Source organism: Rutidosis leptorrhynchoides, chromosome 6 (assembly GCF_046630445.1).
Source record: "Rutidosis leptorrhynchoides isolate AG116_Rl617_1_P2 chromosome 6, CSIRO_AGI_Rlap_v1, whole genome shotgun sequence".
NCBI lineage: Eukaryota > Viridiplantae > Streptophyta > Magnoliopsida > Asterales > Asteraceae > Rutidosis > Rutidosis leptorrhynchoides.
The window spans coordinates 28,106,094-28,178,182 of NC_092338.1; the positions used below are offsets into that span (position 1 = coordinate 28,106,094).

At 33.5% G+C, this 72,089-nt stretch overlaps 1 protein-coding gene across 1 annotated transcript; it reads left to right on the forward strand.

Annotated features, from left to right (window-relative positions):
- The first annotated feature begins 33,353 nt into the window (after nt 1-33,353).
- LOC139851929 (nucleolar complex-associated protein 3) lies at nt 33,354-39,405 on the forward strand. Its single transcript, XM_071841128.1, has 13 exons — nt 33,354-33,682; nt 34,369-34,535; nt 34,632-34,846; nt 35,074-35,282; nt 35,365-35,467; nt 35,905-36,068; nt 36,178-36,316; nt 36,406-36,585; nt 36,687-36,814; nt 37,526-37,852; nt 37,983-38,122; nt 38,210-38,307; nt 38,791-39,405. Exons 1-13 carry the CDS (start codon nt 33,522-33,524, stop codon nt 39,256-39,258), a joined length of 2,499 nt encoding a protein of 832 aa, XP_071697229.1. The 5' UTR covers nt 33,354-33,521; the 3' UTR covers nt 39,259-39,405.
- Nucleotides 39,406-72,089: the final 32,684 nt, after the last annotated feature.

The following is a 72,089-nucleotide window of genomic DNA, read 5'->3' on the forward strand; positions in this document are numbered from 1 at the left end:
AAATGCGATAAATAAATTGCGATAAATAAAAAGTAATACGGAATTAACAGTTAGCTAGGAACAGTTAGCGTGGATTCTTAGCAAAAAAAAATTTTTTATAGTTAATTTGTTTGTTTCTAACAAATTTTATTTTGTCCAATGTTTTCTTCATTATGCCACTTGTTGGATTCTGATAAATCAAAATCCGAATATGAAATTGAATGAAAATGGTTATTCTGTGGTGAACGGATTCGTATATCGGTAGATGTAAATAGGATAGTAAATGACTGTTGAATCAGATTCGAAGAATGTACAGTGCAACTTATTAATGTGAAATTTAAATGTTCCTCGGGTATTACCTACCCGTTAAAATATTTTCATCATTAACATTTTGTACAAAAGGATTTTTAATTACAATCTTTATGAAAACATATATACATATATATTTTCTTCAGATGCAATCATTGATTTAATGAGTTAATAGGATATTAACCTCATTTGATTTTCAGTTTGAGCTAGAATAAATAATCTCTAAGACTTTAGAGATTACATAATCGCCATGAAGAACGAAGATATTTGATGTAGAATGATACGTAGAATGATGATTATACTCGAGGTACATAATGAGATGTTGAGGCGTGTGATGTTGATGGTACTGGTGCTATTACCGATGGTACTGTTGGTGCCGGTGATGTTGTTGAAGCTGGTAAATTTTGCACCATATTTTCCGAATTTATTACTCGAGCGCGAAGCTCGTTGACTTCTTCCATTACTCTAGGATGATTGTCGGTCGGAACGAGCAGATGAATAAGATTTAGAATTGTGGATAATATATAATAGTTACGAGATATCCTGAAAATGAGGGTGAAAATGGTGTTTCGGACTGATTCGCCGGTAAGTGTTTCAGGTTGTTCGCCTAGAGGTAAATTCGGTTGGTGGAAGAGATCGTCTTCTTCGCGTCTCCATTGATTAAGTTGACTACGAAACCATCAGATGAATTGGGGATGGCTGATTTGTTGATTCATTCCGGTGACTTTGCTTTCGAAACTCGAGTGAAACTCTATGTCGGAATAGCTATCGGAATCTAAAGGACTCGAACTGGTTGAGGGATTCATCTCATACAATCAGATGAAGGATTTTCAATAAGAAAAAGAATAGGATGTAGATTAGTACCCTGCAATATATAATTTTACATATGCATATTTAATACTAAAATCTCATAAATTACGGAGGAATCTACGGAAGCTGTCAAGCAAAGTCTACAGTAACAGCTACGCTAAGATGTGAATTTTGTCTATACACTATTCATGCAATCAATGCTGTAAGATGTGTCAAGACTAAGAGTGATAAGCATGTAATTTCCTAAGGATGAATAGCAGATAATTTCAGAAGGAAATGGTAAGCAAAATTTTTGACATGCAGACACGGTCGAAGTCCAGACTCACTAATGCATCCTAACGACTATCAGTTAGACATACTAATGCAAGACCTGGTTCGCTATGACCACCGCTCTGATACCAACTGAAAGGACCCATCCTAATACATCCGGACGAAGTCCATATCGATTATAAACGATTCACAACAGTTGATTACATCGCGAGGTACTTCATCTCTATATGATACATTTTACAAACATTGCATTCGTTTTTGAAAAGACAATCTTTCATTACATCGAAAGTTGACGACATGCATACCATTACGTAATATATCTTACTATAATTGACCTAATAATAGTCTTGATGAACTCAAAGTCTCGAATGCAACATCTTTTGAAATATGTCATGAATGACTCCAAGTAATATCTTTAAAATAAGCAAATGCACAGCGGAAGATTTCTTTCATACCTGAGAATAAACATGCTTTAAAGTGTCAACCAAAAGGTTGGTGAGTTCATTAGTTTATCATAAATAATCATTTCATAATTTTAATAGACCACAAGATTTCATATTTCCATTTCTCATAAACATACGTCCCATGCATAGAGACAAAAATATCATTCATATGGATTGAACACCTGGTAACCGACATTCACAGTATGCATATAAGAATATCCCCATCATTCCGGGATCCTCCTTCGGACATGATATAAATTTCGAAGTACTAAAGCATCCGGTACTTTGGATGGGGCTTGTTGGGCCCGATAGATCTATCTTTAGAGTTCGCGTCAATTAGGGTGTCTGTTCCCTAATTCTTAGATTACCAGACTTAATAAAAAGGGGCATATTTGATTTCGATCATTCAACCATATAATGTAGTTTCAATTACTTGTGTCTATTTCGTAAAACAGTTATAAAAACAGCGCATGTATTCTCAGTCCCAAAAATATATATTGCAAAAGAATTTAAAAAGGATTAATGAAACTCACCTAATGTATTTTGTAGTAAAAATACATATAACGACATTTGCACAAGTATAGGGTTGGCCTCGGATTCACGAACCTATATCAAGTATATATATTAACACATATAACCACATAATTTCTTATATATATATATATATATATATATATATATATATATATATATTAAATGTTGTAGTTATATAGATATATGTATACTTTATTTATATTTATAATTTCAGTTATATTTTATATATAGTTGTTTTGTAAGATAATCAATATTTATACATATAGGTATATTAATATATATTACATTTGTATTTAGTATTATATCAAAAATTAATTGCTTGTCATACATAATATTTATATAGTTAATGTTAATATATTTAATATAAAATTTTATGTAATCTTAATATATAATATTTATTTGTTATATAAAAATCATAATATTAATAATAATAGTAATGGTTCTAGTCATAATAAGTAAAAATGTATTTTTTTTAAACAATAAAAATCCTTAATAATAGTCTTTACTATCAATAATACTTAATTCTAATAATAAAAATGATAAAAATGATAATTATAATAATAATAGTTATAATGATAATAATTTTGCAGATGTTGATAACAATATAAAAAAAATCTTATTTCAATAAATTTAATGATAGTAATAGTAATAATAAAAATAATAATAATAATTATAATAATAATTATAATTATAATTTATAATACCTAATATAAAAAGGATATGTGGTTTGTTGGTGGCTCAAAAGTAGATCGAGGGGAGCAGAAGTAACTCGCAGGAAAACATCACGGTACAAGTGTTCTCGATCCTTCAATCGATCGGTCGATCAGTGACAATCATCAAATTGTAATGGATCATCAATTTATCATCATCATCATCATCATCCGTTTTCAATCATCGTTATTCGATACCTCTTACCAATCGATCAGGTAACTAGTCAATAAATTGATTAATGATATTCTCCGTAAACTTGATTATTCGAACAGAGTAATAACACGGATTCCAGGTTGAATGATTGATTGATTAGAATAAAAATATAGAAATTCCTAATTAGTGTTTTCTTGGTATTTTGGGTTATGGTGAGTATGGTTTTGCAGGTGGTGATTCCATTGGGTGTGATGGGTTTTATAATCTGATATGGGTGCCAATCTCTTAATAACTTCTTGAGGAACATCTGAAAGGTAATATAATAAGGAAAGACTTGAAATTTGATTGTTAATTGAGGTTTTTGTTGATTTTACCTAAATATAACTACAATTACATCAATGTTTTCACTATTGTCGTCGGGTCTGAGTATGCTTATCATGTTGTATATAACATTATCTGACTGATATTAATCAATGAATATAGTTAGCAATTTATTCCGTCTATAGACAGAGAATAGGAATAGCAGTAACCTTCTAATTTTATTGATGGTTGTGATGGTGTTCTTACCGTGGACAGAAACAGGTACCATGATGGATTTTTGGTGATTGTGTGCAACACAGGAAACGTATGTAGTCATAGAATAGCTTGATCAAAACAGGGGCCTGCAGCGTAGTAACTTGTGTTGGTGTCGATCAAACAGAAAGTAAGTCGTAGTAGTTGTAATAGATAAATGTAGTGGTGTTCTTTGATAATTGATTCCAGCTGCAGAAACAGCATATATATATTGTGTTGAAAGGTGTTGAATGAGAGGGTAAATTGCAGGTGTGGTGATAGATGATGGTGATGAGATGTCGAATACAACATAGAAGAGAACAATCACAGTGATCGAGTGGTGATGGTTATCGAAACACAGATGGTGGGTTGTTTCATTTTTATCACCTTCTTTCTTGATTATAATCAAAGCAGAATTAAACTCGTGTAGTAGGTCTGATGATGATGATTCCCGAACAGAAACATAGAAGAGTAGCAACAGTTCGAGCAGGTTTTGGTGACGGTTTAACCAAGCAACCGGGTTTGGTGTTTTAGATGATTTTCATAGGTGATGAAATGGGCTGTGATGGAAGTGGAAACAAGTTGATAGGTTTCGTTGGTCTTCAACGAGAGTTGCAACTAAGAACGAATTGGGTTTGAGTAGGAACAAGATAAAAGAAATGGTGTTGTTGTGGTTGATGATCAAACGAAAAGAATCAGAAATTTGTGAGCAGCTATAATGAAGTGTTGGTGTGTGGATGGGAGATAAAAGAGGGTTTCATCAAATAGCAATAATAAGTAGAAGCACCTAACAATTTGATTTGTTTATGGTTCGGTTGTTTGAAAAAAGTAGAATAGCAACAATTCAAGTGTATCTTTGATAGTGGAACAACAATTATCATTATGATTGTGGTGATCATTTAAAACAACAAGAATATCAATTACATGTTGTGGTGTTCCACAAAAATAAAAAAAAAAAGTATGCATGCATAATTGCAACATGCCAAACAATAAAGAGAAAAAAAAAATTCAAAGTTCATGACTTTGAGAATTTTATCTGTCAACATTGAATCACGAGATACAATAAGGAAATGGACACTTGATAAAGATGTGAAACAAATTTTAATTATCTGATTCTTATTATTTTAAATATAATTAATATTAATAATTAATAAATATAAATATATTACTAATAATAATATTTTTTAATATTAGTAATGATAAGTAAAATAATAGTAATTAATAATAATATGTTGTATTATAATAACAATAATTCTGATAATTCTAATAATATTAATAATTATATGAATGATATTAACAATTAATAATAATAGTAATGATTTTAATAATATTAACATAGTAATTATATTTTAATTTGCAATTATTTACATATAACAAAATATTATAAATTTCCACATATAACATTTATTACATCATCATAAGTTCGAATTAAACTGACTAAATATCAATCAAAGCGACACACGAGTATTATAATCATCTAGTATTTATTTATTTATTTATTATTTTTTTATACTATATTACTTATTGTATATATATATTTAAATATATATGTATCTATTTATTTGCAAGTAATAATTCGTGAATCGTCGAGATTGGTCGAAGGTTAAATATATACCTGAACACAGTTCAAAGTTTTTTTTTGAGACTTCAATGTTACAGACTTTGCTTATCGTGTCGGAAACATATAAAGATTAAGTTTAAATTTGGTCGGAAATTTCCGGGTCGTCACAGACAGTAATTCAAAATGAGAATAATGAACTTATTCCAATTCGGGAAGTCACCGGTTGGAGGGTTTGCATAGATTATCGTAAATTAAACGATGCAACCCGGAAGGATCATTTTTCATTACCTTTCATTAATCAAATGTTGGAACGTCTATCAGGAAATGAGTACTACTGTTTCCTAGACGGTTTTTCCGGCTACTTTCAAATTCCCCTCGATCCAAAGGACCGAGAGAAAACAACCTTCACCTGTCCTTATGGAACATTTGCCTATCGACGTATGCCCTTTGGGTTATGCAATGCACCAACTACATTTTAACGATGCATGGTAGCAATATTCCACGACATGATTGAACGTTGTATGGAAGTCTTCATGAACGACTTCTCAGTCTTTGGCAGTACCTTTGATTCGTGCCTATCAAACTGTGATGACCCGGGAATTTCCGAACAAATTTAAACTTTAATCACTATATGAGTCCGACACAATAAGCAAAGTCTAGTAAAGTGAGTCTCCAAATGTTTGAACTATTTTTCATGAATGTATTTGATCTTTGACTGTTCCTGACGATTCACGAATAATTGTGTGTAAATAGATATGTATATATATAAATATATAAGTGTATATATATATTTTGAATTAATAAGGTATACTTTAATCAATTGGAATTTAAAATGTAAAATAATATCTAGTATAATTAAGTTACTATTAAAATAAATATATATATATAAATGTATATATATGTATATATAGATGATTTCTAATAAATATATATGAAATATATAAATATTAAGTATTCAATAAATGTCATTATATAATATAATATTACATAAAGAAAATATAGTATTATATTAAATTACAAGATTGATTAAAATTGATATATTAACATTATTCTCATTATTTTCATTATAGTTAATATTGTTAATACTTGTATTAACAATATTATTATCTCTAATATAGAATTTGTATATAAAATTTGATATGGATAAGTTGTATTATTGTTATTATTATTAATATTATTATTATCATTATCATTAATAATATTAAGATCATTGTAACTAATAATATTATAACTAGTATTAAAATAATTAGTATTATTACTAAAAATTATTACTAATAAGATTATTATTAGAATTAATATGACTTAATATTATTAATACTCATATTATTATTATAAACATTATTATTATTATTTGTATTAAGAATTTAGATTATTACTAATATAATTATAAATATTAATAATAATTATATATTACATATGTACAAATTAAGGAATCAATTCAGTGTAATATAGCTTTCAACACTGTATATATTTTTGTTTATATCTCCAAAACCGTTCCCCATCTCAATCAAATGTACAAATCATTGAATTTATTAACCAAACTTTATTTATTTTTTATTATTCCGGTTACTGCCAAAATCCATGTCGACCTGTAATTCCTATAAGGTTTGATCAATTTCAGTGTTAAACGATACCAATCGAACTACTTTATCAATTAACAACTACCTCTATCTTTTACAGCATCAAATTTTTCGAATTAAATAAAATCAAAGAAGAAGAACAGATATTACTCTGCTCAGGTGTCAAATTTTAAAAAAAACACGAAATCGAATTTTATTTCAAAATGTATCAATGCAGTCTTATTAGACATCTTTTACTCGGACTATCTGGAAAATATCAGGGTTCAATCTTTCTTATCGACTTTGAATTTACGAGTCAAAGCAAAATTTTAAAAAGTCAAACATATCAGGGTTCAATCTTTCTTATTTATTATTATTATTATTATTATTATTATTATTATTATTATTATTATTATTATTATTATTATTATTATTATTATTATTATGAATATTAATGTTTATGTTATTATTAGAAGTATATACGTATTATTATCATTAATATAAGTAATATTATCCTTAACCTAGTTATTATTATTTGTATTATCATTATGTATTGTTAATATTGTTATTTTCATTATTATTAATTTATTGGGATTATTACTAATCTAAGTATTATTATTATTATTATTATTATTATTATTATTATTATTATTATTATTATTATTATTATTATTATTATTATTATTATTATTATTATTATTATTATTATTAGCATTATAATTATTATCAGTATTATAAATATCCTTATAAGTATCATAATGATTATTATTATTATTATCATTATAAATATGATTATTTATATTATAATGAGTATTATTAATATGTAATTACTAAAATTCATTATTATAAGTATCATTGACCGGAAAATTTATATTTTACAGTTATTATTATAAATATTATTATATTTAGTATCAATATAATTATTAACAAATATACCTTATTTAGTAATATAAAGTATCATGATTATTATCATTTTTATCAATATTAATATAATCATATTGTTACTAAAATTATTATTTTAACAAACGAATGATATATACATATATAAAAATATACTTAATACATATAACATAACAACATTTTTAGCTTTATACATAAAATAAATATATGAGATGTATATACATATATTTAATATAAAAATGATATAATTAATAAATTATATACATATATATAAACTTATTCGATTACAACAATATGTATTAATATGTATATACATAATATAGGTTCGTGAATTCAAGGACAACTCTGCATTGTTCAATATAGTCATATGTATTTTTACTACAAAATACATTAGGTGAGTTTCATTAATCCCTTTTTTAAATGCTTTCGCAATATATATTTTTGGGACTGAGAATACATGCGCTGCTTTTATAACTGTTTTACGAAATAGACACAAGTACTTAAAACTACATTCTATGGCTGGATTATTAAACCGAATATGCCCCTTTTTATATAGTCTGGTAATCTAAGAATTAGGGAACAGACACCCTAATTGACGCGAACTCTAAAGATAGATCTATCGGGCCCAACAAGCACCATCCAAATTACCGGACGCTTTAGTACTTCGAAATTTATATCATGTCCGAAGGAGGATCTCGGAATGATGGGGGATATTCTTATATGCATATTGTGAATGTCGGTTACCAGGTGTTCAATCCATATGAATGATATTTTTGTCTCTATGCATGGGACATATGTTTATGAGAAATGGAAATATGAAATCTTGTGGTCTATTAAAATTATGAAATGATTATTTATGTTAAACTAATGAACTCACCAACCTTTTGGTTGACACTTGAAAGCGTGTTTATTCTCAGGTATGAAAGAAGTCTTCCGCTGTGTAATTGCTCATTTTAAAGATATTACTTGGAGTCATTCATGACATATTTCAAAAGACGTTGCATTCGAGTCGTTGAGTGCATCAAGATTATTATTAAGTCAGTTATAATTAGATATATTATAAAATGGTATGCACGCCGTCAACTTTCGATGTAATGAAAGATTGTCTTTTCAAAAACGAATGCAATGTTTGTAAAATGTATCATATAGAGGTCAAGTACCTCGTTATGTAATCAACTTTTGTGAATCGTTTATAATCGATATGGACTTCGTCCAGATGGATTAGGATGGGTCCTTTCAGTTGGTATCAGAGCGGTGGTCTTAGCGAACCGGGTCTTGCATTAGTGTGTCTAACTGATAGTCGTTAGGATGCATTAGTGAGTCTGGACTTCGACCGTGTCTGCATGTCAAAAGTTTTGCTTATCATTTCGTGTCGAAAATTATCCGCTTATCATTCTTAGATAATCACTTGCTTATCATCCTTAGTCTAGACACATCTTATTGCATTGATTGCATGATTAGTGTATAGACAAAATTCATATCTTAGCATATCTGCTAATTCAAATCATAGCGTATCTTATATTGTAAACTTTGCCTGACATTTTCTGTAGATTCCTCCGTAACTTATGGGATTTTTAGTATTATATATGCATATGTAAATTATGTATTGCAGAGTACTAATCTACATCCTATAATCTATTTCTTATCGAAAATCCTTCATCTGATCGTACGAGATGAATCCTGCAACCAGTTCGAGTCCCTCAGATTCCGATAGCTATTCCGATAGTTATTCCGACAGCTATTCTGACATAGATGTTCACCTAAACTCCGAAAAACAGCGTCATCGGCAGGAATCAACCAATCATCCATTATCAATTCATTTAATGGGTTCGTAGTCGACTTAATTAATGGAAGCGCGCAGAAGGCAATCCTTTCCACCAACCGAATTCACCTCACAATGAACCTGAAGCATTTACCGGCGAACCTGTTCGAGACACCATTTTCAGTCTCATTTCCAGGGTAACTCGATAAGATTATATTCTATCCACAACTCTGAACCTTATTCATCCACTCGTTCCGATCGAAAATCATCCTGGAGTAATGAGTCAACGAACTTCGCGCTCGAATAATCAATTCGGAGAATATGGTGCAAAATGTACCAGCTTCAGTAACATCACCGACACCAACAGTACCATCAATAACAGCACCAGTACCATCAACAATCCATGCTTTAATATCATCATCTGTACTTTGAGTCTGATCTTCGTTCTACGTATCGTTCTACCTCATTTATCTTCGTTCGACATGGCGAATATGTAATCTCTAAAGTTTTAGAGATTATTTATTCTAGTTCCAACCGAAAAGCAAATGAGTTTAATATCATATTAACTCATTAAATCCATGATTACATCTGAAGAAAATATATATGTATATATGTTTTCATAAAGATTGTAATTAAAAATTCTTTTGTACAAACTGTTAATGGTGAAAATATTTTAACGGGTAGGTAATACCCGAGGACTATTTAAATTTCACATTAATAAGTTACATTGTACGATCTTCGAATCTGTTTCAACAGTCATATGCTATCCTACTTACATCCACCGATATACAAATCCGTTCACCACAGAATAACCATATTCATCCAATTACATATTTGGATTTTGACCTATCAGAATCCAACAAGTGGCATAATGAAGAAATAATGGACACAATAAAAATTGATTAGAAACAGATTAATTAACAATATGAAATTCTATTAAGAATCCAAGCTAACAAAATCTTAGCTAACTGTTCCTAGCTAACTGTTAATTCCGTATTACCATTTAATTATCGCAATTTATTTATCACAGTTTATTTATCGCAATTTACATTCTCGCAATTTTATTTATCGTCATTTAATTTCTGTTATTTACTTTACGCACTTTATTTATCATCATTTAATTTCTGTTATTTATTTTACGCACTTTAAATATCGGGACACATATACAAGGTTTTGACAAATCATATCGACGCATCTATATATATTATTTGGAATCACCATAGACACTCTATATGCAGTAATGATCGAGTTCTCTATACAGGGTTGAGGTTGATTCTACAATAATATATATAATTTGAGTTGTGATCGAGTCTGAGACGTATACGGGTCACGACACTTATTAATTAATTCGAATATTATATATGAATTATTGAAATGCTAACTGTGGACTAGTAACTGTGGACTAATAACGTTGAACAATTAAAATGAATTAAAATATTGATTAAAACATATGAAACTAAACAATTCTTCAAATTTGCCACTTGATCTTAAACCTCAATTGTATCTTGACGATTACAATCCGCGTTCAAACCTTTCATGATTCTTGAAAACACCTCAATCGAGAGGATAAACCAACCGCACTTCATCTACAGAAGAAAAGATTTATGCATATAGTTATGCACCTGAAAAACTCTCGGAACCTGAGTAAACGTTTAACACGTATCTGTACTAGCTCTTTTGGTGTTGTTATTACCGAAAATAACTTTACAATCCCTCTCCAAATTAGCCAATTTTGTCACAGCTTTAGCAAGTCAACTTCGACTTTTCACTCGGATTAGCTTATTATAACCCTGATATATAATTTGTCTTTCGTCATCGATACCGGGAAACCGTTTATATCTCACCACGTTAGCAGTAAATTTACCAGCAACTCCGTTGATCTTTGACTTTTCGAAAAATCACTATATTTAGTGAAACCCTATCATTTACTCATTTACATCTTATAACAAGAATACTATACCAACTACCAGGAATTAGCAATCAGTATTTTGAAATCTCATAGCATTTCTACATCAATAGTTATATGTATACGTATAATAATTATCTCCTAGAATTACGATCTTCAATTCTGAAATTTTGAAAAGGCACCTAGTTTAAGAATAGATACTCTGAATGTTGAAAAAGCTGAATGAAGAAGCAGAAACTGTAGGCAACCATAAACGACCTTAATCGTCGGAAGTTTGATGATAAAGAATAATATGTTGGAAAAGCTCAGAAACGTTGGAACTGGAAAACGGATAGAGTTAACCATGAAGGAGACCAAGGACAAATACAAGGACCATACCCTATATTCAAAGAATCCAGATAATTCTGGATCCGTTGAAATCTTTAGAGAATATCTTGATCCGAAGTCATGTTAAAATCTTACGGAAAATCTTTCTCCATCAACCATCGAACTTAGAAATTTCAAAATATCATCATCAATATCTTCGATATTTCTGAGGATATTTTCATAAATATTCTCGTCCGAAATTATATACCTCTTCGTGCTTCCTGTGTATCAGTATATTGGAAACATTCAATAGAAAAATTGAGTACCGAAAAGCAGATTATGCGAAACTATGAAGAAAGCCGTGGACAAATCACAAAGAATAAGTTTGACTTCAAAGAATCTAAATAATTCAATGTCTTCTGAAATCTTTAGCGAATATCTTGCTCGTTACTCTAAAACCTTGCAGACAATAGTCTCCATCATTCTCTGATCTTAGATATTCAAAGATATTATCGTATCTTTCATTATAAATATCCTCCATATTTTTGAAGATATTTTTATAATTATTCTTATCTGAAATCATTAATCTCTTCGTGCTATCTGTGTTACATCATATAGAAACTGTTAGTTTCTATATTATGAAAACTTTCGAGTCTAAAATAAGAATGTTTTTTGAAGTAGTGTTGGGAACTGATGCACGAGTTAGTATAATATAATGACACTTGATCAACGTGATTATATTACAGTAAGTCATGCTGATTTTCTAATAAAACGTGATGATGGTTCATAGTAGATCATACCGTCATCATGTGTCATGTTACATAACTCTTTCATTCTACTTAACTTCTGAACATATCAAGAAAATGTATTCTTGATGGATCTATCTTCCGTGATGTTGATAAATTTGAAAATCAAATCGTGCTATCACGTTCTTTCCTGCTTAGAACATTATAACTATTTAAAACTCTATATCTACGAATTCTGGACCATTATTCGCTTGATTTAAAGTCGGGAAGAGAAAACAAAAGAATGAATCTCCTAAATAGAAATGGGGGGTATAAATCACAGCAAATAGGAGAGAGCATTAACTGTGAATGACAATGATTATTAAAGACAGAAGCAGGGACTTTGAAATTTAAAGGAAAATATAAAGCCCTATAACAACACATAAATTACAAACCGTGTATGTCAATGTTTATCGCAATATAAAGACACGGAAAAATTAAAAACACTATAACCCCAAGGGCGAAGTAGAAGAAAGCAGATTCCTCTGGTGGAAGTTGGAAAAGGAGAATGATTGTAGCAATAGAAAGGAGAAGGACAAGGATCAGAACTGGATTAAGCATTTTCACGATCTTTTGGATGTATGAACTAAGAAAGAAAGTATAGGAATGGTGAGGATAATGGAACGAAAGAGTTTAATTTATAGTGGAAATGTTAGACAGAGTAATCGAAGCAGATCACCGTATTAATTGTAGAGATCCTAATTTCCTTATTCGCCAAAGAAATCAAATCTTTTAGATTTCGAAGATTTTCTTCAAATCTATTGAATCCCGAAATTCAACCCTCTACGTCAAAAGTTAAGACACGCCTTATTTTCTAAATTCAATCCTGACTCTGTCAAAAGATAAGACGAATCTTTACTTTTCCTATTTCAATCTTTTACGATAGCTCCACTCATACGCTTCAAGTAACCGAATCGTTTTATCTATATTAATCAATAATGATGAAACTCTATTTATCAACTCATATTCGTTATGAAAAAAAAAATTATTGTTAGCCATGACCACCTCACTCAAATTTCGGGACGAAATTTCTTTAACGGGTAGGTACTGTGATGACCCGGGAATTTTCGACCAAATTTAAACTTTAATCACTATATGAGTCTGACACAATAAGCAAAGTCTAGTAAAGTGAGTCTCCAAATGTTTGAACTATTTTTCATGAATGTATTTGATCTTTGACTGTTCCTGACGATTCACGAACAATTGTGTGTAAATAGATATGTATATATATAAATATATAAGTGTATATATATATTTTGAATTAATAAGGTATACTTTAATCAATTGGAATTTAAAATGTAAAATAATATCTTGTATAATTAAGTTACTATTAAAATAAATATATATATATATAAATGTATATATATGTATATATAGATGATTTCTAATAAATATATATGAAATATATAAATATTAAGTATTCAATAAATGTCATTATATAATATAATATTACATAAAGAAAATATAGTATTATATTAAATTACAAGATTGATTAAAATTGATATATTAACATTATTCTCATTATTTTCATTATAGTTAATATTGTTAATACTTGTATTAACAATATTATTATCTCTAATATAGAATTTGTATATAAAATTTGATATGGATAAGTTGTATTATTGTTATTATTATTAATATTATTATTATCATTATCATTAATAATATTAAGATCATTGTAACTAATAATATTATAACTAGTATTAAAATAATTAGTATTATTACTAAAAATTATTATTAATAAGATTATTATTAGAATTAATATGACTTAATATTATTAATACTCATATTATTATTATAAACATTATTATTATTATTTGTATTAAGAATTTAGATTATTACTAATATAATTATAAATATTAATAATAATTATATATTACATATGTACAAATTAAGGAATCAATTCAGTGTAATATAGCTTTCAACACTGTATATATTTTTGTTTATATCTCCAAAACCGTTCCCCATCTCAATCAAATGTACAAATCATTGAATTTTTTAACCAAACTTTATTTATTTTTTATTATTCCGGTTACTGCCAAAATCCATGTCGACCTGTAATTTCTATAAGGTTTGATCAATTTCTGTGTTAAACGATACCAATCGAACTACTTTATCAATTAACAACTACCTCTATCTTTTACAGCATCAAATTTTTCGAATTAAATAAAATCAAAGAAGAAGAACAGATATTACTCTGCTCAGGTGTCAAATTTTAAAAAAAACACGAAATCGAATTTTATTTCAAAATGTATCAATGTAGTCTTATTAGACATCTTTTACTCGGACTATCTGGAAAATATCAGGGTTCAATCTTTCTTATCGACTTTGAATTTACGAGTCAAAGCAAAATTTTAAAAAGTCAAACATACGGTTCATCACGAAATTCGATTTCCTGTTATTGTTTTAAATTCAATTGATGAATCAAACAGTTTCTAATAACGATTGTGAACCCTTTTCATGTTATAACATTGATCTAAAATGTTCTAGAAATTGATATTGAAGTTTGAGTTCATAATCGTGTTCATAGTCTGATGTGCATTTTTTTTTTCTTCTGCCCTGGTAATCAAACACGATATTCTGTATCAAATTTGAGTCATAAAGTGGAGTGGTAACTCACTCTTAGGAGTATCGATGTATCTCTGGTTAATTTGAATTTATGAAGAAGAAGGAATTAGGGAATAAAGTCATACGGTTTATATATATTTAGATGGGATTATAAATCAGAAAATAGGCTACGGCCTGGTTGGTTAAGTGAGGATGTCGGGTTTCGAAAGGTCTTGGGTTCGAGTCCCAGCCCCGTTGGTGCATCATTCTTTTTAGGGTATATCTCTATTTCTTATTTATTTATTTATTTATTATTATTATTATTATTATTATTATTATTATTATTATTATTATTATTATTATTATTATAAGTATCATTGACCGGAAAATTTATATTTTACAGTTATTATTATAAATATTATTATATTTAGTATCAATATAATTATTAACAAATATACCTTATTTAGTAATATAAAGTATCATGATTATTATCATTTTTATCAATATTAATATAATCATATTGTTACTAAAATTATTATTTTAACAAACGAATGATATATACATATATAAAAATATACTTAATACATATAACATAACAACATTTTTAGCTTTATACATAAAATAAATATATGAGATGTATATACATATATTTAATATAAAAATGATATAATTAATAAATTATATACATATATATAAACTTATTCGATTACAACAATATGTATTAATATGTATATACATAATATAGGTTCGTGAATTCAAGGACAACCCTGCATTGTTCAATATAGTCGTATGTATTTTTACTACAAAATACATTAGGTGAGTTTCATTAATCCCTTTTTTAAATGCGTTCGCAATATATATTTTTGGGACTGAGAATACATGCGCTGCTTTTATAACTGTTTTACGAAATAGACACAAGTACTTAAAACTACATTCTATGGCTGGATTATTAAACCGAATATGTCCCTTTTTATATAGTCTGGTAATCTAAGAATTAGGGAACAGACACCCTAATTGATGCGAACTCTAAAGATAGATCTATCGGGCCCAACAAGCCCCATCCAAATTACCGGACGCTTTAGTACTTCGAAATTTGTATCATGTCCGAAGGAGGATCTCGGAATGATGGGGGATATTCTTATATGCATATTGTGAATGTCGGTTACCAGGTGTTCAATCTATATGAATGATATTTTTGTCTCTATGCATGGGACATATGTTTATGAGAAATGGAAATATGAAATCTTGTGGTCTATTAAAATTATGAAATGATTATTTATGTTAAACTAATGAACTCACCAACCTTTTGGTTGACACTTGAAAGCGTGTTTATTCTCAGGTATGAAAGAAGTCTTCTGCTATGTAATTGCTCATTTTAAAGATATTACTTGGAGTCATTCATGACATATTTCAAAAGACGTTGCATTCGAGTCGTTGAGTGCATCAAGATTATTATTAAGTCAGTTATAATTAGATATATTATAAAATGGTATGCACGCCGTCAACTTTTGATGTAATGAAAGATTGTCTTTTCAAAAACGAATGCAATGTTTGTAAAATGTATCATATAGAGGTCAAGTACCTCGTTATGTAATCAACTTTTGTGAATCGTTTATAATCGATATGGACTTCGTCCAGATGGATTAGGACGGGTCCTTTCACAAACCTTGACAAGATGCTCACTCTGTGTGAAGAGTCAAATTTAGTTCTTAATTGGGAAAAATGTCACTTCATGGTAAAAGAAGGGATAGTTTTAGGACATAAGATCTCTAAAGCAGGAATAGAAGTTGATAAGGCTAAGATTGAGACCATCACTAAACTTCCAGAGCCTACCACAGTAAGAGCGGTAAGGAGTTTCCTAGGACACGCCGGTTTCTACCGACGTTTCATTAAGGATTTTTTAAAGGTCACACGACCTCTCACTCATCTCTTAGGAAAGGAAGTCCCGTTTGTCTTCGATGAAGAATGTCAAAAAGCATTCAACTATCTGAAAAAGCAGCTAACACATGCACCGATCATGATAGCTCCTGATTGGAGTCTACCATTTGAGATCATGTGTGATGCAAGCGATTTCGCAGTTAGATCAGTGCTTGGACAACGGGTAGATAAACACTTTCATCCAATCTATTACGCCAGCAAAACCTTAATCGGAGCTCAAGAGAATTACACTACCACGGAGAAGGAGCTGCTCGCTGTATTATTCGCCTTCGAAAAATTTCGTTCCTATCTTATCTTGTCCAAAACTACGGTCTATACAGATCATTCAGTCCTCAAATATCTATTCACTATGCAAGATGCGAAACCAAGACTCCTACGATGGATCTTACTCCTTCAAGAATTCGACATCGAGATTAAAGACAAGAAAGGAGCAGAGAACGTCGCAGCAGATCATCTTAGTCGTTTAGAAAACCCAATGATGGAAAAACTTGCAGAACAAGATATCAGAGATAAGTTCCCGGAAGAACAGCTTATGAGTTTAGGACAAACTCACATAGGATCAAAGTTTAATGACACTCCTTGGTATGCCGACTTGGCCAACTACCTAGTTTCTGGAGTAGTACAAAAGGGTATGAGTACCTCCCGAAGAAGGAAGTTCTGCAGGGATTCCAAGTACTACTACTGGGAAGATCCTTACCTGTTTAGAATTTGCCCTGATCAGATAATCAGGAGGTGCGTAGATGAGAAGCAAGCAGCAAGAATTCTTCACCAATGTCACCATGGACCAACTGGAGGTCATCATGGAGCAAATTTAACCGCGAGAAAAGTCTACGAATCAGGATTCTACTGGCCGTCTATATTTCGAGATGCGCAAGAGCTTGTAAAGTGTTGCGACGCATGCCAAAGACAAGGCAATATCTCTATGAAGAATGAGATGCCTAGGACTAATATCCACGCTTGCGAGATCTTCGATATATGGGGATTAGACTTCATGGGCCCATTCTCAAAGTCTAACGGGAAAGAATATGTCCTCGTAGTAGTAGATTACGTCTCCAGATGGGCCGAAGCTCAAGCATTTCCAACCAATGATGCTAAAGTCGTCAGAAATTTCCTGAAGAGACTATTCTGCAGATTTGGAGCTCCCCGTGCGATAATAAGTGATAGAGGCACACACTTCTGTAACACTCAGTTTATGAAGGTGATGCAACAATACGGAGTTACCTATAAGATGTCCACTGCCTATCATCCGCAGACCAACGGGCAAGCAGAGGTCACGAACAGAGCACTCAAAAGAATCTTAGAACGCACTGTCGGCCATCATGGAAATAAATGGGCCGAGAAGCTAGATGATGCTCTGTGGGAATTCCGGACTGCTTACAAGAATCCTCTAGCAACTACACCCTACCGAATGATCTATGGAAAAGCTTATCACCTTCCACTAGAACTCGAATACAAAGCTCTTTGGGCGCTGAAGACCTACAACCTCGATCCCTCAGTTACTGGAAGACATAGAAAAATGCAATTGAACGAACTCGCTGAATTGAGAGACCAAGCATATGAAACGTCATACATCTACAAGGAACGAACGAAACTTACGCATGATGCCAAATTAATCCCTACAAAGTTCGCCCCTGGAGATAAAGTTCTTCTCTTCAATTCTCGGTTCAAGAAGTTCGCGGGAAAGTTTAGATCAAGATGGAGTGGCCCATACAAAGTTATACACGCTTTTCTACACGGAGCCGTGGAATTGGAAGGACCTACTGGTAATTTCAAAGTCAATGGCCATCGGTTGAAAGCCTATTTAGAAGACCACGATAAGGAGAAACACTTCTTCTTCTTTGATCCATTCTGAAGATCTGACAAGTAAAAGTCGAGCTGTAACGACTTGATAAACAAAGCGCTCTTGGGAGGCACCCCTTACTTATCCTTTTTCTTATTATTTTCTTATTAATTATTTTCAGTCTTAAGATATTATTTCTGTACTAACAACTAAGCGCTATACTTGCGCTTAATGCTTACAAGTTTGTTGAATGTGTTTAGGCGCAATGCCAAGTTCAGGAGCATCAGCTTACATTCTCGTTCGGAGGAGGAGAACTCCTGTACTTTACTCATCCGGAAGCAGCACTGATCAGAACAGGCCATCAATAGGGTAATTAGGCCCAAGGAGATTAGTATTAGAGAGCGTTGAGGAAGACATCAGCACAGCACCGCCATCTCCTCCCATCCGACGATCTAGACGTCTAGCCAGGAGATCGGTCGTGCACATACAGTTGCCAGATACACATGAGCCACAAATGGTGATTCATTACGGAGCTAAATTGGGTGACCCTGATGTCGCATGGGCACTACTCAGAGATCAGCAGAGCCTTTACAAAGCTCTGAGAGCATACCTCCGTCGTAAGGGGATGCCACGCACTCTGGGCCCATCTTCATATAGGCTAGCACGATGTGTTCAGCCGACACGACAGTCTATGCCCGGGCATTCCACACCAGCTTCAGTTCACTCTGTTGCCATGCCTGCACACGCTACTCCTACTCCCATCGTGCCGCCTGCCCCAGTTACAGAGCCAGTTCCAGTTGCCAGAGGTTGTCATTTAGTCACTATTCCTATTTCAGTGGAGCTGCCAACGGCCCAGGCATTTGAGATCACTGGGAGCATGCCTGACGAGGAGCTTTTCCCAGACTTATCCCACCTGGAGATACCGACAGACTTATGTCTAGAGTCTTTACTAGGCCTTGAGATGGATATAGGGCAACCTTTCGAGCACATGCCAAACCTGAAGGATGACGTTTTTAGATACTTTGCAGAGCCGACACACATTGACCAGGATAGTATCCCATAGACTACTTTATCTTTATTTTATGTTTTAGTTTTTATCTTTTTGAAGCATTGTATAAAAAGTTATATATAGTGGAAATGCTGTCTTTCTCTTTGTGTTCTTCATGCAGAAATGTTATTAAAAGAGACTGGTATGTAGGAGATGGACCGTAGGAAGGCCCAGCACTAGGAAAGTTAACACGACCATAGGGAAGTAATCCTTCCTCAAACCTATTTCAATTATAACGCACTAAAATCTCTAAGTGTGGGGTAACCCTCGCAACCAACTTAGAATTTTAGAAGGCATGTCCTTAATTTATATAGCATAAATATTCTTTCTAGAGAACATTAGGGACAATGTTCTTCTAAGTGTGGGGTAATGGGTAAGGTTTTTAAGGTCAAAAGTTTTAAAGTCAAGTAACCATAAAACGCCAGGTGTTGAAAAATTCTTTTGTCCAAAAGTAATTAAGCAATGGATATTGGGTAATTTTGAAAAATTCTTACTTTGTTTTTGCCCAAAAGATCTAATAAAATTGCTAGAAATCGGTTTTCGGAACATTTATTAGAACGGAACGATTAAGCTAAAAACTAATGTTTTGTGTCAAAAGATTTCTTTTAAGAAAATATGTTAAAAGGCTACGCATGATCAAGCACGACCCCTACTCTAAAAAGTGAGGAATATTGGACCCAAAGTATCTGTATGACCCATTAAATCTACAGTACTTTGTTATTTCAATTGATGAGCGTGCCGGTGTATGGTTCAAGTTAGAACTTGGTTCAGTCATACGTTTCAAGGCCAATGGTTAGTGAGCGCCATACGTGGCACAGGTGCAATACTCCTTCCGAAATCATTCTGAATAGAGAAGACAAAAAGCCATCCGTTTTCGTTTCCACTCCACGTATTTCAACCCAACCAACTTACATAAAGAGTTGATGAATCAGAAATATTCACCCCAAATTCACTCCCAAAATACACCATTCATTCCCCTTTCCATTCATCCAAAGATCCAGAGATCAATGAAGAGATAGATCGATCAAATTCGCTTCAAAAGCACTAGTCGAAGCTTCTGAACCCCTGATTGTTTTTGATAGGTCAAAGACCTATTTTCAGTGGATTATAACTTCCTCTCTGGGCACCAGGAATGAATGACAAAAGTTATGAAGAAAGGGTATGCCAAAAAAAAAAATTATGAAAGAGCAAAGTCTCTAAGAGCAAAGTCTCTAAGAGCAAAGTCTCTAAGAGCAAAGTCTCTAATAAGGCAAAAAGAAACCCAAGGAGATGCCCTGAAGAAGAATGATGGAAGAACAAAAGAAAATTCTAGACAAAGTCTTAGCAAAATCCGCCTCTTCCGAAGAAAACCTTTACGGAATTCTCAGCCATTATCTATCCAAAATGGATACTCTGAAGAATTAAAGTCTATCAATTCTCTCAAAATCAAAAGATCTGGATACCTTTCACCAAAACTCATAAATTTTCAACCAAACCCTATAACCCGTCTTCCTCTTGAAAGAATGCTTAGGAAGAAGATCAGTGCCGTCCTTACTTAACTGGTGGAGATATCGATGCTTTACCAAGCCTATGATGAGAACTGTTACACGACTGGCTTCTAAGCGACAATACAATTAGAATAGGACACCCTAAACACTTGAGTGATATGAGTGATCCGTCAGTGAGGAGCCTGATCATGTATACTCTACATCTGAGAGTTGGAAAGTACGCCTTTTTCCACTATGGATGCAATTGAAATCTAGCGACCAAATCATCGAAGTTCGAAACTTTTTCTAATACTTTCGAAAGATGAACCGACTTCTGATGAAGGCATAATAAAAAGATCTACGGGTGGGGCAAGTAAGAATCCATTAGAAAGATCCCGATATTCCCGCTTTCTTGCTTGAGGACAATCAAAGCTAAGTGTGGGGTATTTGATATCGGGCAAAAAGTCACGTTTTTACCCCCTAAATCAGGCCCTAAAACAATAAAGATTAAAACTTTATCGGAAAAATTATCGTTTTTTCGGTTGATTTTGTAGAATAAATAATTACAAAGGCGATGCAAAAAGAATCAAGTAAAACGGAGCTAAAACGAAGATTCTAGAGCGAAAACAGTGAAAGACAAGAAATCATGTTACGATCCAGTGAATCAGGCCCTGATCAGCAAGCTATACGGCCTGCCATACAGCCTGTCATATGGCCTGCCACTATGGAAACGGCCTGCCAGATACGTGCCACCACACGAGCCACCAAACGGCTTGCCAAGCATACGGCCTGCCAAATACGGCCTGCCAAACGGCCTGCCAGGCGTATTGGCCAGAATTCCAAGTCTATTTAAAGGGCCTTTCTCCATCCATTCCAACACACACTCAACTTGCAATACAATTTATATTTTCAATATTATTAGTAGTTTTTAGTAGTAGTTAGCTTAACTTTTATTTTTCGAAGGATATCCCGGCGAGTCCCTGCGATCCCGGGCAGATTAGTTCGGCTTTTTTAGGTTTTATTCGAAATGCTTGTCTTTTGTATTAAACATGTATTCTTACTCTTTATGTTTAATAATGCGTTCTGATATTGCCATGATAGCTTAATTTATCTGTATGTTGCCATGATAGAAGTTTGGGTTAGCGTAATTATGTTAATATAGTACGATTACTGTTATAATACCGAATTAGGAAGTCTGATAGATTTGTATGCTAGCATCTTAAGGATTGACCAACTTAGGTTGTGATCAGGACTTGTCCACCTATTTGAAATTAGCTACTTCATAGGATTAAGACCCCTGGTTATACTGTATCTGAAGATTCTATGAACTCGGTATGGCCGGAGTTCCCGAGAGGCATCTAATGCACTTTTAGGACACGAAACCTAGGAATTGAGACATGAATGACCTAGTATGCCTATTGAATATTCCAAAGAGACCTCTTAGAAGCTGTTAAGATCTAGTTAGTTCCTTCACTGTATGACCCAAGCCTATTGCATGTTCTTGTCTGATTGTTGCCCTAGGTCTTAGTCATATCAACTGTTTAGGTACTTATTAGGTTTCTATCTGCTTTACTATCAGTATATTAACTGTAATGCTGTATAATGTTTGATTTGTTGTGATCTCACTAGTATGATGAAATGGTTGTTAGTTTTCATTTAAGATTTTGCCAACTTAAACCGACGGACTCCTTCCGTTTGTGATCAGTGTTCAATCAACACGGCACGTTGTTATTCAGTTATCTGAACTGATAATGAGGGTTAGGATTAGAGCTTAACTCACTAATAAACCTAGTACTCTACTGAGGATAACCTCCGAGGTATTGTTACACTTCAGTTACACGACCAAGTGTTCTCATTGCTCAAAGAGAACTCCGAGAGTTCAGAGATAAGTAGGTCTGTGTAATTGGCTCATCCAACCAGATCAACCTCAATCCAAGCATAGTCTTAACATGAGCATAATTACCTTTCCCTAACCCAATACTGATATCTTGGTCAACATTTCCTTGATCTGCATACTCCGGATATCCTCCCACTTTATTTACTTTTTCTGCATTTAGGACCTTTAGCTAAAATCAACTACTATCTTTTATCCAGGTAATTTAACTAAAAGACAATTATCCACTTGATCTTCAATTCATTAATCAGCATAAAATTCGACACTAGGTTAACTTACACCTTCTACACCTTGGAAAGTAAAGTAAATTTAGGCCCCGCAATATATAAATAAATGAAGACGCTGTGTGCTACCGAATCGGACACCGTGCGACCTAACGACACCGTACAAAATAAAAACCGTCCGTTAGTAGCATATCACCTGGTAACAATAAAAGAGCACGCATATATATCAAGGTTATAATAAGGTTGTTTTGAACGAAAAATCAAAGTTGACTTGCTGGAGCTGTGACAAAACTGGCTATCTCGAACAGGAGTTGCAAAGTTATTTTCGGTAATAATAACGCTAAAGGAATTAGCACAGCTACGTGTTAAAAGTTTACTCAGTTTTCGAGAGTTTTTCAGGTGCATAACTATATGCATAAATCTTTCCTTCTGTAGATGAAGTGCGGTTGGTTCATCCTCTTGATTGTGGTGTTTTCAAGAATCATGAAAGGTTTGAACGCATATTGTAATCGTCAAGATACAAATGAGGTTTAAGATGAAATCAAGTGGCAAACTTGAAGAAATATTTAGTTTCATATGTTATAATCAATATTTTAATTCAATTTAATTGTCCAATGTTATTAGTCCACAGTTAGTAGTCCACAATTAGTAGTTCAACAATTCATATATAGTTTAATATATAATATTTGAATTAATTAATACGTGTCGTGACCCATTATATACATGTCTCAGACTCGATCACAACTCAAAGTATATATATTATTGTAGAATCAACCTCAACCCTGTATAGCTAACTCGAGCATTAGTGCATATAGAGTGTCTATGGTTATTCCAAATAATATATATAGATGCGTCGATATGATATGTCAAAACCTTGTATACGTGTCCCGATATTTAAATGCGTAAATAACAGTATTTAAATGGCGATAAATAAAGTGCGTAAAATAAATAACGGAAATTAAATGACGATAAATAAAATTGCGAGAATTAAAATTGCGATAATTAAATGTAATAAGGAATTAACAGTTAGCTAGGAACAGTTAGCTAGAATTTTGTTAGCGTGGATTCTTAATAGAATTTCTTATAGTTAATTCGTTTATTTCTAACAAATTTTATTTCGTCCAATGTTTTCTTCATTATGCCACTTGTTGGATTCTGATAAATCAAAATCCAAATATGAAATTGAATGAAAATGGTTATTTTACGGTGAACGGATATGTATATCGGTGGTTGCAAATAGGATAGTAAATGAATGTTGAATCAGATTCGAAGAATGTACAGTGTAACTTATTAATGTGAAATCTAACTATTCCTCGGGTATTACCTACCCGTTAAAATATTTTCACCATTAACAGTCTGTACAAAAGAATTTTTAATTACAATCTTTATGAAATTATATATATATACATATATATTTTCTTCAGATGTAATATAGATTTAATGAGTTAATATGATATTAGACTCAATTTGATTTACTGTTAGAACAAGGATATATAATCTCTAAAACATTAGAGATTACATAATTGCCATGTCGAACGAAGATAGTTGATATAGAATGATACGTAGTATGATGATTATAATCGAGGTACAGAATGAGATGTTGAGGCATGTGTTGTTGATGGTACGGGTGCTGTTACTGATGGTACTATTGGTGCCAGTGATGTTGCTGAAGCTGGTATGTTTTGCACCATATTTTCTAAGGCTACAACTCGGACGCGAATTTCATTAACTTCTTCTATTACTCCGGGGTGATTGATGGTTGGAACGAGCGGATGAATAAGGTTCAGAAATTGGGATATCATATAATCGTTGTGGGATATCCTGGCAATGAGGGTGAATATGGTGTTTCAGACAGGTTCGCCGGTAAGTGCTTCAGGTTCTTCACCAAGAGGTGAATTCGGTTGGTGGAAGGGATTGCCTTCTTCGCGTCTCCATTGATTAAGTTGACTACGAACCCATCTCCAATTCATCCAGAATTAGTGATGACTGATTTGTTGATCCATTCTGGTTATACTGCTTTCGGAGCTCGAGTGGAAATCCATATCGGAATAGCTGTCGGAATTCAAGGAATTCAAATTGGTTGAGGGATCCATCTCGTACGATCAGATGAAAGATTTTCGATATGAAATAGATTATAGGATGTAGATTAGTACCCTGCAATACATGATTTACATTAAGTTACGGAGGAATCTACGGAAGCTGTCAGGAAAAGTCTATTGTAACAGATACGCTAAGATATGAATTTTGTCTATACACTATCGATGCACTAAATGCAGTGAGACGTGTCTAGACTTAAGATGATAAGCAAGTGATTCCCTAAGAATAATAAGCAGGTAATTTTCGACACGAAATGATAAGCAAAACTTTTGACATGCAGACACGGTCGAAGTCCAGATTCACTAATGCATCTTAACAGCTATCAGTTAGACACACTAATGCAAGACCTGGTTCGCTAAGACCACCGCTCTGATACCAACTGAAAGGACCCGTCCTAATCCATCTGGACGAATACATTACACTTGGTTACATCGCGAGGTACTTGACCTCTATATGATACATTTTACAAACATTGCATTCGTTTTTAAAAGACAAACTTTCATTACATCGAAAGTTGACGGCAAGTATACCATTTCATAATATATCCAATTATAAATGACTTGGTAATAATCTTGATGAACTCGACGACTCGAATGCAACGTCTTTTGAAATATGTCATGAATGACTCCAAGTAATATATCTAATATGAGCAAATGCACAGCGAAAGATTTCTTTCATACTTGAGAATAAACATGCTTTCAAGTGTCAACCAAAGGTTGGTAAGTTCATTAGTTTATCATAAACATTCATTTTCATCATTTTAATAGACCACAAGATTTCATATATTTAATTGTACACGTAACCCGAGTACAAAATAACACGCGTAACCTGTGAATTAAAAATCATTCATATGGTGAACGCTTGATAACCGACTTAACTTTAATGCATAGAATATCCCCAAACAGAACCTCTCGTCTGTATAATAATAATAATCTCGAAGTACTAAAGCATCCGTACCCCAGATGGGACTTGTCGAGGTCCATAGATCTATCTTTAGGATTCGCGTCAATTAGGGGTCATACCCATTTCCTAATTATTAGGTTACCAAGTTAAAAATGGGTGATATTCAATATTCATAATCCAGCCATAGAATGTAGTTTTTGATCACTTGTGTCTATTTCGTAAAACATTAGTAAAATCAGCGCATGTATTCTCAGTCCCAAAAATATATATAAAAAGGGAGTAATGAAACTCACAATACTGTATTTCGTAGTAAAAATACATACGACGTCATTGAACAAGTGCAAGGTTGGCCTCGGATTCACGAACCTATGTCATTCGTATATATATATTAAACCATGTACTTGTAATTTAACAAATATATATATATATATATAAATTTATTAGTTATATCATATTTATATTACTTATATATATATATATATATATATGTTTTATATATTCATTTTGTATATAAAATATTAATTTTGTTATGTCATATATATTAAGTATCTTTATATACATGTATATATATTTCATTCGTTTGTTAAAAATAGTAATTATAACAATACTAAAATTATATTAAATATGGTAAAAATAATAATAATTATAATACTTAATTTTATTAATAAAGGTAATAATGTTATTAATTCTCTTATTGATAATAATAATGATATTACTCATGATAATATAAATAATAATACTTATGTTAATATTAACAATTCTATTATTTATAAAAAGATAATAATATTAATATTTACGAAAATAATAATAATTTGTATTATTTTCATAATGATAATAATAATAAACCTTTTCATCTTGATGATAATAGTATTAAAGTTTTAAAATTAGTAATAATATCATAAGTAGTACTCATAGTAACAATAATAATAGATATAATACTTATATTTATGATAATAATAGTAATAACAATTATGATACTTATATTAATAATTATAGTATTAATAAAAACAATAACAATAATAATCATAATAATAACAATAATAACAATAATAATAATAATAATCATAATAATAATTAATGATAATAATGATAGAATTAAAAATAAAAAATAAGAGTGTATACCCCATTAAAAGCTTTTTCTAAAAAGAAATGCCCTGGACCGGACTCGAACCCGTGACCTCTCGCTCACCCAAACACATATTTCTGATTTGTATGACTGCCTGAATCTACTTACCCGTATATTTATGTTCCCTTTTTTTCCATTTAACATTTTCATCATCACTCATCTTTTGGCCCAACAGAAAACCATCTTTTGGCCCAACAGAAAACGTAACTGGATCTCGGCCCACAAGCATAATCATAACAGTCTAAATATAAATAAACGATCCATTAACTAAATAAGGTTCACAGCCCAATTATAAGCCCTGTAATTATCGTTTATACTGTCATCATCAAAGGTCGATGTATTAATAAATAAAAACACTAGATAGCGACTAAATAATTACGGTGGTCTTGATGGGTGTGGTTTTACACAGAAGTATACCAGAAACAGCAGAACACCATTTACAAACTCATCATCGTTGTAACAGTGAGTTGAAAGAAAATTGGTTTTGTCACTGTTTAATCATCTTCTTCGTCCTGTTATCATATTCGTTTAGTTTGGGTTTTAACCGATCGAGCAATAAAGCGGATAGGATATAGCAGCAACAATAATGGGTATTTTGTGGTGGTTTTCGGTTTATAAAGAAAAAAATATATACAGTAGGTAACAGTAATTTAATGGTTTCGATGGTGGTTGTGGATGGCTCTCGAACTGAGTAAAAAAAACAGAAAGAAACAGCGGTGTGGGGCTGCAGTAGGTACAATGATGATAGTGGTAGTTTTGGGTGATTCACGATGGCGGTGAAGGTGGTTAATGGTGTTCAAAATGATAGAAACAGGAAATGTGTTAAGGTGACGAAGGTGATAATGTTCATGGGTCTGTGGTGGTTACCGGGTGTAGTCTTGGTGATTTGTGTTGTTCGACCAAAACAGGAACATGAGGACATCAGGCTTTGGTATTTTAATGGTGTTGTTGGTTGGTTATCAAATAAAAGGAAACCCGGATATCATAAAGATAGTAATCGACTAGATGATGGTTTGTAGGGTGGTGATGTGTGGTTCACGATGGTGAGTTCAACAAAAATGGTGATGGATTTTAAGTGTGGTGATTGAATATGTAACATACATATATACAGATACTAGATAGATGGATATATTAGAGTGATATATATATATATATATATATATATATATATATATATATATATATATATATATATATATATATATATATATATATATATATATATATATATATATATAACGGGGGTCGTGAAAGCACCTACCTTATGTTTAGACGTATTGGTTTCAGTGAAAAGCCAAATAGAGAGTTTTGTTTGTGCCTGCTTTAGTAAGAGTAAGGAAAAAGCTTAAAAAGCGTACTTGCTTTAACAACGGAAAGAGGTTCCTTCAGCGGTTTAGCTTTAGGTCTCGGTTTAGGTGATTTTCATACTTTTGGAGAACTTCCAGCTATCAAGGAGACGAAAAGCTCTGTGAAGTAAAAGAAAAATTCTATAAGAATTCAATAATCATCGTACACATGCAATAGTAAACTAATAGTGATTTTTAAAAGTAGCAGCCATGAATTTGTATGTACTCTACCGACAGTTTTACCCGGACTGGTATATCGTACTCCGTTGTGTAACTCAGTAGCGAATAAAAGTGTTCAGAAAAATCCTATATTTTCACAGTAATTATTTATATTTATTTTGGTCATTATGGTATAAAATTTGCTCATTAATTATGAAATAAAAATTACATTAATTATTCACTCCCAACCCCAAGTAAAATATAAAAAAAAATTTAAAAATCAACAAATAGTTCTTAAATACATTTTTAATAAGCCTAAAATTTATATTACTCATTTTCGGATCACTGTTTATTTTAAAATCACATAAGTTCGTTTTTAACTTGATTAATAACTATCAAGATGACAAACGAGTGCTACGATCGTTTATTAAATAAATTCTAAATATATATATATATATATATATATATATATATATATATATATATATATATATATATATATATATATATATATATATATAGATTTATAGTAATAATATATATTATTTTTATTTACACAAATGAATTAAATCACATAAGTTTCTCTTTCATATTTATATATTTATATTTAAATATATATGTATTTATTTACAGATAGTGGTTCGTGAATCGTCGGGAATAGTCGAATGTCAAATGAATATATGAAACACAGTTCAAAGTTTTTGAGATTTCAACATTACAGCCTTTGCTTATCGTGTCGGAACATTAAATCATTTGAAGATTAAGTTTTAATTTGATCGGAAATTTCCGGGTTGTCACACATTGATTATGGTAGGACACTCGGTGACGTAGTGAATAGGCCGTTCGGTGGATTCACTATGGTGTCATTTGTCGACCGGTGATTATGTTTAACCATAAGTGTTGTGATTGGATTTAATGTTTAATTCGTGTGTTGATTGTATTCATGTATTTCGTGCCTGTGGAATTGTTGTATGTTTACGTGATTGAATGTATGGTGTAATAAACTTGGTTGCATGGCTTATGTGTATGTATATATGATTATTATATTCACTAAGCATTAGCTTATCTCGTTGTTGTTTACCTTTTTATAAGTGATTTGATGATGCGGGGATATCTAGTGGTTAGACTAGATGCTTAAAAGTCGCTTGAGCTCATGGTGGGATTGCTTTTAGACGCTTGGACTTGGGTTGGGATGAATAAATCCGCGAGATCATGCTCTGGGTATCGGGTTGGGTTATTATGTCTTAACCTGTTTAATTGTGTAATTGGTATGATTATTACATTCACTAAGTGTTAGCCTATCTCGTTGTTGTTTACCTTTTTATAGGTGATATTATGATGCAAGGATATCTAGTAGTTAGACTAGATGCTTAGAAGTCGCTTGAGCTCATGGTGGGATTGCTTTTAGACGTTTGGACTCGGGTTGGGATGAATAAATCCCCGAGATCATGCTCTGGGTATCGGGTTGGGAACCTGTTTAATTGTGTAATTGGGTCGTGCAATACTCAGAAAGGTAAATGATTTGAAATCATGAACGTTGTGGTATAATGATTTTAAAATGTTGTCACACAGGTTTGAAGTTCAAATGGATAAGTTCGTATATTTTTGTAAGTTTTAGAAATGGGTAAATGTTGATCAAGAGGTGCAGGTATGTTGTCTATGTTACTGCGTGCCGCGTTGAACTATTTTTTGAGGATTTATGTGACCCGTACTTCTAATGGGATGTATCTCTCTCAGAAGAAGTATGCTACTGAGATTCTTGAGTGAGCTCCGAAGAACATGTTACACTGTAACCCTTGTAGGACACCCGTTGACACTTATTATAAGCTTGGGGCCGATAGTCCGGCTGTATCCGACCCCACTCTATATTACTGCCTTGCAGGTGCTGTTCAGTACCTCACTTTTACGCGTCCTGAGATATCTCAAGTCGTTCAGCATATCTGTATGTACATGTATGATCCTCGTGAACCCCATTTTTTGGCTCTTAAAAGGATTCTTCGCTAAGAACCCTTGATCTGGGTCTACAACTTTTTACTTCATCTACAACTTCACTTGTAGCTGACTTAGACGCTGACTGGGCAGGTTGCCCTACCACCCACCGATCTACTTCTGGGAACTGTGTTTTCTCGGTAATAATTTGCTATCTTGGCCATCAAAGTGACAGTCTATGCCTTTTAGGTCTAGTGCAGAAGCTGAGTATTGTGGTGTCACTAATGCGGTTGCTGAAACATGTTGGTTACATAAACTTTTACTTTAGCTTCATTGCCCGTTATTCTTTGGCACTTTAGTTTATTGTGACAATGTAAGTGTTGTTTACCTTTCGTCCAATCTGGTTCAACATCAGCGGACGAAACACATTGTGATCGACATCCACTTTGTTCGTGACCTTGTGGCTGCAGGCCACGTTCGTGTTCTTCATGTTCCATCGTGGTACTAGTATGCAGATATCTTCACGAAGGGCACTGTTTGAAGAATTTCGTACCAGTTAGCCGTTCGTTAACCTCCTGATCCAACTGCGGGAGAATGTTACGTGGCATTTGGGGTATTCACATTTATTACTCTGTATGTTGGCATTTTCCCCTTTATATCTATATGTTTGTTATATTGTTTGGTATTGACATCAGTGAAAAAATAACATTCGTTGAATAAGACGTTTGGACATCTCAGCTCATTAAGTTCTATGTAGGGGTGAGCGTGGTACTATACCGGTACCGAACCGGTTGGTACCGCTTTTGTTTTTTGGCCTAACGTGAGTACTGAATACCATATCGATATAATCGGTTTGGTACCGGTACGGTAAAAATAGTTATTATACCCATATAGTACCGCTCTACATTTTTGCCATTTAAGTTTTTACGTTTACGTATTATACTTGATACATTGTGACTCATACTTTTGTTTGCTTTCACTTATTTACCTTGAAAAGTCACATTAACTTATGCTTTCCGAGTGACTAACGAGTCTGCTTACTGTTGCTACTCATAATGGGTTAAGAATACTTATTCTTGTTCCTACAAATGGATCTATAACATTTGTAAACACATTATTCCTTATATTTAAATATATTTAAGTCATGTTTGATCAAATGATACATGACGTATAACAGAAACAACTTTAATTCATCCTTAATACTAATAAGGCGTAGTCCGTAGTGTTATTATTTGTTGCCAAATTTCGCATTTTAAGTGTATTATACACTAGTTCAAACCCAGCCCCAGCTTGCTACATATATGTGCTAAAATTTGATTCAATTATAATATCTGGTATGTGTGAAATTTTCACTTATGTATGTTGATACATGTGTCTAATATAGGATAATCTATATATCTATTATTTGTATATATCGGGACCGGTAGCAGTACCATATCGAAAGTACCACATTATAAAAAAAATTCGAGTATATAAGTACCGAATACTGTACCGATTGTTACGATACGGTACCGGTTAGGTACGGTATCGATATTTCAGGTACTAATACTCGCCCCTAGTTCTATGTACACAGCCCCTAAATACTCCAAATAAAAAACGCAAAAGTCTAAATGGGCTTAAAGTAAACTTTTTATTAGAAATTAAATGAATTGTTTAAGATCAACAAATTCTAATTTCTATTTTTTTTTTTTTTTTAAAGGCAAGTATTCTAATTTCTATTTTATAGAATAGAGAGAGTTATCAACATTGAGTTATAGCTCAAATGGTAGTGGACTGCCTATCTTAGCGAGAGGTCAGGAGTTCGACTCCGCTGAGCTGTAACATTGAACTCAATGTTATCCCTGACCTGAAGTATCCATCCAGATCGCCTTTCGCTTAGTGTGAGGGCAGCGGGGAGGGGGTTTTTACCGGCCATGCCCTCGGATTGGTCCGGGTTTCCTCCAGGGCAGTAGTTGAGGGCGGGTTATGCAACTACGGAAGATGAACGCGTGGGTGATTTAGTCCTCCTGCATAATCCCAAAACTGATGTAAAAAAAGGAATAGAACGAGTTATCATAAATTATGGTAGGTATGGTATGGTATATGGTATGGTATTGGGCATTTTCAGCCCAGACCATTAACAAATTCATGTTTAAGGCCCAAAGTATGTTCAATTGGGCTTTAGACTGTGGAATAATAATATTAGCTCTATTAGGTCTAACGTAACGTGTGCCTCTTATGTTACAATTACCCCCCTTTTTTCAGAATTGGGAGTTTTGCTTAAACCCTAAACTGCTTTTCCTGTTCTTCAATCTTTCAATTCTCATCGAGGTACCTCTTCATTTATAAATTACACGAACGTTCAATCGCACTAGTGGATTCAGTACATTTTTTCAGCTTCTAGGGTTTATTTATAACAGTATCTTACAAGTTTATTACAATTTTAAGCCTTACAATAGGCAATTAAAGATCTAAATCGCACTGTTGATTATTCAATTTTATTTATGAGAAACTAATAAGTAAGTTATTGTTAGCAGCTTGTTATATGGGGAATAAAAAGAAGTCGAAGATTGTATTACCACCGGAGCTTCCACCGGACGTGCCGGAGGATGAAGTTGACGTCTCAGATGAGGATTTGGATTTTGTGAAACAAAACCGAGAGTACGCTGGCTTGTTATCGAAATTGGACACTCAGTCCATTAATAGGTGAGCAGGTTCAATCAATCAATACTTTATGGATATAACAGGCGTTAATGTTGTTTGGATTTTCATTATGAGTGTAAATTTTAATCAGTTTTATTTGGTGCCGTTAATTATCAGAAATTGGAGATTGTTTGATATTGATATGTGTATATGTGTATGTGTCTGTGTTTGATGGAGGTGCATAATAATTGATTGGAATGATCAATAACATGGTGACATTAATATGAAGCTTTTAACTTAATAACCGAATGTTTTCTTTTGTTTTTTTTTAAAGTGTTATCGTTTGCTCGATAATCTGACTGAATCAAACAGGTTTATTGTCTCCGTACATTAACTAGATAATAGTATGTTATGGGTTTGATGCTTTCGTTTGTTTGAATCCTGAGTGGTGCTCATTACAAGTTCTCATGCTATTGCCATTATGTTTTTTTGAAAGTAGATTTAACTATTTGAACCATGAAAGTTATACTATATGCAAGGAAAGATACTTTTGCATTTATTCAATTTCAATTACACATTAAAGCGAAAGAATTTATTATTTTTATTTACTCACTCTTACAGTAAATTGTAAGTAGTAACGTAGAACCATTTTGTACAACTAGAACCTTCCGTGTTTTAATCTGTCAATTTATTCTCTCGCTAAGTTTTGTCCAAATTTCGTATGTTCTGAACACTGTATTCCTCTGAAGGCATGTGAAACGCGTTGCTGGCGCGAAAGAAGATGAGCTGGAGGATGAGTATGCGAAACGTTTGAGGAAGAAATCGTTAGCTACTAATTTTACTGTTCAGCACGAGGTTGATCCAGTAGATGCTCTCCCTGTGAAAACATTAGATGGAGAACTCCACTACAGGACAGGTAAATTTTAAATTTTCTTTTCCTAGCATCACTTTTTAACATTAGAATTTGAGAAATCAATATCTGAGAGTCCTGATTATTCTGTAATGTTTTTAGTGGTGTCAACTGGCCGAAAACCATCTGAAATAGCTCGCAGCGAGGATGAAACGGTAGGTGAAAATGAAGATGTAGGCAGAGACAATGGAATTGTGAAGTTGACAAAAGCAGAAAAACGTGCAAAGTTTAAAAAATTGAGAAAAGAGGCCAAAAAACAAGGGAAGGAGGTTACAGACATAGATGAAGCGCCACAAAGCTCGCAAGCTGAAGTCTTGGTACTTTTTTTTTGTTTACTTTATTATGTTATTTATTGCTTCTGCTGTCTTATGTTTCAACACTTAGTTGTTAGATAGGAGTCTTTTATCAAAATTTTTGGACTTTTGTTGGCAAAATTTTATCTATGATATTAAACACTCCAACTCTTAATTAAATTATTGAGAATACGGACAGTCATATTCGAATCATATGTTATTAGTATAATGCTCTGATAATGATTCTATAGGCTGAGGTTGAAAAAGATCTATCTGTTGAAGAAGCCAATGAGAAGAAGAAGTTTAGGCTTGCTGAGATCGGGACATCAATGCTCATGGATCCTGAAGGCAACATAAAAAATTTAAAAGAGATGCTACAAATTTGTAAAGATAGCGATCAAGATTTGATGATACTTGGCCTGAAGTCTATGTTAGCTGTTTTCAAGGACATCATTCCGGGGTATATGACTTGATTATGTTCACACTAGCTTCGTTCCTTATTCATGTTATCTAATCATTAACTTTTTCATTGTGGAGCACAGAAACCGTATTAGGTTACCTACGGACAAGGAGCTAGCAATGGTTGTATCAAAGGATGTAAAGAAGACTCGCTTCTATGAGTCCACACTCTTAACTGTGTATAAGGTATCATACACTTGCCGTTTTTCCCCCTAATCGTTATTGCTAAAAATTTGTGACAACCATGGCGAAAACTTGAATAATCATACCAACTGTATTCTACAACAAGTCAACTAATTTCTTCATTTATTATTTAAAATTTTGGAAATTAAAGCGTGTGTTAAACATTATATTTTGCAACACTTTCTGTGTAATGTGTATGGTTCTTGCTGGAGTTTTCAACTACCTGGAACTTTAATGCTTATGTGTTAGTATGAGGTCACAGTGAGGCTCCTAGCATCTTTGTTTGTGTATATGAAAAGATTTACTAGTATTCTATATTGACAACTATTAATATCTATTTTTATCCTTATCTCTGGCTCTTCAATCTCTTTATTATCCACAATTATCGAATTTAGCTTCAAAATTGGAAATTTTATGTATTATTTGGCTTATGATAACAGGCATACCTCCAGAAGCTGATGTCATTGGTAAAAGTCCCTGGTCTTAAGCATGTGGCCATTCGTTGCACCTGCACTCTTTTAGAGGCAAATCCTCGTTTCAATTTTCGTGACAACTTGCTCAGAGTCGTCATACAAAATATTAGTTCCACAGATAATGTCATAAGGTCTATTTTTAATTTTAGTGTAAAACATAGACGTAAAATTTTGATTTTATGCTTATTGTAGTAACATTATTATCTTAATTGTTTATTGTTTATGTTACATTGTGAACAGGAAACTTTGTTGTAACACAATTAAGTCACTCTTCACAAATGAGGGAAAACATGGTGGTGAAGTTACAGTAGAGGCTGTTCAGCTTATTGCCGATCTTGTCAAAGACCATGATTGTAATTTACATCCTGATTCTATTGAGGTGATAGTTTGAATGCCTTTTAATTTTTCTAATTTATAATTGTGACAAAGTTAACAAATGCCTTGTTTGTACGCCCTATCTTATGCCAGGTTTTTCTATCTTTGTCGTTTGATGAAGATCTTAGGAAGCCTGAATCTGCGAAACCAGACAAGAAAAAGATGAAAAAGAAGTTTTATAAGACAGGAAGAAGAAATGAGGAAATAAAACAATTGCCAGCTAATGAAAGAAAGAAAAATAAGCAAGAATTGGCGTCAAAGACAAGAGAGGAGGTAAGTTTATTACTGCTCTCTTTTTATCTATATATTGCATTTGTGTTTTTTGTTTTATGTTTTTTATTTTAAGAGGTTGACTAATACTTGTGCTGAAACAGGTCAAAGCTGACTTCATGGCTGCATCATTGGCCCAAGATGTTATGGAAAAGAGGAAGATCCAGTCGGAGACACTTTCTTCTGTATTTCGGACATACTTTCGTATATTGAAGCATACTATGCATCAAGGGTATGTCCTATCTTATTATATTCATGCCCATACATGTATCTGTGGTTTGTGTTGCGTAGACTTGCTGAATTTTGACCTAGATGTTTATGATGGGTTTATTCGACACGAGTTTTTCCTTAGAGTCCAAATCAAAAAAATCAAGCTAAAAGAGAAATGGGTTGAGTCGTTGAGAGTACAACAAAGTGTACATCTAATGCTTTTTGGCTTATCTTGGATAGTAAATTTTACAATAACCAAACTTTAGTAATGTTAGAAATGTTTTTTCGTAATTATAATCATGCATTATATACATAGTTGGAAAAATCGCTACTTGGGGAGTACTCGGTCGGGGCCTTTTTGGGAGTACTCAGGGAGTCCTCGGATGTTGACCAAGCTTGATTTTGGCCGAGTTTTGACCGATGTTTCTACAAATTCCGAGTTTCGGCCGATTTTCTGAATAATCCCGAGTTTTGACTGAGTTTGACCAAGCTTGAAAGAGTTCTCGCCTGAATACTGAGTTGTAACAACCAAGTACTGGCCGAGTAATTCCAAGTTCTGCAACATTGATTTTATATTTTCAATTAATGAACAAATGTTTGTTGGTCAGCCTTACCTGTTTCAATTAGTTATCAAAATGTTTGTTGGTCAGCCGCACCTGTTTCACTTAACGAACAATATGTTTGTTGGCATCATTATTCTCATCGCCTATTATTGTTGCCATGTTCTTTACAGATCAGACGATAATGGATCGTATGTCGGTCCATTTGGGGATCACCCACTTCTTGCACCGTGTTTAAACGGAATCGGGAAGTTTTCTCATTTGATTGATATGGATTTCATGGCTGATCTCATGAACTATCTTAGAAGACTTGCTGGAGGAAGTAGCGATACCAAAAACCCGTCAGAAAACGTTTCAAGTCATTTAACAGTTTCTGAACGCTTAAGGTGCTGCATTGTTGCTTTCAAGGTGATGAAGAGTAACCTTGACGCATTAAATGTTGATTTACAGGACTTCTATATCCAACTCTATAATCTCATACTTGAGTACAGGCCTGGAAGGTACAACCACTATACCCAATTCGACCCTATTACATTAGACGGGTTGAAGTTACGACCACTATATATATGTTATTTATTTTCCCGTGACGTATGGCTATATAATTTATGTTTTTATTTTTGGTATATATAGAGATCAGGGGGAAATATTGGCTGAAGCTCTTAAGATAATGTTATGTGATGATAGACAACATGACATGCAACGAGCTGCTGCGTTTATTAAACGTTTGGCTTCTTTTTCTTTGTGCTTTGGAGCTGCTGAATCCATGGCTGGTATACACTCCGTTCCTCAAAACGCCCACTTTTTTTTAGTATATAAAACCTGATCATAATCTATAAAATATACTCTGTGATACACAGCCTTGGTTACGTTAAAACATCTCCTTCAGAAGAACGTCAAATGTCGCGATCTGTTAGAAAATGATCCTGGTGGTGGTTCACTTTCAGGTTCTATCTCGGTATGATTCTGGTGGGCCCTTGCACTTTCAATTTTATTGTGAAATTAAATTAGAGAAAATGGAAGAAAGATGCGAAATTCATATTTTATTCAACTTTACTACAAGATACATCTGATCATGTATTTATACAACCCCTAATTCATTAATAGACAATAAAAGGAAATATAACAACTTTAGTAACCAACTTCTAACAGCTCTAACTAATTAATTTAATCACATGTTTAATTGAGTTACATGCTCCTACAATAAGTGAATGCCTTCGAGTGCTTGATATATAGCTGAGATACTGCATCAGTTGAGTTGCCCTGTACCATACTAACATAATGAATTTCTGATGCAGAAGACAACAGTTTTAGTCGTTGACTGCAGATACACCTTTAGTTTTCGTCTACCTTTTAAAAGAACCCTATAGAGAAATTAATATGTACTATTTGATAATCACTGTATGAAATTACTGATATTGATTGTCTTTCGACTATGCAGAAATATCAGCCGTATGCTACGGATCCAAATCTAAGCGGTGCATTTGCAACAGTACTTTGGGAGCTATCTCTTCTATCAAAACATTATCATCCAACCGTATCAACAATTGCGTCTGGTATTTCAACACTTTCAAATACACAGGACCAGGTTTATAGAGCACACGTCTCCCCGCAACAAGCTTTTATGGACATGTCACTTGACAAAGAAACATTCACTCCAAAAACGGTTTCCATAAAAGCTAGCAGCAAGCGCAAAAGGGGTACCCAACCGCCTCCGACAACGGCATTTGGTGGAGCATATGACCCAGTGGTGGATGAGAATGTGGTGAAGACCAAACTCACTGAACATTTCACGCTTGTGCATGATATGGAAGAAAACGAGAGGTTAAGACGTGAACTGGAACGGACAAAATTAGGGTTACAACTTCATAAGCAGTATAAGAAGCAAAAGAAGCAAAAAACCAGATAGGTTTTGAGATCATACACTTGATTTTTGTTATTTAATTTTGTGACTTTGAACTCATTGCAATTGTTATTTGTTATAGAAAATGAGAATTTTCTCAATTGAACTTTATCGAATACTCTGAAATCAGGATCATTGAATACTTTTTAGTTATTACGGAGTACTATTTTGCGAATACTTTTATAAAAGATATTATATGTTTCGAATAAAATCTTTGTACCTGCAACATATAAGAAGATTGTGACGTGTTTGAAGAGTTGGCAAGACGTAGCAATCAGATTTTGTGTTTCCCACTAATTGTGACCTTTCATGTATTTATGCGTGTTTGAGTAAGTGCAAAGGGCATATTAACCTTTGGAGTTAAATAAACTAAATAAAACCATACATTTTAACTCGATGCTAAATTATAACCTTTGCCTATTAAGCAACCTTTGGAGTTAAATACACTATTCTGTTTATTTATAGATAAACAAATAGTGTTTATATGAATAAAAGTATTAGTTATCTCTTTAGTGTGTGTCTTTCTTAGTACTCCCTCCGTCCCATTTCAAATGTCGATCTTTTTATTTTGGGATGTCTCATATCAAATGTCCACTTTGTATTTTGACCAATCAGAAGAGGTTATTCTGGATAAAAAAAAATTTCTGATTGGTAGAAAATGAAGTTAATGGAATTTTCTAAAACTGTATGCAAAAATAAGTGGACACTTGTAATGGGACGGAGATAGTACAAACGGATAAAATATTCTCTCGGTTTTACTTTAGAAAATGTTGAAGATCAAGGTGTAATTATCAGATAAATAACTTTATTGATCGCTAAAGATGAAGAAAATGCAACTTTTTTAAAGAAAATATAGACAAATAAACTTTCCCATAAACACCGAATTTTTTTTTATTACAGAGTATATATATATATATATATATATATATATATATATATATATATATATATATATATATATATATATATATATATATATATATATATATATATATAGTGGTAGGATCAAGAGAGAAGTAACCATTCGGGGAAAGCGGGGGGAAGCAAAACATTTTTTTTTTTTCGTTTTTTGAAAAAACTTTGTTCACGAACATTATAGATGAGATGAAAATATGAACATTTAGTAGAGACACTTTGTGATAAATGTTTTTATTTTGGCGGGAAAATGCTCGAAGAAATAATATATAACAATTATCGTGTTTTTCGAGCGTATTTTGAGGTTTTAGGTATTGAGGTTTAGATATTAGGGTTTATAGGGTTTAGATATTAGGGTTTAGAAATTTAGGGTTTAGGGTTTAGATTTAGGATTTAGATTGAGTTTTTAACACGAACGGTTTAGAGTTTAGGGTTTAGGGTTTGGGGTTTGGTGTTTTGGGTTTATGGAATAAACCCAAAACACCAAACCCTAAACCCTAAACCCTAAACCCTAAACCCTAAACTCTAAATCGGGCTAAATTTTACTTCACAAAACATGGAAAAAAAAAACGTTCATATTCTTCACGAGCAATATTATCTTGAATGTTATTTTTGTCGATCGTTTTCCCGCCTAAATAATAACATTCATCACGAAGTGTCTCTTCTAAATGTTCATATTTTCGTGTGATCTTGATACCGGAAAAAAAAATTCCAAAAAAACAAAAAAAATTTTTTTTTGCTTCCCCCGCTTCACCCGATTGGTTACTTCCCCATTGATCCTGCCCCTATATATATATATATATATATATATATATATATATATATATATATATATATATATATATATATATATATATATATATATATATATGAAATCTGCTATGAGCGATTTTTAACTTTAATTTAAATTTTAAATATAATACATAAAATTATTAAAAATAGAAAGAAAAACATCACATCATAAAAAGATTATAGGGGCAATGGACGGCGCTTATCAACCTAATGGTCGGAAGTTCGTAACCCGACTGTGGTTTATTCTTTTTGGCTGAAGCATAATTACGACTTAAGAAAGTACATTAACATTTAAATTTACATTTACAAAAATCACACATATTCAATACTCTATATATCCTGGAACGGGGAAGATGTACAAGGATCTTAAGAAACATTTTCGGTGGCCAGGTATGAAAGCCGATATTGCTAAATATGTAGGAGAATGTTTGACGTGTTCTAAGGTCAAAGCTGAACATCAGAAACCATCAGGTCTACTACAACAACCTGAAATCCCGGAATGGAAATGGGAAAACATTACTATGGATTTCATTACTAAATTGCCAAGGACTGCAAGTGGTTATGATACTATTTGGGTAATAGTTGATCGTCTCACCAAGTCAGCACACTTCCTGCCAATAAGAGAAGATGACAAGATGAAGAAGTTAGCACAACTGTATTTGAAGGAAGTTGTCTCCAGACATGGAATACCAATCTCTATTATCTCTGATAGGGATGGCAGATTTATTTCAAGATTCTGGCAGACATTACAGCAAGCATTAGGAACTCGTCTAGACATGAGTACTGCCTATCATCCACAAACTGATGGGCAGAGCGAAAGGACGATACAAACGCTTGAAGACATGCTACGAGCTTGTGTTATTGATTTAGGAAACAGTTGGGATCGACATCTACCGTTAGCAGAATTTTCCTACAACAACAGCTACCATTCAAGCATTGAGATGGCGCCGTTTGAAGCACTTTATGGTAGAAAGTGCAGGTCTCCGATTTGTTGGAGTGAAGTGGGGGATAGACAGATTACGGGTCCGGAGATAATACAAGAAACTACCGAGAAAATCATCCAAATTCAACAAAGATTGAAAACCGCCCAGAGTCGACAAAAGAGCTACGCGGACAGTAAAAGAAAAGATATAGAGTTTGAAATTGGAGAAATGGTCATGCTTAAGGTTTCACCTTGAAAAGGCGTTGTTCGATTTGGTAAACGGGGGAAACTAAATCCAAGGTACATTGGACCATTCAAGATTATAGATCGTGTCGGACCAGTAGCTTACCACTGGAGCTACCTCAACAACTCGCGGCTGTACATAACACTTTCCACGTCTCAAATTTGAAGAAATATTTTGCTAAAGAAGATCTCACTATTCCGTTGGACGAAATCCAAATCAATGAAAAACTTCAATTCATTGAAGAACCCGTCGAAATAATGGATCGTGAGGTTAAGAGACTTAAACAAAACAAGATACCGATTATTAAGATTTGATGGAATTCTCGTAGAGGACCCGAGTTCACCTGGGAGCGTGAAGATCAGATAAAGAAGAAATACCCGCATCTATTTCTAGAAGATTCGTCAACACTTTCAACAGCTTAAAATTTCGGGACGAAATTTATTTAACGGGTAGGTACTGTAGTGACCCGAACTTTTCCATGTTTATATATATTAAATGAAAGTGATATTTACATGATTAAGTGGTTCCAACATATTAAGCAATCAAACTTATTAAGACTTGATTAATTGGAATAGGTTTCATATAGACAAATGACCACCCAAGCTGACCGGTGATTCACGAACGTTAAAACTTGTAAAAACTATACGATGACATATATATGGTTATATATATAGTTAACATGATTTTATTATAAGTATGTATCTCATTAGGTATTTTAACAATGAGTTATATACATAAAAATGAGACTATTAAATTAAGAAACTCGAAAACGATATATATAACGATTATCGTTATAACAACGTCTTACTAGGTACATATGAATCATATTAAGATATTGATACACTTGGTTAATTATGTTAAATGATAATTAAATATATCATTAAGTGTATTAACAATGAAATACATATGTAAAAATAAGACTACTAACTTAATGATTTCGAAACGAGACATATATGTAACAATTATCGTTGTAACGACATTTAACTGTATATATATCATACTAAGATATATTATATATCATAATATCATGATAATATAACAATTTAACATCTCATTTGATATAATAAACAATGGGTTAACAACATTTAACAAGATCGTTAACCTAAAGGTTTCAAAACAACATTTACATGTAACGACTAACGATGACTTAACGACTCAGTTAAAATGTATATACATGTAGTGTTTTAATATATATTCATACACTTTTGAAAGACTTCAAGACACTTATCAAAATACTTCTACTTAATAAAAATTCTTACAATTACATCCTCGTTCAGTTTCATCAACAATTCTACTCGTATGCACTCGTATTTGTACTCGTACAATACACAGCTTTTAGATGTATGTACTATTGGTATATACACTCCAATGATCAGCTCTTAGCAGCCCATGTGAGTCACCTAACACATGTGGGAACCATCATTTGGCAACTAGCATGAAATATCTCATAAAATTACAAAAATATGAGTAATCATTCATGACTTATTTACATGAAAACAAAATTACATATCCTTTATATCTAATCCATACACCAACGAACAAACACACCTACAAACACTTTCATTCTTCAATTTTCTTCATCTAATTGATCTCTCTCAAGTTCTATCTTCAAGTTCTAAGTGTTGTTCATAAATTCCAAAAGTTCCAGTTTCATAAAATCAAGAATACTTCCAAGATTGCAAGTTTACTTCCAAGTTTTCTAAATCCATTCCAAGTAATCATCCAAGATCAAGAAACCTTTGTTACTTACAGTAGGTTATCTTTCTAATACAAGTTAATAATCATATTCAAACTTTAATTCAATTTCTATAACTATAACAATCTTATTTCGAGTGGAAATCTTACTTGAAATTGTTTTCGTGTCATGATTCTGCTTCAAGAACTTTCAAGCCATCCAAGGATCCTTTGAAGCTGTAACATCCCGCGTTTTTCCGTTAAATTTATTTTAACACCGTCTTTTTCTTTTAAAATAATACCTTTCGTTATTTAAATTCGTACTTTTCGTTGACTAACGTCCTAATATTTCCGTTATTTAATTATAACATCTCTCGGTCACTCGAGCGTTTTTTTTTTAAATATTCGTTTGGTTAATTCACGCACCCGCACCCGAACTAGAGGGACTAAACTTGCAAAGAGGCCAAAGATTTGACTAGGTCAACTAGTCAAACCTTCAACCTCCTCCTCTCGTTTCTCTCTTTCTCTTCTCTTTCATACTTCCATTTTCTCTCAAGAACTCAAACAAGAAATCATCATCTAAATCCGGATCAAGAGGCAAACATCAAAACAAATTACATTTTCGTGATCCTCTCTTCATCCTCTACATTTTGGTACCAATTTCATCTCATTTGGGTAACTTTCTAAAATCACTAATTTTATGTGTTCTTGAGATTTTTGAGTTATAAAGTTGTTAATTAGTGTCTATGGCTCATTGTGATGTCGTGTATGTAATTTGTATGCTCGATTCGTTATTTTTGGTGTAACTAGTTCAATATGAAATTACTTGCTAAATCCTTGATTTTGGATGAACAAATGTTGTTAGATTGTTAAAGTGCATGTTTTAAAAGTGTTACTAGTATCATTAGCTTCATTTTGATGTATAGGTTGATTAAGGAAACTCCAAAAACATGATTATTGATTTTGAGATGTTTGACTAGGGTTTGATAGTTCTTGACATGAATTTTTGGATGCTTGAATGCCATGGAATGTTAATTATTAGTGTTTAGTTGTAATGTATGTTTCATTACCTTCAAAACGGCATATTATATGTGTGAATTGGTTTCCCGAAACTCAAATTGCATTTGAAGAACTTGAAACCTTAAAAATGAACGTTTAATGATCACTTGATGAGTTTTCGGCTATTATAAATGATGTTTTTGTTTGGTGAAACATGTTTAGTTGTGTTCCTTGTCAAAAGAGCTTTCCAACGGTATAAGATACGTCTTCTAGTTGTTTACGGTTTGAGTTTTGCGTTTGTTTGAAAATTGACCAAGTCTTGAACAAGTGAAACAGGCCTGGGACCAGGCCACGGCCATTGTCGCGGCGCGACAGGCCTGGCCGCGGCGCGGCATAAGCCGTGCCCAGCTTCTGTCTCCAATGTCCGTTTCACGTGAAATGTTTGCCATGTTTTAGACTTCCAATTCGCATGCGACTTGTTCTAACATGCTTATATATGAATAACTAGCATAGAAAATTTGTCCGAGACCCGACCCGAACATGTTGATTTTTTCGTTGACTTTGACCCGACCAAGTTTGACTTTTTGTCAAACTTAATCAATTAATTATGCAATCTTCCTAACATGCTTTTATACTTGTATCTTGCATGAAACTTGACAATTTGCTTCACATGCTACATAATCGAGTCGTGTCGAGCCATAGGACTAATTGAACAACTTTGACCCTTCGTGACTACCGTTATTGATACAACCTATTTGTTTAGGTCGAGACTAGCGTTGTTCTTTACGCACGTTACTTGTTGAAGTACTTATTTACTCTTGCAATCAAAGGTGAGATCATAGTCCCACTTTTACTCTTTTTGAACTTATATTTGGGATGAGAAAACATAAATGATTCTTTTGAACTAAGTGAACACAAGAACGGGAAAACAAACGTTCTACATACGAGTTTAGAACAAAATCCTCAATTCGATTATCATTAATTACACTTGCCGGGTGTAAGCGAGAACTTATGTTATATGGCCATATGGGTTGACAACCCTCATCCTTGACGGTTCGCTACCGTCTACGGATGAAATATAATTTCGAGAATCAGTGTTTGTTCTAGCACTAAGTGATGGGGTATACAATGGAAGGAATGTTAAGCTTTGATAATTGGGTGCTCGTGAAACAAACTTTTGGAATGTATTACTATTATTTCATTGATGCAAATCTTGTGGTTCACTTGTACTTACTTACTTAAACCTATGATTTCACCAACGTTTTCGTTGACAGATTTCTATGTTTTTCTCAGGTCTTGCACGATATGTGAAACATGCTTCCGCTTACTATTTGATACTTGCATCCGATGTCGAGTATACATGCATTTCATGGAGCGTCTTTTGACTTTACTTTAAACCGTGTCGCCTAGATTTCAATCGTATCTATAACGTTGTAACTTAACTTTTGGTTGAACAATTCTTGTAAACTTTGAAACAATCTTTATTTTGAAATGAAGGCGACATATTTTGGTCAAACGTTATCTTAAAGACTTATAATCAGGTAATGGGACCCACGTAGCCGACGCCGTCACTTGACGATTTGTCGGGGTCGCTACAGGTGGTATCAGAGCCTTGGTTGTAGGGATTTAGAGTTCATTTGTGTCCACCCCGAGTCATAGGGTACATAGGTGAATCTAGACTACAACCGGCATATAGACTGAAGTAGGAATTATTTGACTAATTGTGCATTTATACTCGAACTCTTCTATCATATCTAACTCGTATTCGATCTTGATCTTACGTTGATAAATTTTGTTGATGCGCCACCTTGACTTTATGAAGTAATGTTAAATGCACATGAGAATCAGGGTAATATAATTTCCGGGATTATATTACGGTGATTCACATGGACGTTCCGACATTATGACGTAAAGAATTTAAGGCGAGTCAAGGAAAAATTTCCTCTCTATCCTATTTCCATACTCCGGTTAGTATTGTTGAAAATACTAACCAACGATATTCTTGTCTCATGAAGGAACAATGGCTCACCAAGGTCAACACAATACTCCTCTCGAAACTCTGGAACAAGCTCTTCAACGAATGATAACCACCGCCGTGGGTACGGCCGTGGCCGATCACTTTTCTAACAACAACAATCATGGAGCCGGTAATTCAATCGAGGGTTGCTCCTACAAGAACTTCATGAAGTACAATCCTCCCACTTTCGATGGAACCGGAGGACCGGTTACTCTCACCCGATGGTTTGAACAAATGGAGACCGTTTTTAACACAAGCGGTTGTCGAGACCAAGATAAGGTCAAGTTTTCCACCCTCACTCTTACCGGTATCGCTCTCTCATGGTGGAACACGTATGTACAATCAGTGGGTATCGATGAAGCCCTTACACTCTCTTGGACCGAATTAAGAGAAAGAATGATCACCGAATACTTCCCGCGCGATGAGACTCGAAGGCTCGAGCAAGGGCTAAGGAATTTAAGAACGGTCGGGAATGACCTCGGAGCTTATAATCAACGGTTTACCGAACTAGTCTCAATGTGTCCAAATCTCATGACTCCCGAATTCCTAAGAGTCGAACTTTACATGGATGGCCTCCCTAAGAGCATTCAACACGGGGTAATGGCATCCCAACCCACTAACCTACAAGAGGCTTTAACAAAGGCCCACCAAACTTTAGAAACGGTGAATGAAATGGAAGCACCGGTACGAATGGTCGAGAACCACCCGGGTAACAACAAAAGAAAATGGGAAGCCTCGCAACCAAGCAACCACAACAATAGCAACATCTCCAAGAAGCCTTTCACCCCCGGCGGCAAGAAGGGGTATGCCGGAACCCTACCTCACTGTAACAAGTGTCGCAAACATCATTTTGGTGAATGTGGCAAACCATTTTGCGTCAAGTGTCAAAGAAGTGGCCATGTGGCCCATGTCTGTAAGGGTACCGTTACCGTCGCTCGAAGGGTGCCCAACGCACACAGGACGGGTGCATGCTTTGAGTGTGGCCAACTGGGTCATTTTAGGAATGTGTGCCCAAAGAAGAAATCAACCCCAACGCACGCCATTGAACTTTCAACATCGACACCTAGGATGCCCGGAACGACGATGGACTAGTAACGGGTACGTTTCTTCACAACAAACCGTATACTTCATACTTATTCGATTTCATTACCGTTAGACGTTTTATAACCAAGTCTTTGACTCGTGCTCTTTGCACTCCACTTTTTCCCTAGACACTACTTAGGCAATTTAAGTGACCAACGGAAAATATTGTGTGCCTATAAATTTTATTGGAGGATATACGTTAAGACTTTTGACTTGACACCTATAGAACTAGGGAGCTCGGAACCTATTCGTTTAAAAAAAAAAAAAAAAAAAAAAAAAAATGTTTCCCCATCATCTTGTATAGATTATTGTGGACTGAGTAATTTTCGGTTGGAAACCGATACCCTCTTCCTCGTATCCATGACCTCATGATTATTTGCACGAATCCCGTATGTTCCAAATCGACCTCCGTTCCGGTTATCATCAATTGGGGGTTAAGTGAGACGATGTCTCCTAAGCCACTTTCCGAACTCGCAACGTTAGTTGTAAAACTCTCTTAGTACCGTTTGATTTATTTAGGGCTCGCCCGTATCCATAAACCTCTTGAACCGCGTATGCAAATTCATATAGACTAATCTGTTATCGTATTTATAGATGACATCTTAACTTATTTAAGTAAAGAAGGAAAACGAACAACATCACCATCTTACGCTCGAACTTTTGAGAAAAGAGCAACTCTATACCAAATTCTCCGAGTGAGAATTTCTGTTGAACGAAGTCCAATTTTCTAGACCATGATGTCAATGGTCAAGGCATTACAATCAATCTCGAAATCAAGCCACATGTAATCAGGAAACTCTACCAACTCGGACTTGTATTCGTAAAAATCTTAGATCTCGTCTGTTATTACCGAAGATTCATTTCTGACTTTTCTCGTGTTACACTACTTTTAAACTCGTTAACTCACTAAGGAAAACTCTAAACCTCTCCGTGTTCGAACCTTGAGCGTGATTCTTCACACCAACATTTCTAGTTAAAATCGTATAGCAACAGAGGGAACTCGAACATGGAAATATTTTTATTTGAACGCCGAAAGGCATACTCTCTCAAAAAAAAAAAAAAAAAAAAAAAAAAATTCGTTATTTTACACGAAGAATTCGAATACTAAATTGTGGATCCGAGCAAACTTCTCGTCATCACGTACCACACTACATACCTCTGTTATTTCACCGTTACCGTCTGATATTACTGGAAATTAAGATAACATGCAATCCAACGATACTTCACTCTTCTTTGACTTAACGCCCTTGTGTTTCTGATAATCGGTCAACTATTATTCAACCCCGAACTATACAACTACGTGTACTACCTCGTTTCTCTTTCAGACTTCAACATTTGACAACTAGAGGCACGTTATAGCAACCTCGAGATGTAAACTCATCCTATTCTAAGTCCTCATTTCACTACTATCTTTACCGTTCGCATTTCCGTTTAAAGAAACTCCTTGTAACATTTCTCCATGGATAGAGAAACTCCTCATATTACATAAGTATTCGCCACGAGGGTGAATAGTCCTAACGAACATTTTTCGAACCCTAACTAACTTGTTCAAACATATCTTAAGAGATTCTATTCCAACACGGTGTATCTTTGTCAATTATTCTGTATCGAAATACTCGTTTCACTTCTAGTTTTACAAGAAACCTTGGGAACCTGCTTAGACATGAGTACCGCGTACCACCCACAAACTGACGAACCGAGAAAACGAACGATTTACGTCTTGGAAAGACATCTCACAAACTCGTATTGTCACCTTTAGTAGATCACTCTTACTACAGTAGTTACCACTCGTGTGTTCACGCGCACTTTTCGAAACCTTATATGACCGCTAATGTCATACCCCTGTTCATTTATCCAAAGCATCAACCACCGAAATCTGAACTCCATCAAGAAACAACAATTGAGATCGTTCAAGTCCGAGAAGGGCTCGAGACAACCCATTGTCGCCAGAAGAGTTATACCAAACTTAGATGAAAACCTCACAAAATCCCTGTGTGTAACAGTGTAATATTGAGAAACCGCACCTTGGAAGGGTGTAATTCATTTTGGGAAATCGAGAAAAGGATATATCCGCAATATTGAACTTTATGAAACCTTGGGGCGTATTGGAACCGCTTCCTACCGTTTAGAACTTCCGACTCAATTAAGTTTCCGTTTACCCTACATTTCGTGTAACAAACTTAGAAACGTGTCCTGCGGAACAGGAACGTGCAATTCTTCTAGATGCACCGACTATTGATGACAAACTCCTCCTCATAGGAAAAACCGGCTGAACTTGTGGATCGTAAAACCAAGCCCTAATACAACGTAACACCCCGACTATCCGGATTCGTGGAATGTCTAAGAAAGTACCTTCAATCATTCGTAGAGTTACTACACTAGGTCCCGAGTAAGAGATATCGACCATTACTTCCAACTAAATTTCGGGACGAAATTTCTTTTAAGGTGTAGGTAATGTAACATCCCGCGTTTTTCCGTTAAATTTATTTTAACACCGTCTTTTTCTTTTAAAATAATACCTTTCGTTATTTAAATTCGTACTTTTCGTTGACTAACGTCCTAATATTTCCGTTATTTAATTATAACATCTCTCGGTCACTCGAGCGTTTTTTTTTAAAATATTCGTTTGGTTAATTCACGCACCCGCACCCGAACTAGAGGGACTAAACTTGCAAAGAGGCCAAAGATTTGACTAGGTCAACTAGTCAAACCTTCAACCTCCTCCTCTCATTTCTCTCTTTCTCTTCTCTTTCATACTTCCATTTTCTCTCAAGAACTCAAACAAGAAATCATCATCTAAATCCGGATCAAGAGGCAAACATCAAAACAAATTACATTTTCGTGATCCTCTCTTCATCCTCTACATTTTGGTACCAATTTCATCTCATTTGGGTAACTTTCTAAAATCACTAATTTTATGTGTTCTTGAGATTTTTGAGTTATAAAGTTGTTAATTAGTGTCTATGGCTCATTGTGATGTCGTGTATGTAATTTGTATGCTCGATTCGTTATTTTTGGTGTAACTAGTTCAATATGAAATTACTTGCTAAATCCTTGATTTTGGATGAACAAATGTTGTTAGATTGTTAAAGTGCATGTTTTAAAAGTGTTACTAGTATCATTAGCTTCATTTTGATGTATAGGTTGATTAAGGAAACTCCAAAAACATGATTATTGATTTTGAGATGTTTGACTAGGGTTTGATAGTTCTTGACATGAATTTTTGGATGCTTGAATGCCATGGAATGTTAATTATTAGTGTTTAGTTGTAATGTATGTTTCATTACCTTCAAAACGGCATATTATATGTGTGAATTGGTTTCCCGAAACTCAAATTGCATTTGAAGAACTTGAAACCTTAAAAATGAACGTTTAATGATCACTTGATGAGTTTTCGGCTATTATAAATGATGTTTTTGTTTGGTGAAACATGTTTAGTTGTGTTCCTTGTCAAAAGAGCTTTCCAACGGTATAAGATACGTCTTCTAGTTGTTTACGGTTTGAGTTTTGCGTTTGTTTGAAAATTGACCAAGTCTTGAACAAGTGAAACAGGCCTGGGACCAGGCCACGGCCATTGTCGCGGCGCGACAGGCCTGGCCGCGGCGCGGCATAAGCCGTGCCCAGCTTCTGTCTCCAATGTCCGTTTCACGTGAAATGTTTGCCATGTTTTAGACTTCCAATTCGCATGCGACTTGTTCTAACATGCTTATATATGAATAACTAGCATAGAAAATTTTTCCGAGACCCGACCCGAACATGTTGACTTTTTCGTTGACTTTGACCCGACCAAGTTTGACTTTTTGTCAAACTTAATCAATTAATTATGCAATCTTCCTAACATGCTTTTATACTTGTATCTTGCATGAAACTTGACAATTTGCTTCACATGCTACATAATCGAGTCGTGTCGAGCCATAGGACTAATTGAACAACTTTGACCCTTCGTGACTACCGTTATTGATACAACCTATTTGTTTAGGTCGAGACTAGCGTTGTTCTTTACGCACGTTACTTGTTGAAGTACTTATTTACTCTTGCAATCAAAGGTGAGATCATAGTCCCACTTTTACTCTTTTTGAACTTATATTTGGGATGAGAAAACATAAACGATTCTTTTGAACTAAGTGAACACAAGAACGGGAAAACAAACATTCTACATACGAGTTTAGAACAAAATCCTCAATTCGATTATCATTAATTACACTTGCCGGCTGTAAGCGAGAACTTATGTTATATGGCCATATGGGTTGACAACCCTCATCCTTGACGGTTCGCTACCGTCTACGGATGAAATATAATTTCGAGAATCAGTGTTTGTTCTAGCACTAAGTGATGGGGTATACAATGGAAGGAATGTTAAGCTTTGATAATTGGGTGCTCGTGAAACAAACTTTTGGAATGTATTACTATTATTTCATTGATGCAAATCTTGTGGTTCACTTGTACTTACTTACTTAAACCTATGATTTCACCAACGTTTTCGTTGACAGATTTCTATGTTTTTCTCAGGTCTTGCACGATATGTGAAACATGCTTCCGCTTACTATTTGATACTTGCATCCGATGTCGAGTATACATGCATTTCATGGAGCGTCTTTTGACTTTACTTTAAACCGTGTCGCCTAGATTTCAATCGTATCTATAACGTTGTAACTTAACTTTTGGTTGAACAATTCTTGTAAACTTTGAAACAATCTTTATTTTGAAATGAAGGCGACATATTTTGGTCAAACGTTATCTTAAAGACTTATAATCAGGTAATGGGACCCACGTAGCCGACGCCGTCACTTGACGATTTGTCGGGGTCGCTACAGAAGCTAGATCCATTTTTCTCATTTCCAGTAGGTTTATCCAAGGAACTTGAGGTAGTAATTATGTTCATAACATCATTCGATTCATACATAAAAAGCTGTCTTATTCAACGTTATAAACTTGTAATCACTAGAACATAGTTTAGTTAATTCTAAACTTGTTCGCAAATAAAGTTAATCCTTCTAACTAGACTTTTAAAATCAACTAAACACATGTTCTATATCTATATGATATGCTAACTTAATGATTTAAAACCCGGAAACACGATAAACACCATAAAACTGGATATACGCCGTCGTAGTAAAACCGGGGGCTGTTTTGGTTGGGATAATTGAAAGCTAAGAAGAACTTTGATTTAAAAGCTATACTTCTGGAAAAATGATTTTTCTTATGAACATGAAACTATATCCAAAAATCATGGTTAAACTCAAAGTGAATGTATGTTTTTCAAAATGGTCATAAAGATGTCGTTCTTTCGACGAAAATGACTACCTCTTTGAAAAATGACTTGTAACTTGTATTTCCGACTATAAACTTATACTTTTCTATTTAGATTCATAAAGTTAAGTTCAATACGAAACCGTGGCCACTGGAATCACTCAAAACGGATTAGAAACGAAGAAATGGCGAGTAAAACAAGATTGATAAAAACTACTCATTTTACCTACGTGAAAGTTAGTAATAAATCTATTCCAACCATAACCTAATCAACTTATATTGTATATTATGTAATCTTGAGATACCATAGACACGTATACAAGGTTTCGACCTATCATGTCAACCCATCTATATATATATTGCGGAACAACCATAGACACTCTATATGTGAATGTTGGAGTTAGCTATACAGGGTTGAGGTTGATTCCAAAATATATATATAGTTTGAGTTGTGATCAATACTGAGATACGTATACACTGGGTCGTGGATTGATTCAAGATAATATTTATCGATTTATTTCTGTACATCTAACTGTGGACAACTAGTTGTAGGTTACTAACGAGGACAGCTGACTTAATAAACTTAAAACATCAAAATGTATTAAAAGTGTTGTAAATATATTTTGAACATACTTTGATATATATGTATATATTGTTATAGGTTCGTGAATCAACCAGTGGCCAAGTCTTACTTCCCGACGAAGTAAAAATCTGTGAAAGTGAGTTATAGTCCCACTTTTAAAATCTAATATTTTTGGGATGAGAATACATGCAGGTTTTATAAATGATTTACAAAATAGACACAAGTACGTGAAACTACATTCTATGGTTGAATTATCGAAATCGAATATGCCCCTTTTTATTAAGTCTGGTAATCTAAGAATTAGGGAACAGACACCCTAATTGACGCGAATCCTAAAGATAGATCTATTGGGCCTAACAAACCCCATCCAAAGTACCGGATGCTTTAGTACTTCAAAATTTATATCATATTCGAAGGGTGTCCCGGAATGATGGGGATATTCTTATATATGCATTTTGTTAATGTCGGTTACCAGGTGTTCACCATATGAATGATTTTTATCTCTATGTATGGGATGTGTATTGAAATATGAAATCTTGTGGTCTATTGTTACGATTTGATATATATAGGTTAAACCTATAACTCACCAACATTTTTGTTGACGTTTAAAGCATGTTTATTCTCAGGTGAATACTAAGAGCTTCCGCTGTTGCATACTAAAATAAGGACAAGATTTGGAGTCCATGTTTGTATGATATTGTGTAAAAACTGCATTCAAGAACTGATTTCGATATAACATTTTTGTATTGTAAACCATTATGGATGGTCGTGTGTAAATAGGATATTTTAGATTATCATTATTTGATAATCTACGTAAAGCTTTTTAAACCTTTATTTATGAAATAAAAGTTATGGTTTGTTTTAAAAAATGAATGCAGTCTTTGAAAAACGTCTCATATAGAGGTCAAAACCTCGCAACGAAATCAATTAATATGGAACGTTTTTAATCAATAAGAACGGGACATTTCAGTTGGTATCCGAGCGTTGGTCCTAGAGAACCAGAAAATTTGCATTAGTGTGTCTTATCGAGTTTGTTAGGATGCATTAGTGAGTCTGGACTTCGACCGTGTTTTCTTTAAAAATGATTGCTTAACATTTTTGTTGGAAACTATATATTTTTAACATGTGAATATTATGTGATATATTAATCTCTTAACGTGTTTGATATTATGAGATAGATGTCTACCTCTAGAACAAGTCCCATTGACTCACCTAATAATAATGAAGAGTCAAATGTAAATTGGAATGATTCGTGGACTGATTCACAAGTTCTCGAAGAGGAACCGGAAGAAGAATCGGAACCGAAAGAAGAATCGGAACCGGAGGAGGAGGAACCGGAAGAAGAAATAGAACCGGTGGGAGAAATAATAAAACGGTTAAGTAAAAGAAAATCCTCAACCAACCGACCAAGGTTAATTATGGTCAATGGTGTTTCCGCCAAGGAAGCAAAATATTGGGAGGATTACCAATTCTCCGATGAATCGGATCCCGACGAAGATTTCGATGATGTTATAGAAATTACCCCAACTGAATTTAAAAAGGCAAAAGAGAATAATAAGGGAAAGGGCATAAAAATAGAGAAATCTGATTCCAACCCCGATGAACTTTATATGTATCGTCAACACCCGTATTTCTTAAGTTGTGACAATAACCCGGGAACCTCTAAACCACCAGGTTTTTCTAAACCAATGTGGAAAACGACGGCTCGTATTAGGGGAACATCATATATCCCTAGAAACTTGGAAAAATGAACCAAAACCGAAGAAGAAGAAACGAGCAAGTTGGAATAAGATAGTTGTATTTGTGTGGTGTAATATATGTAATATAGTGTGCTTATGCTTTATGATATATGTAAAAATTGCTTGTATTAATAAGTATTTTTTTTATGAATCTAACTCTTGTCTATTTTACAGTATAAAAACACAAAATGGATAGACAACCCAATATTTTAGAAGACTTACCCGGAGACATGATTGATGAAATCTTGTCTAGAGTCGGTCAGAATTCCTCGGCACAACTATTTATGGCAAAATCAGTTTGTAAGACATTCGAAGAACGTTCCAAGAATGCCTTGGTTTATAAAAGGCTTTCGTTTGAAAGATGGGGGATATCACATTGGGAAACCCATAAGTTACGATGTGTTTACTTTGACGCATATATTGCGGGGAACCCAAATGCTATTTTACGCAACGGGTTAAGAAATTATTTTGACTCAATGTATCCGAATATAGGACTTCATGATTTAGAAAAAGCGGCTAACATGCAACATAAAGAAGCATGTTATGCTTACGGGTTAATAATGTTCGCTTCTCACCAAAGTAAGAAAAAGAACATCGGGCTACAACTATTAAACAAAACATTCCCACAAGTGACGGAGTCGGTAATTGGGGTAAGAAATGAGGTTTTTAGGTTATTACGAGACTGTTGATAATTACGTAACCTTCGCCCTTTTGACGACGTTACAACACGTTGTCATACTATCGGTCACAACGGTTACGTTCCACAAGACCAAGGATGGGAAGTGGTATTAGTAAAACCAGAATGCATGACTTGTTTCTGGACGTATGAATTACGTGTCTTTGTTGCCTTTGCTGAACGCCTTATTTATTAACTAGAATTATCTTCGCAACTACTTTGTATCAAAGTTTTATGTGCTATATTTCATGCTATATGTAAAATAGCGGTATTGTAAGTTTGCAAGTTATTGTATAAAGGTTTGAATATGATATATTTTTTTTTGTGATTAGTTTTTTATATAGAATTGTAGTAGTTGAAATGGTATGTTAGCTACTAAGTATGAACTTAACGGGTAGGTACTACCCGAATTAAAGAGTATAAAACGTTAATATGAAGAAAGAGCTTTTATAAATAAGTTCATATTACGCTACGAAATACTATTGACTACTCTTGATATTCTATATGATTAACTCGTTTCATTTTACTATTTTGAAGGAAATGGCACCGACTACTCGACACACCTTGAATATGAGTGAAGAGGAATTTCGCGCCTTTCTTGCTTCAAACATAGCCGCAGTACAGGCCACGCTACATACCAACAATAACCTTGGATCTAGTAGTACAGGAAATCGTGTAGGATGCACCTACAAAGAATTCACTGCCTGCAAACCTTTGGAATTTGACGGAACCGAAGGACCGATCGGATTGAAATGGTTGACCGAGAAGGTCGAATCGGTGTTCGGCATAAGTAAGTGTACTGAAGAGGACAAAGTGAAGTACGCTACGCATACCTTCACAGGTACTGCGTTAACATGGTGGAATACCTATCTAGAGCAAGTGTGACAAGATGATGCTTACGCACTACCGTGGTCAGCATTCAAGCACTTGATGAACGAGAAGTACCGTCCCAGAACAGAGGTCAATAAGCTCAAGACAGAACTTAGAGGGTTACGAACCCAAGGATTTGATATTACCACGTACGAAAGACGATTCACAGAATTGTGCATATTGTGTCCGGGAGCGTTCGAAGATGAGGGAGAGAAGATCGACGCGTTTGTGAAAGGATTACCGGAAAGAATCCAAGAAGATATAAGTTCACACGAGCTCGCCTCCATACAACAGGCATGTAGAATGGCTCACAAACTAGTGAACCAGATTGAGGAAAGAATTAAAGAACAGACGACTGAAGAGGCCAATGTGAAGCAAGTTAAAAGAAAGTGGGAGGAAAATGGTGATAAGAATCACCAATACAACAACAACAGCAATTACAACAATAATCGCAACAACTATCCCAACAATCGCAACATCAATCGCAACTACAACAAACGGCCCAACAACAACAACAACAACAACAACAACAACAACAACAACAGCAACTACAACAATCATCCCAACAACAATAACAACCGCAACAACAACAACAATCAGAAGCAGCTATGCCAAAGGTGTGAAAAGTATCACTCGGGGTTCTGCACCAAATTTTGCAACAAGTGTTAAAGAAATGGTCATAGCGCGGCGAAGTGTGAGGTCTACGGACCAGGGGTTAACAGAACGAAAGGAACAAATGGTGTCGAAACGAGTAATGGCGGAGCAAGTAGTGTCGGAGCAAGTTATGCCAATGTAGTTTGTTATAAATGTGGAAAACCGGGCCACATTATTAGAAATTGCCCGAACCAGGAGAACATGAATGGACAAGGCCGTGGAAGAGTTTTCAATATTAATGCGGCAGAGGAACAGGAAGACCCGGAGCTTGTTACGGGTACGTTTCTTATTGACAATAAATCTGCTTACGTTTTATTTGATTCGGGTGCGGATAGAAGCTATATGAGTAGAGATTTTTGTGCTAAATTAAGTTGTCCATTGACGCCGTTGGATAGTAAATTTTTACTCGAATTAGCAAACAGTAAATTAATTTCAGCAGATTATATATGCCGGAATCGAGAAATTAAACTGGGTAGCGAAATATTTAAGATTGATTTGATACCAGTAGAGTTAGGGAGTTTTGATGTAATAGTTGGCATGGACTGGCTGAAGAAGGTGAAAGAAGAGATTGTATGTTATAAAAATGCAATTCGCATTGTACGAGAAGAAGGAGAACCCTTAATGGTGTACGGAGAAAAGGGCAACATGAAGCTACATCTTATTAGTAATTTGAAGGCACACAAACTAATAAGAAAAGGTTGCTATGCTGTTCTAGCACACGTCGTGAAAGTACAAACTGAAGAAAAGAGCATCAATGATGTTCCCGTTGCAAAAGAATTTCCCGATGTATTTCTGAAAGAATTACCGGGACTACCTCCACATCGATCTGTTGAATTTCAAATAGATCTTGTACCAGGAGCTGCACCAATAGCTCGTGCTCCTTATAGACTCGCACCCAGCGACATGAAAGAACTGCAAAGCCAACTGCAAGAACTATTAGAACGTGGTTTCATTCGACCAAGCACATCACCATGGGGAGCTCCTGTTTTGTTTATCAAGAAGAAGGTTGGTACATTTAGGTTGTGTATTGACTACAGAGAGTTGAACAAACTTACCATCAAAAACCGTTATCCACTGCCGAGAATTGACGACTTATTTGATCAACTACAAGGCTCGTCGGTTTATTCGAATATCGATTTACGTTCTGGATATCATCAAATGCGAGTAAAGGAGGATGATGTTCCAAAAACTGCTTTTAGGACGCGTTATGGTCATTACGAGTTTATGGTTATGCCGTTCGGATTGACTAACGCACCAGCTGTGTTCATGGATCTTATGAACCGAGTGTGTGGGCCATATCTTGACAAGTTTGTCATTGTTTTCATCGATGACATACTTATTTACTCAAAGAATGATCATGAGCACGAAGAACATTTGAGAAAAGTGCTAGAAGTATTGAGGAAAGAAAAACTGTACGCTAAGTTTTCAAAGTGTGCATTTTGGTTGGAAGAAGTTCAATTCCTCGGTCACATAGTGAACAAAGAAGGTATCTAGGTGGACCCGGCAAAGATCGAAACCGTTGAAAAGTGGGAAACCCCAAAAACTCCGAAGCATATAGGTCAATTTTTAGGATTGGCTGGTTACTACAGAAGATTCATCCAAGATTTCTCCCAAATAGCAAAACCCTTGATTGCATTAACGCATAAAGGGAAGAAATTTGAATGGAAGGATGAACAAGAGAAGGCGTTTCAATTATTGAAGAAAAAGCTAACTACGGCACCTATATTGTCATTGCCTGAAGGGAATGATGATTTTGTGATTTATTGTGACGCATCAAAGCAAGGTCTCGGTTGTGTATTAATGCAGCGGACGAAGGTGATTGCTTATGCGTCTAGACAATTGAAGATTCACGAGCAAAATTATACGACGCATGATTTGGAATTAGGCGCGGTTGTTTTTGCATTAAAGACTTGGAGGCACTACTTATATGTGGTCAAAAGTATTATATATACCGCCCACAAAAGTCTTCAACACATATTTAATCAGAAACAACTGAATATGAGGCAGCGTAGGTGGATTGAATTGTTGAATGATTACGACTTTGAGATTCGTTACCACCCGGGGAAGGCAAATGTGGTAGCCGACGCCTTGAGCAGAAAGGACAGAGAACCCATTCGAGTAAAATCTATGAATATAATGATTCACACTAACCTTACTACTCAAATAAAGGAGGCGCAACAAGGAATTTTAAAAGAGGGAAATTTAAAGGATGAAATACCCAAAGGATCGGAGAAGCATCTTAATATTCGGGAAGACGGAACCCGGTATAGGGCTGAAAGAATTTGGGTACCAAAATTTGGAGATATGAGAGAAATGGTACTTAGAGAAGCTCATAAAACCAGATTCTCAATACATCCTGGAACGGGGAAGATGTACAAGGATCTTAAGAAACATTTTTGGTGGCCAGGTATGAAAGCCGATATTACTAAATATGTAGGAGAATGTTTGACGTGTTCTAAGGTCAAAGCTGAACATCAGAAACCATCAGGTCTACTACAACAACCTAAAATCCCGGAATGGAAATGGGAAAACATTACCATGGATTTTATTACTAAATTGCCAAGGACTGCAAGTGGTTATGATACTATTTAGGTAATAGTTGATCGTCTCACCAAGTGAGCACACTTCCTGCCAATAAGAGAAGATGACAAGATGGAGAAGTTAGCACGACTGTATTTGAAGGAAGTCGTCTCCAGACATGGAATACCAATCTCTATTATCTCTGATAGGGATGGCAGATTTATTTCAAGATTCTGGCAGACATTACAGCAAGCATTAGGAACTCGTCTAGACATGAGTACTGCCTATCATCCACAAACTGATGGGCAGAGCGAAAGGACGATACAAACGCTTGAAGACATGCTACGAGCTTGTGTTATTGATTTCGGAAACAGTTAGGATCGACATCTACCGTTAGCAGAATTTTCCTACAACAACAGATACCATTCAAGCATTGAGATGGCGCCATTTGAAGCACTTTATGGTAGAAAGTGCAGGTCTCTGATTTGTTGGAGTGAAGTGGGGGATAGACAGATTACGGGTCCGGAGATAATACAAGAAACTACCGAGAAAATCAACCAAATTCAACAAAGATTGAAAACCGCCCAGAGTCGACAAAAGAGCTACGCGGACAGTAAAAGAAAAGATATAGAGTTTGAAATTGGAGAAATGGTCATGCTTAAGGTTTCACCTTGGAAAGGCGTTGTTTAATTTGGTAAACGGGGGAAACTAAATCCAAGGTACATTGGACCATTCAAGATTATAGATCGTGTCGGACCAGTAGCTTACCAACTGGAGCTACCTCAACAACTCGCGGCTGTACATAACACTTTCCACGTCTCAAATTTGAAGAAATGTTTTGCTAAAGAAGATCTCACTATTCCGTTGGACAAAATCCAAATCAATGAAAAACTTCAATTCATTGAAGAACCCGTCGAAATAATGGATCGTGAGGTTAAGAGACTTAAACAAAACAAGATACCGATTGTTAAGATTCGATGGAATGCTCATAGAGGACCCGAGTTCACCTGGGAGAGTGAAGATCAGATGAAGAAGAAATACCCGCATCTATTTCTAGAAGATTCGTCAACACTTTCAACAGCTTAAAATTTCGGGACGAAATTTATTTAACGGGTAGGTACTGTAGTGACCCGAACTTTTCCATGTTTATATATATTAAATGAAAGTGATATTTACATGATTAAGTGGTTCCAACATGTTAATCAATCAAACTTATTAAGACTTGATTAATTGGAATAGGTTTCATATAGACAAATGACCACCCAAGTTGACCGGTGATTCACGAACGTTTAAACTTGTAAAAACTATACAATGACATATATATGGTTATATATATAGTTAACATGATTTTATTATAAGTATGTATCTCATTAGGTATTTTATCAATGAGTTATATACATAAAAATGAGACTATTAAATTAAGAAACTCGAAAACGATATATATAACGATTATCGTTATAACAACGTCTTACTAGGTACATATGAATCATATTAAGATATTGATACACTTGGTTAATTATGTTAAATTATAAGTAAATATATCATTAAGTGTATTAACAATGAAATACATATGTAAAAATAAGACTACTAACTTAATGATTTCGAAACGAGACATATATGTAACAATTATCGTTGTAACGACATTTAACTGTATATATATCATACTAAGATATATTATATATCATAATATCATGATAATATAAAAATTTAACATCTCATTTGATATAATAAACAGTGGGTTAACAACATTTAACAAGATCGTTAACCTAAAGGTTTCAAAACAACATTTACATGTAACGACTAACGATGACTTAACGACTCAGTTAAAATGTATATACATGTAGTGTTTTAATATGTATTCATACACTTTTGAAAGACTTCAAGACACTTATCAAAATACTTCTACTTAACAAAAATGCTTACAATTACATCCTCGTTCAGTTTCATCAACAATTCTACTCGTATGCACCCGTATTCGTACTCGTACAATACACAGCTTTTAGATGTATGTACTATTGGTATATACACTCCAATGATCAGCTCTTAGCAGCCCATGTGAGTCACCTAACACATGTGGGAACTATCATTTGGCAACTAGCATGAAATATCTCATAAAATTGCAAAAATATGAGTAATCATTCATGACTTATTTACATGAAAACAAAATTACATATCCTTTATATCTAATCCATACACTAACGACCAAAAACACCTACAAACACTTTCATTCTTCAATTTTCTTCATCTAATTGATCTCTCTCAAGTTCTATCTTCAAGTTCTAAGTGTTGTTCATAAATTCCAAAAGTTCTAGTTTCATAAAATCAAGAATACTTCCAAGATTGCAAGTTTACTTCCAAGTTTTCTAAATCCATTCCAAGTAATCATCCAAGATCAAGAAACCTTTGTTACTTACAGTAGGTTATATTTCTAATACAAGGTAATAATCATATTCAAACTTTAATTCAATTTCTATAACTATAACAATCTTATTTCGAGTGGAAATCTTACTTGAAATTGTTTTCGTGTCATGATTCTGCTTCAAGAACTTTCAAGCCATCCAAGGATCCTTTGAAGCTAGATCCATTTTTCTCATTTCCAGTAGGTTTATCCAAGGAACTTGAGGTAGTAATGATGTTCATAACATCATTCGATTCATACATAAAAAGCTGTCTTATTCAACGTTATAAACTTGTAATCACTAGAACATAGTTTAGTTAATTCTAAACTTGTTCGCAAATAAAGTTAATCCTTCTAACTAGACTTTTAAAATCAACTAAACACATGTTATATATCTATATGATATGCTAACTTAATGATTTAAAACCCGGAAACACGATAAACACCATAAAACTGGATATACGCCGTCGTAGTAAAACCAAGGGCTGTTTTGGTTGGGATAATTAAAAGCTAAGAAGAACTTTGATTTAAAAGCTATACTTCTGGAAAAATGATTTTTCTTATGAACATGAAACTATATCCAAAAATCATGGTTAAACTCAAAGTGAAAGTATGTTTTTCAAAATGGTCATCAAGATGTCGTTCTTTCGACGGAAATGACTACCTCTTTCAAAAACAACTTGTAACTTGTATTTCAGACTATAAACTTATACTTTTTTTTATTTATATTCATAAATTTAAGTTCAATATGAAACCGTGGCCACTGGAATCACTCAAAACGGATTAGAAACGAAGAAATGGCGAGTAAAACAAAATTGATAAAAAAACTACTCATTTTACCTACGTGAAAGTTAGTAATAAATCTATTCCAACCATAACCTAATCAACTTATATTGTATATTATGTAATCTTGAGATACCATAGACACGTATACAATGTTTCGACCTATCATGTCGACCCATCTATATATATATTGCGGAACAACCACAGACACTCTATATGTGAATGTTGGAGTTAGCTATACAGGGTTGAGGACAGCTGACTTAATAAACTTAAAACATTAAAATGTATTAAAAGTATTGTAAATATATTTTGAACATACTTTGATATATATGTATATATTGTTATAGGTTCGTGAATCAACCAGTGGCCAAGTCTTACTTCCCGACGAAGTAAAAATTTGTGAAAGTGAGTTATAGTCCCACTTTTAAAATCTAATATTTTTGGGATGAGAATACATGAAGGTTTTATAAATGATTTACAAAATAGACACAAGTACGTGAAACTACATTCTATGGTTGAATTATCAAAATCGAATATGCCCCTTTTTATTAAGTCTGGTAATCTAAGAATTAGGGAACAGACACCCTAATTGACGCGAATCCTAAAGATAGATCTATTGGGCCTAACAAACCCCATCCAAAGTACCGGATGCTTTAGTACTTCGAAATTTATATCATATCCGAAGGGTGTCCCGGAATGATGGGGATATTCTTATATATGCATTTTGTTAATGTCAGTTACCAGGTGTTCACCATATGAATGATTTTTATCTCTATGTATGGGATGTGTATTGAAATATGAAATCTTGTGGTCTATTGTTACGATTTGATATATATAGGTTAAACCTATAACTCACCAACATTTTTGTTGACGTTTAAAGCATGTTTATTCTCAGGTGAATACTAAGAGCTTCCGCTGTTGCATACTAAAATAAGGACAAGATTTGGAGTCCATGTTTGTATGATATTGTGTAAAAACTGCATTCAAGAACTGATTTCGATGTAACATATTTGTATTGTAAACCATTATGGATGGTCGTGTGTAAACAGGATATTTTAGATTATCATTATTTGATAATCTACGTAAAGCTTTTTAAACCTTTATTTATGAAATAAAGGTTATGGTTTGTTTTAAAAAATGAATGCAGTCTTTGAAAAACGTCTCATATAGAGGTCAAAACTTCGCAACGAAATCAATTAATATGGAACGTTTTTAATCAATAAGAACGGGACATTTCAGTTCCTAGCTATCTTTTGATACTTGTGGTAAGTCCTAATTCTAACTTTCTTTCAATTTAAGGTTAGGGTTGAGATTGCATGTTCTTAGTTTAACTCATCTAGCTCATAAATGAGTGTTTAGAGCTAGTATGGGTGATGATTGACCCTTGTTGGTGGATTATGGGTTGGAGAAGTGTTTAGTCATGTGTAAGCTTGCATTTTGGGCATAATCACAAGTATTGGTGATGTTGGTGGTGAAAGGAGCCTAAATGGGTGTTCTTGGTGGTTTGATTTTGGGTGTAAACCCGGTTTGGGTCAAAATGGGTCCTTGGTTGAAATGGGTCAAGGAGTGCTCTTAGCACTTGACCATGGGTTGTATGTAGTTGAGTTTGGGACCAAATCACTAGCTTTTAGCGATTTGGGGATTTTGGGTCTTGTTTGATCAAGTTGGTGAATTTGAGTGCAATTTGGGTCAAAGTTGCACTTGAGGGTTTTGGGTCAAGCTACTAGAAATTATAGCTTGATGTTATGTTTTGCTAGGTAACTCGCTTTTGAAGCAACCTTGATGTCCTAGCTCAGTTTTCGACTCATCTAGTTGCTCAAGGTGAGTGGAGTATTTATATGTGCATGTATATAAGTTATTTGCTTGCGGCGTTAGTGGTGAGAACTATCCGTTTGTGAAGGATTTTACTCTTTGTTTGCCACTTGGTGCATTGTGGTGAGTGATTATAACAACCCTCACATTTCCATACTTGAATTGACTAATTTGCCCCTAGGATTGTTATCCATACGTAATATATGATTCAATTCGACGTTGATTAAACATTTATTTTTAGTCGACACGTTTTGTTAACTAAAATTTATACTAATTATATAAAATAACTTTAGTTAATATTAATATTAATGTGTATTATATATAAAACTATATGTAACATAATTATTAATTAAATGATAAGTTATTTTAGTCATTATTTATATTTTTAGCTTATATAAAAAAATAGAAATAAGATTTTTTTTATAAATTAAATAATGAGCCCACAAATTTTGACTAAATATTTTCAAAGACAAAAACATATTAAAAACATTTCAACATGTTTCTTTTTTTTTTTTGTCAAAATTGGCACCTTTATTTTATTTATATTTTTTCTTTTCACCAACCGTTTTTTTTCCTATAAAAACCCACTTTCATTTCATAAAAACTTGTATCAAATCTTTAGAAAAACTCTCTCAAAAACTTGGAAAACTACTTGAGGTATTTTCTATATTTTTTTTGTGTCGAATTGCTTTTATTTTTTTATATATTCTTTATAAATTCGAAATTAATATATATAAATTATCTCTATATGTTATAATTAGTATTATAAGTATTATGATGTATAAAAATAATTTTGATAATTTATGGAATATTATTTATAATTAAATACGAATTATGTAGTATTTAAACGTAAAAACAATGTAAAATTCGTAATAAATATTTTTAACCAAAAATAAAATATATATAATTTTTTTCTGAGTTTATAAAACTTATATAGATCTGAAAAAAATTAAAAAAATAATTACTTGGGTTGAATTGGTAATTATTATATAATTAAACTCTATTATTATGTAATTCGAAGATAAATTAAGAATAAATATAAAATAATAAAAATATTTTTTTAAATATTTTTTACAAGTTATTAGACAGATAGAAACTTATAAAAATTATAAAAACAATTGTTTGTTTTTATTTAGTAATTATGTAGAATTAAACTTATTTTGTGATTAACTTAAGGGTAAAAACAAAAATAAATACAAAAATTTAATAAAAATGTTTTCTTAAATTTTTCTACTGATCTATTTGATTAAATAAAACTATAAAAATTATGTATATAATTTTTAGATATTTAATTAATTATTTAGACATTTTTGGATAATGTTTGATTAATAAAACACTATTATTTTTGAAGTAATTTAGGTATTTATTTAAAGGTAATTATATTTAATATATATAAGACATACTAAAGTATAATAACTAAATATTAAATAATACTTAGGTTATATTATCACATATATAATTATTAAGTACATTAATAATTCGTTGTGTGTATACACCTATAACGTAAAGGTTATAATTAAAAGATAACGTGCACTTTATACGAACCTCACCGCTACTTACAGCCTAGGGTGGTCCTTGTTACCTTATGGGAACCGCATGTGGATCTCGAATGCCAAGACTTAGATTCTGGTCAAGAGTCCTGGGCGCCCGGTAACAACAGATCATCAGAGTGACTTACTTGATAGCAACGAGGTTTGGGCAAAGTTGTACAACTCTTTGTGAAGGATTATAACCCGAACTTCCTAAACTAGAAACATATTATAAGTGGAAGCTTTCCATAAATAGTAGGTTTCCGAAATTAGAAACTTTTGAGAAATAGGAACTTTTCTCGAAAACCATCACTGTTAATATAGTTGCTATATTAATAAACAAACTTTATGTATGTTAGACATTAACTAATCAAACGTTATATCTCTAGGTTGAGATCTCCGATTACATACACCATTCATATTACCTTGCGTGGAATAACTTACTTGCTACTAAGGTGAACTTCATAGCCCCGTTTTTACTATTTCATAACTGTTTTACAACTTTGGGGTGAGACACATGCTTGCTTTCAAACTATTTTACGCTTAGACACAAGTACTCAACTGTTAACTATGTTGTCTTGCTTTGATTCATGCTAAATTCCTACCGTAATATCATTAATTGCTACGTATAAATGCAAACTTAATTATTGTGAGTAGGTCTATTGAGAGTAACGTCTCTAACCATTTGACCACTAGTCTTTGGTTACATAATAATGATTCTACGACACTGACAGTACAAGGTGTCATAGGGTAAACTTGTTTAGTAGCGATATTACAAACTACAGCAACAATTTTAGATTGATATATCTATATTGATCAACTTTAAACTAAATCTTGTGGTATAAAACTTTGGATATTATTTATAAACCTATGAATTTCACTCAACCTTTTTGGTTGACACTTTAAGCATGTTTTGTCTCAGGTGATGTATACTTTGCTGCTTCCATGGAGTCCATCTTTCATATTTATCATTTTGTTTAGACATTTCCCATTTACTGTACTCTTATGATGTAAAACTTTGAATAATGCTTCCGCTGTTCATTTAGAGTCGTTCTCGCTTATACACTTGTGTTATGATATTAGTTAGTCACAGTTTGAAGCGACCCGTCCCAATCCATAAGGACGAATACAATAACATATGGATACATTGCGAGGTATTTGACCTCTATATGATACATTTTACAAACATTGCATTTGTTTTTAAAAGACAACTTTTATTACATCGAAAGATGACAGGCATGCATACCATTTCATAATATCCAATCTATAAATGATCTAATCTGTCATTTAGTTAACAATAATCTTTATCGAACTCAACAACTTGAATGCAACGCCTTTTGAAATATGTCATGAAAGACACCAAGTAATATCTTTAAAATGAGCAAATGCACAGCGGAAGATTTCTTTCAAACCTGAGAATAAACATGCTTTCAAGTGTCAACTAAAAGTTTGGTGAGTTCATTAGTTTATCGTAATCAATCATTTCCATAATTTTAATAGACTACAAGATTTCATTTGTTCAATAATCACACACTCGCAAGTGTTTAAATATATTTAGTTTTGGAAAATAAAATTATCATATTTATTTGATTTAGTTCCAAACGTACAAAAACGTTTTCAGTTTAAAAAGAACTTTATTATTAAAACGTATATAACTTTTATAAATATCTAGAACCACTTTTGACAACTCATTTCTTAACCAGTATGATAAAGATAACGTTTTAGAAAAATAGAATTATATATATTCATAATAGGTTTCAAGTTTTTAAATTACAGTCTGTTGATGAAGCATGGGATAAAGTCCAAAGGTTAAATAAACGTATGAAATCATCTTAATGAAAAATGTCAAGTTACTTAACTTGTCGATATCCAACCTCTAAGTTATTTACACTCCACGTTCTTTCTTTCACATTAAATAAAATGAAAGTTAACATAGTTATCTTATCAAGGTCACGAGGAAAATATTATAAAATATGAATTGGAAATTAATCAGGAATTTCCACTAACCCTTGTCTAGTTCCCATTAATTGACACATTTGTTCTTACTTATTAATCACTTTACCATTTTCCGAATGTTGTCAAAAAGAATAGATTTCTTAAATCACAGTGGACCTCATAACATAGACTCGTAATCATATCACAATGTATCTGATAATTCAATCATTTAATATTATCTTTTAATTCTGTCGATAAATATATTAAACATATATTGAAACAAATACGTTTATGTAAAGTATTATACATCTAATACTTTGTTAACATTTTCAATTAATATAACTATATTATATATATCTATATACACATAAATTTTCGTGAATCGTCGAGCACAGTCAAAGGGTAATTGATTACATGAACACAGTTCAAAGTTTTTGAGATTTCAACATTACAGACCTTGCTTATCGTGTCGGAAACATTACATTATTTAAAGATAAAGTTTAAATTTGATCGAAAATTTTTGAGTTGTCACAGTACCTACCCGTTAAAGAAATTTCGTCTCGAAATTTGATTGAGATCGTCATGGCTGACAATAAGTATGTTTTCATGATGCATACAAGCTAAAAATTAGAGTTTTATCATCATCGAGTAATATAGATAAAACAGTTTGATTTTGTGAAGAGTACAAGTGAAGTTATCACAAAAGAGTGAAATGAATAAATGTAGATTCGTCATATCTTTTGACGCAGATAGGATTGATTTCCGGAGTTCAAGGGATTTAGAGAAAATCTTCGTAATAAGATTTGATTCTTCGGTAATTAAGGAAATTAGGATCTTCTTTGATTAAATGCGATAACCTGTCACGATTGCTCTGTCAGATTTTTCGCTATAAATCCACTCCATTCGTTTCTTTATTTCCACAGCTCACCTTCCATTCTTCCTCCCTCAATTCATACTTTAAAGCATTCATCAACATGCTTCATCCAGTTCTGCTTCTTGATATATTTATAACTTTCATATCTGTCATTCTTCTTTTTCATCTACCGCCGAAAGAATCTATTTACTTCTACTATACTCTTGGTTTTATAGTGTTTTTAGTTCTCCCGTGTCTTTATATTGCTATATGCATCGATATATATCGTTTGTAATTTATGGGTTGTTGTTGGGCTTTATATCTTCCCTTATATTTCAAAGTCCCTGCTTCTGTCTTCAATAATCATTGTCATCCACAGTTAATGCTCTCTCCTATTTGCTGCGATTTATACTCCAATTTCTATTTCGGAGCTTTATTCTTTTGTTTTCTCTTCTTGCCATTAAGCACCGCATGTAATAGTCCAGAATTTGTAGATAGAATTTCGGAATGAACATAGTTAATGTTCTAAGAAGGAAATTGTAATGGCACGATCTTGATTTGTCAAATTACCAGAATACCTCGAAAAAGACAGAATCATCAAGAAAAATATTTTCTTGATATGTTTAGAGATTAAGTAGAATACAAGAATCGTGTAATCATGGCACATGATGACGTTATGATATGTGAATCATTACGTTCCATTTAGAAACTTAGCATGACTTACTGTAATATAATCACGTTGATCAAGTGTCATTATATTATACTAACTCATGCTTCAGTTCTCAACACTACTTCGAAAGCATTCATATTTTAAGTTCAATTTTTTTTTCTTCAGAATTTAGAAACTAAAACAGTTTCCTTTATGATGTAATACAAATAGCGTGAAGAGATAATTGATTTCGGATAAGAAGGGTTATGAAAATATCTTCAGAAATATCTAAGATATTTATAATGAAAGATATGATGATATCTTAGAATATCTAAGATCGGAGGATGATGAAGAATATTGTCCGCAAGGGTTTAGAGTCAGGAGCAAGGTATTCGTTAATGACTTTAGCAGACACTGAATCATTTGGATTCTTTGAAGGCAGGTTTAGTCTTTGTGATTTGTCAACAGCCTCCTTCATAGTTTGCTCAATCCGTTTTCCAGTTCCAAACCTTCTCTTTTTCTGAGCTTTGCCAACACACTATTCTTTATCATCAAATTTTTTTTACTGTTAAGGTCGTTTATGGTTTTTGCTGCTTCATCAGCATTTTTCAAAATTTTGAGAACTAAATCGTAGATTGGGGTGTTTTTCAGAAACTTCACATTCGAAGTATGTAAGTTCAAGAGATAGACGTTATATGTACACATATAACTGTTGGCATAGACATGCTGCGAGATTTCAAAATACTGATTGCTGATTCTCAGTAATTGGTATGGCAATTATCGTTACAAAATGCAGATGGGGATATATACTAGGGTTTTAATGAATAAATATAGATATTTTTTGGAGAGACTTTAGTCAAAGAGTAACGAAGTTGCTGGTACATTTACTGATAATGTGGTGAAATATAAAAGGTTCTCTGGTAACAAAAAGATAATCGTATATATCAGGGTTATAATAAGGCTATTCCGAATGAAAATTCGAAGTTGACTTGCTGAAGCTGTGACAGAATTTGCTACTTTGAAAAGGAATTGTAAAGTTATTTTTGCTAATAAATGCCAAATGATCTGACACGGATACGTGTTAAACTATGACTTTGGTTTCGAGAGTTTTTTTAGGTACAAGACTGCGGGTAACATGTTGTTGGATCATCATCTCAATTATTCATTATTTGAAGTGTCTTCAGGAATTTTCGAAGGATTTGAACACAGATTGTAATCGTTAATATACATATGATGTTTTAGAATGTTACGAATATTTTTCGGAGTAGAAGTGATGTTCTAGCACAATTTTGAAGTCAAAGTATAGCTTTGAAAGATGTAGAGATTTAAGAGTGATGTCTCCTGTTGAGTCTTGACTTAGATTCTGATTAGAATATGAAATTAAATTTGGATGAGAATGGTTGTTTTGATTTCTATAAAAGAATGTATATCGTTGTGAAAGTAGTGAGTATAGTTGATGATTTGCTGAATCAGAATCAAGGATTGTAACATATTAATTGTGAATTTATATATGTCTCGGGTATTACCTACCCGTTAAAAAAAATTCACAGTTAATATTTTAACCAAAAAATTTTTTATTACAGTCTTTATGAAAATATATAGGTGTATATTTTCTTCAGATGTAACATATATTTAATGAGTTAATATTAAATTAAACTCATTTGATTTACGGTTGAAATTAGAATTGAATAATCCCTAAAACTTTAGAAATTACATGAGTATTTCTTCAATGATATTGAAATTATGAATCAATACTTCGTTATTTGTTGATGCATGATGTTGGTTTTCGTGAAATTCTTGTGAACTTCGCAAGGTACGAATGATGTTATTTGAAAAGTTTCGAGTACATCGATGATGAAAGTGTAAAATCAAACATATATTTGAATAATACACTTGATTTAATATGAGATGGAATTCATTGAATTAAAACAGAGTTTGTA

Coding starts and splice junctions, on each gene's coding strand:
- LOC139851929 (XM_071841128.1), top strand. CDS start 33,522: ATGGGGAATAAAAAGAAGTCGAAGATTGTATTACCACCGGAGCTTCCA. Junction 33,683..34,368: donor GACACTCAGTCCATTAATAG/GTGAGCAGGTTC, acceptor ATTCCTCTGAAG/GCATGTGAAACGCGTTGCTG. Junction 36,586..36,686: donor CGTCAAAGACAAGAGAGGAG/GTAAGTTTATTA, acceptor GTGCTGAAACAG/GTCAAAGCTGACTTCATGGC.